The 51,481-nt window shown below is 45.5% G+C and overlaps 1 protein-coding gene across 1 annotated transcript; it reads left to right on the top strand.

Moving 5' to 3' along the window:
- Positions 1-2,220: 2,220 nt before the first annotated feature.
- LOC139398809 (collagen alpha-1(XXIV) chain-like) lies at positions 2,221-45,650 on the top strand (the record flags this gene model as incomplete). The annotated part of the gene is made up of 10 exons (XM_071144588.1): positions 2,221-2,274; positions 5,945-5,998; positions 6,886-6,939; positions 11,420-11,464; positions 11,637-11,690; positions 13,628-13,672; positions 24,936-24,989; positions 38,049-38,102; positions 40,073-40,126; positions 45,597-45,650. Coding segments are annotated over 10 exons (522 nt in total), but the record flags the coding sequence as incomplete, so codon positions are not given.
- Positions 45,651-51,481: the final 5,831 nt, after the last annotated feature.

Raw genomic sequence — 51,481 nt, 5'->3', positions numbered from 1 at the left:
CTGTCTGTTTGTATATATAATATACAGTACGTTATGTGTGTGTGTGTAGCTGTCTGTTTGTATATATAATATACAGTACGTTATGTATGTGTGTGTGGCTGTCTGTTTGTGTATATAATATACAGTACGTTATGAATGTGTGGCTGTCTGTTTGTATATATAATATACAGTACGTTATGTATGTGTGGCTGTCTGTTTGTGTATGTAATATACAGTACGTTATGTATGTGTGTGGGTGTCTGTTTGTATATATAATATACAGTACGTTATGTATGTGTGTGTAGCTGTCTGTTTGTATATATAATATACAGTACGTTATGAATGTGTGGCTGTCTGTTTGTATATATAATATACAGTACGTTATGTATGTGTGTGTGGCTGTCTGTTTGTGTATATAATATACAGTACGTTATGTATGTGTGTGTGGGTGTCTGTTTGTATATATAATATACAGTACGTTATGTATGTGTGTGTAGCTGTCTGTTTGTATATATAATATACAGTACGTTATGTATGTGTGGCTGTCTGTTTGTATATATAATATACAGTACGTTATGTATGTGTGGCTGTCTGTTTGTATATATAATATACAGTACGTTATGTATGTGTGTGTAGCTGTCTGTTTGTGTATATAATATACAGTACGTTATGTATGTGTGTGTAGCTGTCTGTTTGTATATATAATATACAGTACGTTATGTATGTGTGGCTGTCTGTTTGTGTATATAATATACAGTACTTTATGTATGTGTGGCTGTCTGTTTGTGTATATAATATACAGTACGTTATGTATGTGTGTGTGAGTGTCTGTTTGTATATATAATATACAGTACGTTATGTATGTGTGGCTGTCTGTTTGTATATATAATATACAGTACGTTATGTATGTGTGGCTGTCTGTTTGTATATATAATATACAGTACGTTATGTATGTGTGTGTGGGTGTCTGTTTGTATATATAATATACAGTACGTTATGTATGTGTGGCTGTCTGTTTGTGTATATAATATACAGTACTTTATGTATGTGTGGCTGTCTGTTTGTATATATAATATACAGTACGTTATGTATGTGTGTGTGGGTGTCTGTTTGTGTATATAATATACAGTACGTTATGCATGTGTGTGTGAGTGTCTGTTTGTATATATAATATACAGTACGTTATGTATGTGTGTGTAGCTGTCTGTTTGTATATATAATATACAGTACGTTATGTGTGTGTGTGTAGCTGTCTGTTTGTATATATAATATACAGTACGTTATGTATGTGTGTGTGTGGGTGTCTGTTTGTGTATATAATATACAGTACGTTATGTATGTGTGTGTGGGTGTCTGTTTGTATATATAATATACAGTACGTTATGCATGTATGTGTGGCTGTCTGTTTGTATATATAATATACAGTACGTTATGTATGTGTGTGTAGCTGTCTGTTTGTATATATAATATACAGTACGTTATGTATGTGTGGCTGTCTGTTTGTATATATAATATACAGTACGTTATGCATGTGTGTGTGGGTGTCTGTTTGTACATATAATATACAGTACGTTATGCATGTGTGGCTGTCTGTTTGTGTATATAATATACAGTACGTTATGTATGTGTGGCTGTCTGTTTGTGTATGTAATATACAGTACGTTATGTATGTGTGGCTGTCTGTTTGTGTATATAATATACAGTACTTTATGTATGTGTGGCTGTCTGTTTGTATATATAATATACAGTACGTTATGCATGTGTGTGTGGGTGTCTGTTTGTACATATAATATACAGTACGTTATGCATGTGTGGCTGTCTGTTTGTGTATATAATATACAGTACTTTATGTATGTGTGGCTGTCTGTTTGTGTATATAATATACAGTACTTTATGTATGTGTGGCTGTCTGTTTGTATATATAATATACAGTACGTTATGTGTGTGTGTGTGGCTGTCTGTTTGTATATAATATACAGTACGTTATGTGTGTGTGGCTGTCTGTTTGTGTATATAATATACAGTACGTTATGTGCGTGTGTGGCTGTCTGTTTGTGTATGTAATATGCAGTACGTTATGTGTGTGTGTGGGTGTCTGTCTGTGAGAGTGAGAGAGAAGAAAAGAGAGAGATGCTTGGCATTGATGTTTCCACTTTGTGTTGATGTTTTCATGTGTCTTTGCTCTAAATTCAAACAGAAGATGTGCTTTTTAAAATGTTTAATGTCTCTCTGCTCTAACAGGGTAAAATGGGTGAGATCGGACCACAGGGACCTCATGGCCCACCAGGTCCTGAGGTAAAACACTGACATCATTAAAGCCACACTGTTAAATGTCTGCTATTATGTTTCTGCCACTTTAATGGTCATTGAGCTACTGATACAGCTCAATATGAGGTCATAAAATGATGTCATAAACTTATGTCATATAGTGCTATACATGGTCAAACAAGTAAACCATGCAAACTGAACCAATCACAAAAACATATCGTTCTGATCTAAGAGTGTGTTCCTACACACTGTTGTTGTAGTCAAGTTGAAATTGTAGTTCTGTTGGGACCATATTGTATCCCTGTTCTTTTACTTGCCAGAGATGTTTTCAAGTTGTCCCAGAGACGGGATAGAGAAACCGCCCTGAGACTGTCTGAGGCGGTCTGCTCTACTACCTGTGTTCTGTCTGGGATCAGGGTGTAAACTGATACACACTATCACTAACACCATACAACACGATCAGCCCCACATCACTCTTTATCTATGACTTAAACTCCTGTCCTGGTCCATGAGACAGACACATGTAAACAGTAGATAAGCTAACATAGAATACACAGTAAGGAACTAAAATCATCATGGGCACAGGTCCAGAGTAGTGCTTAAGACTGCCTCTTTATTGCTGCTCACTATCTATAGTATCTCTACGGCTGCTGCCTCCCTCCCAACCCCAGGTCAGCCACTGTCCTGTGTCGAATGAATGCTAAACACTTGAGATAAGGTTGTGAACTTGGGGGACAGAGTCCAACTTGAGAGGACAGGATCAACACACCAAGCAAACTGAACAATCTGAGAAATACATTGATAGCACTCCTTAAACCCACCACAGATACACATCGATAGCACTCCTTAAACCCACCACAGATACACATCGATAGCACTCCTTAAACCCACCACAGATACACATCGATAGCACTCCTTAAACCCACCACAGATACACATCAATAGCACTCCTTAAACCCACCACAGATACACATCGATAGCACTCCTTAAACCCACCACAGATACACATCGATAGCACTCCTTAAACCCAGCACAGATATACATCGATAGCACTCCTTAAACCCACCACAGATACACATCGATAGCACTCCTTAAACCCACCACAGATACACATCGATAGCACTCCTTAAACCCACCACAGATACACATCGATAGCACTCCTTAAACCCAGCACAGATATACATCGATAGCACTCCTTAAACCTACCACAGATCCACATCGATAGCACTCCTTAAACCCACCACAGATACACATCGATAGCACTCCTTAAACCCACCACAGATACACATCGATAGCACTCCTTAAAGCCACCACAGATAAACATCAATAGCACTCAAACGCACCACAGATATACATTGATAGCACTCCTTAAACACACCACAGATATACATCGATAGCACTCCTTAAACACACCACAGATATACATCGATAGCACTCCTTAAACACACCACAGATAAACATCAATAGCACTCAAACGCACCACAGATATACATCGATAGCACTCCTTAAACCCACCACAGATACACATCGATAGCACTCCTTAAACACACCACAGATATACATCGATAGCACTCCTTAAACCCACCACAGATACACATCGATAGCACTCCTTAAACCCACCACAGATAAACATCAATAGCACTCAAACGCACCACAGATATACATCGATAGCACTCCTTAAACACACCACAGATAAACATCAATAGCACTCAAACGCACCACAGATATACATCGATAGCACTCCGTAAACCCACCGCAGATAAACATCAATAGCACTCAAACGCACCACAGATATACATCGATAGCACTCCTTAAACACACCACAGATAAACATCAATAGCACTCAAACGCACCACAGATATACATCGATAGCACTCCTTAAACACACCACAGATAAACATCAATAGCACTCAAACGCACCACAGATATACATCGATAGCACTCCTTAAACACACCACAGATAAACATCAATAGCACTCAAACACACCACAGATATACATCGATAGCACTCCTTAAACCCACCACAGATACACATTGATAGCACTCCTTAAAACCACCACAGAAATAAAGTACATACAGTAAGCTTTCCTTCATCCCTGTGTCACATTGGTTCTGATTTATTCCCAGTCTAGCAGATCTACAAGAAAGCAGGATAGCATATAGGAATATATAGGATTTGGAAAGTCAAACTAATCCAAACGTATCCTGTAATGTTCTCAGTGTGTGCACATCATGTGACTCACAGACTAGATGTCTTTTAAGTTTTTATCAAACTGAATCCAACAATGTCTCACTTGTTTTACCATCCGTCCTATAAATGTTGTAGCTCTACTTTATGGTGGTTGACTGTTTGTTGCCTTGTCAAGATCAAAGAGTCCAGAAAGGTTCACTCCATTTTACTATTTTTGGCCCTGTTAAAACACCACATCTGTAAATCTGATAGATCTCCATAGCTTTCTCTCCCCCTTTCTCCCTTTCCTCCTCTCCCCCACCAACTGTCCCCCTCTCCTTCTCCCTCTTCTCCTCTCCCCCACCAACTCTCCACCAACTCTCCCTCTCTCCCCCTCTTCCCTCTCCTTCTCTCTCTCCTCCACCAACTCTTGCCCTCTCCTCCTTTCCTCCACCAACTCTCTCCCTCTCCTTCTCTCCCCCACCAACTCTCCCCTTCTCCCTCTCCTCCTCTCCCCCACAAACTCTCCCCTTCTCCCTCTCCTCCTCTCCACCACCAACTCTCCCCTTCTCCCTCTCCTCCTCTCCCCCACAAACTCTCCCCTTCTCCCTCTCCTCCTCTCCCCCACCAACTCTCCCCTTCTCCCTCTCCTCCTCTCCCCCACCAACTCTCCCCCTCTCACCCTCTCCTTCTCCCTCTCCTTCTCTCCCCCACCAACTCTCCACCCACTCTCCCACTCTCCCCCTTTCTCGCTCTCTCCCCCTCTCTCCCCTTTCTCCCTCTCTCTCCTCCCCTTCCTCCTCTCCTCCTTCAACTCTCCCCTCTCCTCCTCTCCCCCACCAACTCTCCCCCTCTCACCCTCTCCTTCTCCCTCTCCTCCTCTCCCCACCAACTCTCCACCCACTCTCCCTCTCTCCCCCTCTCTCCCTCTCTCCCCCTCTCTCCTCTCCTTCTCCCTCTCATCCTCTCCCCCACCAACTTTCCTCCCTCTCTCCCCCTCACCCTCTCCCCATACCAACACTCCTACCTCTTTCCCCATCCCCTGTTTTAATTGAGCCGGCCATGCCATGCTGAGGCAGGTGTGTGACAGTCTTCAGCCAACATCTCTATCCATCAGCCCCTTTACGTCAGGTTCATATAACATAGCTAGGCCCTGTCACTCTTTAGATACAGATGTATTGACCTTGCCTACCCCGTCTTACAGAGGGTCAGTGTGCTCTCTGTTCTCATCATTGTCAATCCATAAGGTCTTTTTTAGAAAAGAGGGGCAGTGTGGGTCTGACCCTGACCCTGCCATATATATCAATATACAAGCATATAGGCACCCTATGTAGATAATCCTCCACTCCCTTTCTGTACACACATATCTAAAGAAAGTATGATGTAATAGAATGGAATATAAAGAAACTGAATACATTCAGGTGTGTTCAGGAGTGTGTCATGTTAGATGTGGCATCAAACCTATATGATCACATCAGTCTTGTGATTAATGATGTCGTCAAAGAACCATCCTGCTTGGTTTCTCAGGGCTTTCCTGGAGACATCGGTGTGCCAGGTCCCAACGGCCCTCCTGGACCTAAGGTAAAGACAAGCACTGTTTCCACAACTCAATTCAAAATACATCATCCTCAGCAGGGGTTGGAACCAAAATTATTTGTTTTATTCTGAACAGAACCAAACATATTTTTGTTCGGTTCCACTGTTCTGTGGAAGTTCTGAACTGGTTTGAACCCCCAAAAAGTTCCAGTTTTTAAACCTCTGAAATATATATATGTTTTACATTTAGCTCGACATTAGGGTGAGGGGCAGGTAGCCTACATACTGGCAAAGAGTTTCGGCAGACAGACAGACAGGCAGGCAGGCAGACAGACAGACAGACAGGCAGGCAGGCAGGCAGGCAGGCAGGAAGGCAGACAAACAGGCAGACAGACAGACAGACAGACAGACAGACAGACAGGAAGACAGGCAGGCAGGCAGGCAGGCAGGCAGACAGACATACAGACACAGACAGACAGACAGGCAGGCAGGCAGGCAGGCAGGCAGGCAGGCAGACAGACAGACAGACAGACAGACAGACAGACAGACAGACAGACAGACAGACAGACAGACAGACAGGCAGGCAGGCAGGCAGGCAGGCAGGCAGGCAGACACAGGATTACCTTTCTGAGTGACAGAGTGAGGGCTTTGCATAGGTGCTTTGTTGCTTTTGTTGTGGTACGTAATTAACCGGTTCCCATAATTTTAAAATAATGGTTTTGTTCCAAAACAATATACAGTAGATCACTTTTGTTCCCAGTTCTGATTCTGTTCCTCGAAAAATGTATTTATTTTCCGCTGTTCTGTTCCCTGAACCGGTTCCAACCCTGACCCTCAGTGCATCTTCCACTCCTGAGGTTTCATTTGTGTGTTTTCGATAATAGCAACACATCTGTTTTGTATGACATACCATGTATCCTGCTCTGTTGCAGGGACTCCTAGGTGCCAGAGGGCCACAAGGACCCCCAGGGCCAAAAGGAACAGAGGTAAGAGACATTATCAAGAATTTGTAGCTTCTGGGTGAGAACCACTAAACTACTGTACATCATACTCAGAATACTGCAGACACAACTGAACATGCAGGAAGCTAACAATATTTAGTGTGCATTTGATTACAAAACAGATTCTCAGTTTATACATGCAGTTGAACCTGTAACCAGAGTTGAGGCGGTTGGCATTGCTACAGTAGGTTCAGGCTATGTGAAGCTGTAGAGTGATTCCAGGTCCCAGGGCATGTTCCACTACTGTATACCGTCATGATTCATCACTAGGTGCTAATCAAAAACAAGGCAGACTCCAGGTCTTTCCAGGCAGCAGTGGAAAATAAGAACAGAAGCCTTGGCAGTGTGTACAGTACAGTGTGTGCAGTACGTACACCTTTCCATTGTGCTAGTGTTACGGTATTGGCACCCAACTAAACTGTGGTACCGAGTTGGAAGGCCCCTCAATCTCTCTCTCACTCTCTTTCCTGGCACGGAGTCTTATTGCATATAGCCTGCAAGAAAATGGTGTAGAGTTCAATCACTATAGCATTAATACCTTTCCCTTCAGCTGATCAGAGAAAATGCTGTAGAGTTCAATCACTATAGCATTAATACCTTTCCCTTCAGCTGATCAGAGAAAATGCTGTAGAGTTCAATCACTATAGCATTAATACCTTTCCCTTCAGCTGATCAGAGAAAATGCTGTAGAGTTCAATCACTATAGCATTAATACCTTTCCCTTCAGCTGATCAGAGAAAATGCTGTAGAGTTCAATCACTATAGCATTAATACCTTTCCCTTCAGCTGATCAGAGAAAATGCTGTAGAGTTCAATCACTATAGCATTAATACCTTTCCCTTCAGCTGATCAGAGAAAATGGTGTAGAGTTCAATCACTATAGCATTAATACCTTTCCCTTCAGCTGATCAGAGAAAATGCTGTAGAGTTCAATCACTATAGCATTAATACCTTTCCCTTCAGCTGATCAGAGAAAATGCTGTAGAGTTCAATCACTATAGCATTAATACCTTTCCCTTCAGCTGATCAGAGAAAATGCTGTAGAGTTCAATCACTATAGCATTAATACCTTTCCCTTCAGCTGATCAGAGAAAATGCTGTAGAGTTCAATCACTATAGCATTAATACCTTTCCCTTCAGCTGATCAGAGAAAATGCTGTAGAGTTCAATCACTATAGCATTAATACCTTTCCCTTCAGCTGATCAGAGAAAATGCTGTAGAGTTCAATCACTATAGCATTAATACCTTTCCCTTCAGCTGATCAGAGAAAATGCTGTAGAGTTCAATCACTATAGCATTAATACCTTTCCCTTCAGCTGATCAGAGAAAATGCTGTAGAGTTCAATCACTATAGCATTAATACCTTTCCCTTCAGCTGATCAGAGAAAATGCTGTAGAGTTCAATCACTATAGCATTAATACCTTTCCCTTCAGCTGATCAGAGAAAATGCTGTAGAGTTCAATCACTATAGCATTAATACCTTTCCCTTCAGCTGATCAGAGAAAATGCTGTAGAGTTCAATCACTATAGCATTAATACCTTTCCCTTCAGCTGATCAGAGAAAATGCTGTAGAGTTCAATCACTATAGCATTAATACCTTTCCCTTCAGCTGATCAGAGAAAATGCTGTAGAGTTCAATCACTATAGCATTAATACCTTTCCCTTCAGCTGATCAGAGAAAATGCTGTAGAGTTCAATCACTATAGCATTAATACCTTTCCCTTCAGCTGATCAGAGAAAATGCTGTAGAGTTCAATCACTATAGCATTAATACCTTTCCCTTCAGCTGATCAGAGAAAATGCTGTAGAGTTCAATCACTATAGCATTAATACCTTTCCCTTAAGCTGATCAGAGAAAATGCTGTAGAGTTCAATCACTATAGCATTAATACCTTTCCCTTCAGCTGATCAGAGAAAATGCTGTAGAGTTCAATCACTATAGCATTAATACCTTTCCCTTCAGCTGATCAGAGAAAATGCTGTAGAGTTCAATCACTATAGCATTAATACCTTTCCCTTAAGCTGATCAGAGAAAATGCTGTAGAGTTCAATCACTATAGCATTAATACCTTTCCCTTCAGCTGATCAGAGAAAATGCTGTAGAGTTCAATCACTATAGCATTAATACCTTTCCCTTCAGCTGATCAGAGAAAATGCTGTAGAGTTCAATCACTATAGCATTAATACCTTTCCCTTCAGCTGATCAGAGAAAATGCTGTAGAGTTCAATCACTATAGCATTAATACCTTTCCCTTCAGCTGATCAGAGAAAATGTTGTAGAGTTCAATCACTATAGCATTAATACCTTTCCCTTCAGCTGATCAGAGAAAATGCTGTAGAGTTCAATCACTATAGCATTAATACCTTTCCCTTCAGCTGATCAGAGAAAATGCTGTAGAGTTCAATCACTATAGCATTAATACCTTTCCCTTCAGCTGATCTGAGAAAATGCTGTAGAGTTCTATCACTATAGCATTAATACCTTTCCCTTCAGCTGATCAGAGAAAATGCTGTAGAGTTCAATCACTATAGCATTAATACCTTTCCCTTCAGCTGATCAGAGAAAATGCTGTAGAGTTCAATCACTATAGCATTAATACCTTTCCCTTCAGCTGATCAGAGAAAATGCTGTAGAGTTCAATCACTATAGCATTAATACCTTTCCCTTCAGCTGATCAGAGAAAATGCTGTAGAGTTCAATCACTATAGCATTAATACCTTTCCCTTCAGCTGATCAGAGAAAATGCTGTAGAGTTCAATCACTATAGCATTAATACCTTTCCCTTCAGCTGATCAGAGAAAATGCTGTAGAGTTCAATCACTATAGCATTAATACCTTTCCCTTCAGCTGATCAGAGAAAATGCTGTAGAGTTCAATCACTATAGCATTAATACCTTTCCCTTCAGCTGATCAGAGAAAATGCTGTAGAGTTCAATCACTATAGCATTAATACCTTTCCCTTCAGCTGATCAGAGAAAATGCTGTAGAGTTCAATCACTATAGCATTAATACCTTTCCCTTCAGCTGATCAGAGAAAATGCTGTAGAGTTCAATCACTATAGCATTAATACCTTTCCCTTCAGCTGATCAGAGAAAATGTTGTAGAGTTCAATCACTATAGCATTAATACCTTTCCCTTCAGCTGATCAGAGAAAATGCTGTAGAGTTCAATCACTATAGCATTAATACCTTTCCCTTAAGCTGATCAGAGAAAATGCTGTAGAGTTCAATCACTATAGCATTAATACCTTTCCCTTCAGCTGATCAGAGAAAATGCTGTAGAGTTCAATCACTATAGCATTAATACCTTTCCCTTCAGCTGATCAGAGAAAATGCTGTAGAGTTCAATCACTATAGCATTAATACCTTTCCCTTAAGCTGATCAGAGAAAATGCTGTAGAGTTCAATCACTATAGCATTAATACCTTTCCCTTCAGCTGATCAGAGAAAATGCTGTAGAGTTCAATCACTATAGCATTAATACCTTTCCCTTCAGCTGATCAGAGAAAATGCTGTAGAGTTCAATCACTATAGCATTAATACCTTTCCCTTCAGCTGATCAGAGAAAATGCTGTAGAGTTCAATCACTATAGCATTAATACCTTTCCCTTCAGCTGATCAGAGAAAATGTTGTAGAGTTCAATCACTATAGCATTAATACCTTTCCCTTCAGCTGATCAGAGAAAATGCTGTAGAGTTCAATCACTATAGCATTAATACCTTTCCCTTCAGCTGATCAGAGAAAATGCTGTAGAGTTCAATCACTATAGCATTAATACCTTTCCCTTCAGCTGATCAGAGAAAATGCTGTAGAGTTCAATCACTATAGCATTAATACCTTTCCCTTCAGCTGATCAGAGAAAATGCTGTAGAGTTCAATCACTATAGCATTAATACCTTTCCCTTAAGCTGATCAGAGAAAATGCTGTAGAGTTCAATCACTATAGCATTAATACCTTTCCCTTAAGCTGATCAGAGAAAATGCTGTAGAGTTCAATCACTATAGCATTAATACCTTTCCCTTAAGCTGATCAGAGAAAATGCTGTAGAGTTCAATCACTATAGCATTAATACCTTTCCCTTCAGCTGATCAGAGAAAATGTCTCAAAGCAGAACATCATACATTCTAATCATTGGAATCATCAAGCTCTCCTTCAGGCAGTGTGGACATAGAGAGAAACATCCAGGTCACTCTGCTAGGAAGAACACAGTGATCGATGAGAGTACACACACACACACACACACACACACACACACACACACACACACACACACACACACACACACACACACACACACAGGCCCCCTGTGGCTTTCACATTAGTAGATCTGTGCATAAGGTGAGATGGGATGTTGCTCAGCTAGTGTTACTGCCAGTGCCCAGTGATGTTACCTGGTCCCCAAATCCAGCTGTATATGATGCATTGCACTGTGTTGACCTGTTTTACTGTGTATTTTCAGGGTGATGAGGGACACCTTGGCCCACTTGGCGGCCCTGGCACCACTGTAAGTGTCTCCAGGTGTTTCATTATGAAGTAACACAGATGAGATGTGATAAAACATGAAAAGCTGATGCATCCTGTAATGTGTGTGTGTGTGTGTGTGTGTGTGTGTGTGTGTGTGTGTGTGTGTGTGTGTTTGTGTGTGTGTGTGTGTGTGTGTGTGTGTTTCTCTACAGGGGAGAGTTGGAAGGAAAGGCTACATAGGGGAACCTGGACCTGAGGGACTGAAGGTAAGAAGTTACTATCAGCGTGCATACTGTACGCATGCTGTATTGGACTGTTTAGAAAAACAACTATCACAGTGTCAGTCGATCAGGTCCATTTGCAGATATGGTCAAGTGTGTGTGTAACCATCTCTTTCCCTTGGTGTTGTGTCTAATCATAAGCTAACTGTCCAGAATAATTCCAGAACAGTGAGCAATATAATCAGGGCAGTAGGAATGAAAACTTACATTAAATCTACAAAAGTATGTGGACACCCCTTCAAATTAGTGGGTTTGGCTATTTCAATGCAATCTCCATAGACAAACATTGGCAGTAGAATGGGCTTACTGAAGTGCTCAGTGACTTTCGACGTGGCACTGTCATAGGATGCCACCTTTCCAACAAGTCAGTTTGTCAAATGTGATGTTATTGTGAAGTGGAAACGTCTAGGAGCAACCACAGCTCCGCCGCGAAGTTGTAGGCCACACAAGCTCACCGAACGGGACCGCCGAGTGCTGATGCGCTTGCCGCGTAAAAATCGCCTGTCCTCGGTTACAATACTCTCTACCGAGTTCCAAACTGCCTCTGGAAACAACGTCAGCATAAGAACTGTTCGTTGGGAGATTCATGAAATGGGTTTCCATGGCCGAGCAGCCGCTCACAGGGGAAAGGAAAGGCTGCCTTATCTGTTGTTCTGTTCCTCAGCAAGGCAGTTAACCCACTGTTCTCCGGGCACCTAACATCACCATGTGCAATGCCAAGCGTTTGCTACAGTGGTGTAAAGCTTACCGCCATTGGACTCTGGAGAGGTGGAAACACGTTCTCTGGAGTGATGAATCATGCTTTACCATCTGGCAGTCTGACGGACAAATCTGGGTTTGGCGGATGCCAGGACCTGCCCGAATTCATGGTGTCGATGTAAAGTTTGGTGGAGATGGAATAATGGTATGGGGCTGTTTTTCATGGTTTGGGCTAGGCCCCTTAGTTCCAATGATGCAATATCAATACAATGACGTGGCAACAGTTTGGGAAGGCCCTTTCCTCTTTCAGCATGACCATGCCCCTGTGCACAAAGCGAGGTCCATACAGAAATGGTTTGTCGAGATCGGTGTGAAAGAACTTGACTGGCCTGCACAGAGCCCTGACCTTAACACCGTCGAACACCTTTGGAATGTATTGGAACGCCGACTCCGAGCCAGGCCTAATCGGCCAACATCAATGCCCGGCCTCACTAATGCTCTTGTGGCTGAATAGATGCAAGTCCCCGCAGCAATGTTCCAGCGTCTAGTGGAACTCCTTCCCAGAAGAGTGGAGGCTGTTATGGCAGCAAAGGGGGGACCAAATCCATATTAATGCCCATGGTTTTGGAATGAGATGTTCAACGAGCAGGTGTCCACATTCTTTTGGTAATGTAGTGTACTATCTAATCGACATGGCCCGCTTACCACTTTTGAGGTCTTAGTTTAGTTTTCTTGTTTAGTTTTTTTCCTGACGTGTTCTTCACGTTACTTCATTAGAGTTAACTGGTGTGAACCCAGTGCAAGGCCTTGCGCCTTCACTATTACTGCTGCACAATGTGGCAGATGTTTATTAGTATGGATTACACTTTAGTGTGTTCCTCTGAATGCCATGCAAGTCAGAGTCCCTGTATTTGTGAATGAGTTGGGTACTTGTGTTAGTTCAAGGGGAGGTGGTTGTGTCATAAATGTATTGAGCCTTATTAACAAAGAGAAGGAATTCTCCCTGGACTGTTATAGAGCATAATGGAAACCCGCAGGAGAGAAATAAACAGAAACAGAAGAAATCAAGAGCATTTCCATGTGTGCTTTTTAATCATTTGTTTATTTAAAACCCTGTGTGTTCAAGCTGTTGATCATGTGACTGAGCGACCATCGGCTGGATCTTAACATCTTAACACACAGGAAGAAAATGTACTAATGTTTTGTTTTGATCTGGTTTTCAGGGGGAGACGGGGGACCTTGGCGGCATTGGAAAAAATGGACCGCAAGTGAGTCTGGTGGTTTTTGCTGACTATGCATGAAATCAATGTCAGTGATTAACCACTTCTTAGTTTGTTAATGTGCAGTACAGCGACTGACTGGGATAAGTTATTAAGTCTCTACTTCCTGCTGCTCTCGTATAGGAAGAGTCTCAAAGCAGAGTACTCATACGTAGAATGTTTATAGTGCTTTTCTCAGACCTAAAGATGCAGAGTGGTTGGTTTTCATTAGTCTGAGTGCAGTGATGGAGATGTAAGGGTCTTTATGTGGTTTAGTATGGGGAGGGAGGACGAAAAGGTTAGAGGAGGAGGTGATGAGGCAAAGAGGGGTAGGGAGGTGGAGGAGGGGTAGGGAGGTGGAGGGGTAGGGAGGTGGAAGAGGGGTAGGGAAGTGGAGGAGGGGTAGGGAGGTGGAGGGGTAGGGAGGTGGAGGAGGGGTAGGGAGGTGGAGGAGGGGTAGGTAGTTGGAGGGGTAGGGAGGTGGAGGAGGGGTAGGGAAGTGGAGGAGGGGTAGGGAGGTGGAGGGGTAGGGAGGTGGAGGGGTAGGGAGGTGGAGGAGGGGTAGGTAGTTGGAGGGGTAGGGAGGTGGAGGAGGATGGGTAGGGAGGTGGAGGAGGAGGGGTAGGGTTGTGGAGGAGGAGAAGGGGATAGGGAGGTGGAGGAGGAGGAGGGGTAGAGAGGTGGAGGAGGAAGAGGGGTAGGAAGGTATTTCTCTAGCAATAAACGTGTGTTTTATACAGAAATTGGCAGCATAAGGATCTCCAGTGAATGACAATCTCTGGAAGTTACCTCATTTTGAGTTTGCGTTCGTTTGTTTGTGCCAGGGACAATTTTTCTTTTTTTTGTGTAAATTTAAAAAACGCCTCTTGAAGGAAACGTAACTGCATAACTGAACTCTTGTTATTGCCCTTAGAAACAGACAGTATGGAGAACAAGTATTTGATATTCTGCCGATTTTGCCGATTTTCCTACTTACAAAGCATGTAGAAGTCTGTAATTTTTATCAAAGGTACACTTCAACTGTGAGAGACGGAATCTAAAACAAAAATCGTATGATTTTTAAGTAATTAATTTGCATTTTATTGCATGACATAAGTATTTGATCACCTACCAACCAGTAAGAATTCCGTCTCTCACAGACCTGTAAGTTTTTCTTTAAGAATTCCTCCTGTTCTCCACTCGTTACCTGTATAAAAGACACCTGTCTACACACTCAATCAAACAAACTCCAACCTCTCCACAATGGCCAAGACCAGAGAGCTGTGTAAGGACATCAGGAGTAAAATTGTAGACCTGCACAAGGCTAGGATGGGCTACAGGACAATAGGCAAGCAGCTTGGAGGAAAGGCAACAACTGTTGGCGCAATTATTAGAAAATGGAAGAAGTTCAAGATGATGGCTCCATGCAAGATCTCACCTCATGGGGCATCAATGATCATGAGGAAGGTGAGGGATCAGCCCAGAACTATACAGCAGGACCTGCTCAATGACCTGAAGAGAGCTGGGACCACAGTCTCAAAGCAGAATGGGAGAAGGTCATGTGGTCTGATGAGACAAAAATAGAGCTTTTTGGTCTAAACTCCACTCGCCGTGTTTGGAGGAAGAAGAAGGATGAGTACAACCCCAAGAACACCAACCATGAAGCATGGAGGTGGAAACATCATCCTTTGGGGATGCTTTTCTGCAAAAGGGACAGGACGACTGCACCGTATTGAGGGGAGGATGGATGGGGCCATGTATCGCGAGATCTTGGCAAACAACCTCCTCGCCTCAGTAAGAGCATTGAAGATGGGTCTTCCAGCATGACAACGACCCGAAACACACAGCCAGGGAAACTAAGGAGTGGCTCAGTAAGAAGCATCTCAAGGTCCTGGAGTGGCCTAGCCAGTCTCCAGACCTGAACCCAATAGAAAATCTTTGGAGGGAGCTGAAAGTCTGTATTGCCCAGCGACAGCCCCAAAACCTGAAGAATCTGGAGAAGGTCTGTATGGAGGAGTGGGCCAAAATCCCTGCTGCAGTGTGTGCAAACCTGGTCAAGAACTACAGGAAACGTATGATCTCTCTAATTGCAAACAAAGGTTTCTGTACCAAATATTAAGTTCTGCTTTTCTGATGTATCAGATACTTATGTTATGCAATAAAATGCTAATGGATTACTTAAAAATCATACAATGTGATTTTCTGGATCCGTCTCTCACAGTTGAAGTGTACCTATGATAAAAAATTACAGACCTCTACATGCTTTGTAAGTAGGAAAACCTGCAAAATCGGCACATCTCCCCACTGTACATACCGCACATCTCTACAGTAGAAATACTCAAGAAAATAAACAATGACGATCCAGATGAGAATGATCTATGATCATCTATGTTCATTCATCAATAACAAGTCATGGCTCTACTAGTACTGGCACAACATCAGTGGCCCGACTAGTTTTCTAAAACATCTGTGGAATACTACTATTACTTTGGATTGGTCTAATTAACTGCAAAACTGCAACGTTTCAAAAGTCTGTCTTTGTTGTTTTTTGGTCCATATAGTCATTTGACACCCAACATGTTTTCCTATGCTAGAAATCCACATACAACCCTCTCATGCATGTCACATCTCAATGCCGTATGCTTCTCTGTGTTCGTCAGGTCCCTTAATGTTAGTATTTGCATTGTGTGCGCTGTGGAAGCCACAGCCACTGAATAGGACTTCCAAATGGCTCCCTATTTACTACATAGTACACTAATTTTGACCAGAGCCCTATGGGCACTATATAGGGAATGTGGTGCCATTTGGGACACAGCCTCTGTGTTGCGTAGGAGAGCACACATGAAAGGGATTAACCATTTACCACAGACTGTATCTAGCTAGGACCCCTTTGAAGCCAATGCCATGTTAAAACAAAAAGACCTCAGCTTGGAAACACATGGAGCCTCTAATGAACGTCATTACATCACTTTCCAAATAAATCTAATCTGGAGGGTCTGAGAGAGACTGCCGATGGGTTGGCTAACTGCAGGTTAGCCCTGGTCAGGAGGTTCCTGGCTGAACGTGTTCAATGTGTTCACTAAGGCTTTGTTGTGTCACCTAGAGAGCACTTAATGCAACATGTTGCCAGTAAAGCATTTGAACCAATCATTTACTGGGAGTTTTTATAATATGATCAGCTGTATTTTTTGGGGCCAAATTAGATTGGCCCGTCAAGTGTTCCATTATAGGGTGACCCACAATAAAAAAAATAAAAAAATGCCTCTAAATTGAATCGCTGCTGAGGGCATTAACAGGTCTGCGGTTTGCTCTGAAACACACGATACTCAGGTTCACCTGGGCCGAAGAGAGAGATGGAGAGAGGAAGAGCGAGAGACTAGTAGCATATGACAACAGAGAGAATGTCTTAATTCTCTTCTACAGTACTTACTATGGTGATATCAGTCTCACTTCCTGACTGTTCTGCTCTTCTTGTAACCTCCACTCAGTCTGACCTAGGGCTGAGAAAGCAGACTGCTGTATACACACACACACACCTGAGAAAGCATATCACTGCAGATACACACACACCTGAGAAAGCATATATTTGTATACACACACACACCTGAAAAAGCATATCGCTGTATACACACACACACACACACCTGAGAAAGCAGACCGCTGTATACACACACAAACCTGAGAAAGCATATCGCTGTATACACAAACACACCTGAGAAGGCAGATTGCTACAGACACACACACACCTGAGAAAGCATATGGCTGCAGATACACACACACCTGAGAAAGCAGATTGCTACACACACACACAAACACACACACACACACCTGAGAAAGCAGATCGCTGCAGACACACACACACACACCTGAGAAAGCAGATCATTGCAGACACACACACACCTGAGAAAGCAGATTGTTACACACACACACACACCTGAGAAAGCAGATCGCTGCAGACACACACACACACCTGAGAAAGCAGATCACTGCAGACACACACACACACACACGCACCTGAGAAAGCAGATCACTGCAGACATACACACACACACCTGAGAAAGCAGATCGCTGCAGACACACACACACCTGAGAAAGCAGATCATGGCAGACACACACACACACACCTGAGAAAGCAGATCGCTGCAGACACACACACACACACCTGAGAAAGCACACACACACACACACACCTGAGAAAGCAGATCACTGCAGACACACACACACCTGAGAAAGCAGATTGCTACACACACACACACACCTGAGAAAGCAGATCGCTGCAGACACACACACACACACCTGAGAAAGCACACACACACACACCTGAGAAAGCAGATCGCTGCAGACACACACACACACCTGAGAAAGCAGATCACTGCAGACACACACACGCCTGAGAAAGCAGATCGCTGCAGACACACACACACACCTGAGAAAGCAGATCGCTGCAGACACACACACACACACACACACACCTGAGAAAGCAGATCGCTGCAGACACACACACACACACCTGAGAAAGCAGATCACTGCAGACACACACACACCTGAGAAAGCAGATTGCTACACACACACACACACACACACACACACACACCTGAGAAAGCAGATCGCTGCAGACACACACACACACCTGAGAAAGCAGATTGCTGCAGACACACACACACACCTGAGAAAGCAGATCGCTGCAGACACACACACACACCTGAGAAAGCAGATCACTGCAGACACACACACACACACACCTGAGAAAGCAGATCGCTGCAGACACACGCACACCTGAGAAAGCATATCGCTGCAGACACACACACCTGAGAAAGCAGATCGTTGCAGACACACACACACACACCTGAGAAAGCAGATCACTGCAGACACACACACACACACCTGAAAAACCAGATCACTGCAGACACACACACACACACCTGAGAAAGCAGATCACTGCAGACACACACACCTGAGAAAGCAGATCACTGCAGACACACACGCCTGAGAAAGCAGATCGCTGCAGACACACACACACACATCTGAGAAAGCAGATCACTGCAGACACACACACACACCTGAGAAAGCAGATCGCTGCAGACACACACACACACCTGAGAAAGCAGATCACTGCAGACACACACACACCTGAGAAAGCAGATTGCTACACACACACACACACACACACACACACACACACACACACACACACACACAACACCTGAGAAAACAGATCGCTGCAGACACACACACACACCTGAGAAAGCAGATTGCTGCAGACACACACACACACCTGAGAAAGCAGATCGCTGCAGACACACACACACACCTGAGAAAGCAGATCACTGCAGACACACACACACACACACCTGAGAAAGCAGATCGCTGCAGACACACGCACACCTGAGAAAGCATATCGCTGCAGACACACACACCTGAGAAAGCAGATCGTTGCAGACACACACACACACACCTGAGAAAGCAGATCACTGCAGACACACACACACACACCTGAAAAACCAGATCACTGCAGACACACACACACACACCTGAGAAAGCAGATCACTGCAGACACACACACCTGAGAAAGCAGATCACTGCAGACACACACGCCTGAGAAAGCAGATCGCTGCAGACACACACACACACATCTGAGAAAGCAGATCACTGCAGACACACACACACACCTGAGAAAGCAGATCGCTGCAGACACACACACACACCTGAGAAAGCAGATCGCTGCAGATGGAGCTCTAAAACTCTCCAAAGCCTAGTTTCCTACTGTTAAATGATACAGGACACCATGTTGTCCCACTTCATGCCACATTTAAGGTGTTTTGTGTGCATCGGGAGTCACTAGTGTTCCCATGACTCTCAGCTACCTGCCTCTGTCTCGACTCACAGCCACTACAGTCCAACTGCAAATCTTAGCTGCCTGCATGCCTGGGGCTATGCTAAGGCTTATACCATCTTGTGGAGATGCTTTTTGCGGTTGGCTACTGTGTTTTCATAAGCTGGCTTTATGTACTGTAGAACAGACAGGAATGTAGATGTTGTTTATTATATAGATTAGAACAGGCAGGAATGTAGATGTTGTTTATTATATAGATTAGAACATACAGGAATGTAGATGTTGTTTATTATATAGATTAGAACAGACAGGAATGTAGATGTTGTTTATTATATAGATTAGAATAGACAGGAATGTAGATGTTGTTTATTATATAGATTAGAATAGACAGGAATGTAGATGTTGTTTATTATATAGATTAGAATAGACAGGAATGTAGATGTTGTTTATTATATAGATTAGAATAGACGGGAATGTAGATGTTGTTTATTATATAGATTAGAATAGACAGGAATGTAGATGTTGTTTATTATATAGATTAGAATAGACAGGAATGTAGATGTTGTTTATTATATAGATTAGAACAGACAGGAATGTAGATGTTGTTTATTATATAGATTAGAATAGACAGGAATGTAGATGTTGTTTATTATATAGATTAGAATAGACAGGAATGTAGATGTTGTTTATTATATAGATTAGAACAGACAGGAATGTAGATGTTGTTTATTATATGGATTAGAACAGACAGGAATGTAGATGTTGTTTATTATATAGATTAGAATAGACAGGAATGTAGATGTTGTTTATTATATAGATTAGAACAGACAGGAATGTAGATGTTGTCTATTATATAGATTAGAATAGACAGGAATGTAGATGTTGTTTATTATATAGATTAGAACAGACAGGAATGTAGATGTTGTTTATTATATAGATTAGAATAGACAGGAATGTAGATGTTGTTTATTATATAGATTAGAATAGACAGGAATGTAGATGTTGTTTATTATATAGATTAGAATAGACAGGAATGTAGATGTTGTTTATTATATAGATTAGAATAGACAGGAATGTAGATGTTGTTTATTATATTTTTATTTTTTTTATTTTACCTTTATTTTACTAGGCAAGTCAGTTAAGAACAAATTCTTATTTTCAATGACGGCCTAGGAACAGTGGGTTAACTGCCTTGTTCAGGGGCAGAACGACAGATTTTGTACCTTGTCAGCTCTGGGATTTGAACTTGCAACCTTTCGGTTACAAGTCCAATGCTCTAACCACTCGGCTACCCTGCCGCCCTATAGATTAGAACAGACAGGAATGTAGATGTATGTTGATTATTATATAGATTAGAACAGACAGGAATGTAGATGTTGTTTATTATATAGATTAGAATAGACAGGAATGTAGATGTATGTTGTTTATTATATAGATTAGAACAGACAGGAATGTAGATGTTGTTTATTATATAGATTAGAATAGACAGGAATGTAGATGTTGTTTATTATATAGATTAGAATAGACAGGAATGTAGATGTTGTTTATTATATAGATTAGAACAGACAGGAATGTAGATGTTGTTTATTATATAGATTAGAACAGACAGGAATGTAGATGTATGTTGTTTATTATATAGATTAGAACAGACAGGAATGTAGATGTTGTTTATACTCTATACAGCCTCCTCTTTGTCTGTCCCCATTCCCACTCTATACAGCCTCCTCTCTGTCTGTCCCCATCTCCACTCTATACAGCCCTCCTCTCTGTCTGTCCCCATCCCCACTCTATACAGCCTCCTCTTTGTCTGTCCCCATTCCCACTCTATACAGCCTCCTCTCTGTCTGTCCCCATCCCCACTCTATACAGCCTCCTCTCTGTCTGTCCCCATCCCCACTCTATACAGCCTCCTCTCTGTCTGTCCCCATCCCCACTCTATACAGCCTCCTCTCTGTCTGTCCCCATCCCCACTCTATACAGCCTCCTCTCTGTCTGTCCCCATCCCCACTCTATACAGCCTCCTCTCTGTCTGTCCCCATCCCCACTCTATACAGCCTCCTCTCTGTCTGTCCCCATCCCCACTCTATACAGCCTCCTCTCTGTCTGTCCCCATTTCTACTCTATACAGCCTCCTCTCTGTCTGTCCCCATCTCCACTCTATACAGCCTCCTCTCTGTCTGTCCCCATTTCTACTCTATACAGCCTCCTCTCTGTCTGTCCCCATCCCCACTCTATACAGCCTCCTCTCTGTCTGTCCCCATCCCCACTCTATACAGCCTCCTCTCTGTCTGTCCCCATTTCTACTCTATACAGCCTCCTCTCTGTCTGTCCCCATCCCCACTCTATACAGCCTCCTCTCTGTCTGTCCCCATCCCCACTCTATACAGCCTCCTCTCTGTCTGTCCCCATTTCTACTCTATACAGCCTCCTCTCTGTCTGTCCCCATTCCCACTCTATACAGCGTCCTCTCTGTCTGTCCCCATTCCCACTCTATACAGCGTCCTCTCTGTCTGTCCCCATTCCCACTCTATACAGCGTCTCTCCGTCTGTCCCCATTCCCACTCTATACAGCCTCCTCTCTGTCTGTCTCCATCCCCACTCTATACAGCCCTCCTGTCTGTCTGTCCCCATTCCCACTCTATACAGCCTCCTCTCTGTCTGTCCCCATTCCCACTCTATACAGCCTCCTCTCTGTCTGTCCCCATTCCCACTCTATACAGCCCTCCTGTCTGTCTGTCCCCATCTCCACTCTATACAGCCCTCCTCTCTGTCTGTCCCCATTCCCACTCTATACAGCCATCCTCTCTGTCTGACCCCATTCCCACTCTATACAGCCTCCTCTCTGTCTGTCCCAAATTCCCACTCTATACAGCCATCCTCTCTGTCTGTCCCCATCCCCACTCTATACAGCCCTCCTCTCTGTCTGTCCCCATTCCCACTCTATACAGCCATCCTCTCTGTCTTACCCCATTCCCACTCTATACAGATATCCTCTCTGTCTGACCCCATTCCCACTCTATACAGCCCTCCTCTCTGTCTGACCCCATTCCCACTCTATACAGCCTCCTCTCTGTCTGACCCCATTCCCATTCTATTCAGCCATCCTCTCTATCTGTCCCCATCCCCACTCTATACAGCCCTCCTCTCTGTCTGTCCCCATCCATATTCTATACAGCCCTCCTCTCTATCTGTCCCCATCCCCACTCTATACAGCCTCCTCTCTATCTGTCCCCATCCCCACTCTATACAGCCCTCCTCTCTGTCTGTCCCCATTCCCACTCTATACAACCTCCTCTCTGTCTGTCCCCATCCCCACTCTATACAACCCTCCTCTCTGTCTGTCCCCATTCCCACTCTATACAACCCTCCTCTCTGTCTGTCCCCATTCCCACTCTATACAGCCATCCTCTCTGTCTGTCCCCATTCCCACTCTATACAGCCCTCCTCTCAGACTTGAGTTCTTCAGTCTACCGCTAACATGCTCCAGATGTGGCCTGTGTCTGTCAAACACACCCCTTGTTGAGTAACTAAGCCATGATGGGGAAAGATAGAAAATAGACTGTGAAGAAAGAGACAAGAAATGTAGCCACCAAAACACATAACACATCTAAGTACAGTACATCTCTTGTACAATGGTTAAATACATCTTTTTATAAGACTGAAATACATACACTGGGTTTAGCAAACTAGGGACATGTTTTCACCAGCCTCTAACTACCCTTTTCAGGATGCACTGGGGTCAAGAGACGCTGCTCCTCTCCTCGCCATAGACTCTGGCGCTGGGCCAAACCTCAGCCCTTTATCCAGATGACTGATCTGGAAGGGATTTTTCTCCATGATTTTTCTGATATTTACATTAGCCAGTGTTCTCTTCGTTAGCAAGAGGTCCACAAGTGTCTGGCGAAGGTCAGTGGGATGTTAGATCGCTCATCCAGCTGGACTAGAACTCTGCTGCCGCAGGCCTGCTACACAGAGCTGGGTGGCAGAACACTGTGTACAATTACATTGTTTGCTAAGAGTCCCGGAAAATAGAACCGAGCATGAAAAAATGTCCTTTCATTACTCAGCCCCCTGGTCTTGGAATTCCCTCCAAGCCAATTTACATATAGATAAACAGGTTGTTGAGATATGTAGTTGTTTCTAGTTGTCATCTGATGTCTCTAGTTTGTGTTGTGTTTTGTAAGGCAGCAGGTTGTTTTACTTCACACACATCCACTGTTAGTTTGCTGTTGTATTTGTGCTGTTGCCAGTGTCTTCTGTCTGTTTTGTCTGAAATGTTTATTGTATTTTTTATCCCAGCCCGTCCCCACAGGAGGCCTTTTGCCTCTTGCCAAGCAGTCAATGTAAATAGTACTATTTTCTTCATTGATAGCCTGTTTAAATAAAGGTTCAATAAAAACATGTACAAAATAGAATCAGTCCAGGATAAATGGATGGATTCATCAGTATCCTGTATTTACACAGGATTGGTTGGGATAACACACAACAGTAAGGTAAATACTGTACATGGATACTAGAGTGTACTGTATAGGAAGCAAACAAAGGTCCCGTACTGCTGCTGGACAAAACATATACTATAGTTAAGGAAATGAGAGACACACACGCTGAATATGGCCCCCAAATACTATACCATGTGTGACCTAATTTCGTTACCTACAGCAGTAAATAGCCCAGGACTAAGGCTTGTGAATACTGGGAAAGGAATGTATGTTTTCATTGCCTTGTTCATACAACACGAAATTAGCATTTTGACATACATTTCATTGCCTCATTACTTTTTTAGTAACATGAAACATTGCATGTAATAATTACATTGTTCAGTTTAAGGTGCTCAACTTTCATTGAGGGAATTTCCCCTTGGTTCCTTCATGGTTCCTTCATGTAATTTCCTTTATAAAGCATGTGATGCCACTACTTACCCCATCCTTACATCACCAATGCACAGTCTTCTATGACCCCCTGCATTCCTGCTGTCAAAACAGGTTGAAAAGAACCGTCTGATGGGTGGGGATCATGTCTCCCCTCATAGACGTACTTTACCCTGACGTGTGTATGCTCTTTCTCTCACTCTCTCGCTCTCACTCTCTCTTTCTCTCACTCTCTCTCCTCTCCCCTTTCTCCCTCTCTCTCTTCTCTTTCTCTCTTCTCTTTCTCTCTCTCTCTCTCTCTCTCTCTCTCTCTCTCTCTCTCTCTCTCTCTCTTTCTCTCTCTCTTTCTCTCACTCTCACCCTCTCTCCTCTCCCCTTTCTCCCTCCCCCTCGCTCTCTTCTCTTTCTATCTCTCCTCTCTCCCATCTCTTTCTCTTGCTCTCTCTCTCTCGCTCTCACTCTCTCGCTCTCTCTCTCCTCTCCCCCTTTCTCCCTCTCTCTCTCTCTTCTCTTTCTATCTCTGTCCTCTCTCCCATCTCTCTCATCTCTTTCTATCGCATCTCTTTCCATTTCATCTCTCTCCCATCTGCAGGGTCCAGCAGGCCTGATCGGTACGTCAGGGGGAGCTGGAGATCCTGGTGAAAAGGTAGAGAGGTGTTTATTCTGCCATTAGGCTTTGAGTGGATTAGCCAGACGCTGAGGGCCAGGCAGACAGGCAGAAAGCCAGACAGACAGACAGACAGACAGACAGACAGACAGACAGACAGACAGACTTAGACAAACACTGACCACCCTCACATCCATATCACAAACATCACCCAATATCATAAACATCACCCTGCAATTACTGTGTTCCCACTGTCTCCTTAGACTTCACTCAACCAACCCTGCATCTCAGTCTCACACATTGAAATGTAACTTGAAATGTAAAATGATCTTTTCAACTTTGTGGCAAAGAAAGCAAATACACACACACCACACACACTCATCTGGGTCATGCTCCTTAAATATGTAAGTCATTTTAAGTCTCCATGCTGTATGAGGATAGAGAGACCACTCTGGGATGTTTCCCAACTAGTTCCTGTGCTTATGACAACACGAAACCCCAATCATCACCCTTCAACCCTCAACTGTCAGAACTCAGCTTCCCCTGCTGCTCCCTGACTGTTGACTTAAATTACTTTACTGAGGTCCAGACTGCTGATTATTGACAGGCGCTCAGCTGGATGCCCCGGTCCAGCTCCCTAGCCTACCCAGAAACACCTTCTCTCTGTCAGAACATTGCTCTAAAATGCTTGCTCTCTCAGACAGACCTACAACTCTCTCTTTCCCTTTATCTCTCTCTCTCTCTCTCTCTCTCTCTCACACTCTCTTTATCTCTCTCACTCTTTTTCTCTCTCTCCCTCTCTCTATATATCTAACTCCCCTCTCTCTCTCTCTCTCTCTCTCTCTCTCTCTCTCTCTCTCACTCTCTTTGTCTCTCTCTCTCTCTCTCTCTCTCTCTCTCTCACACACACTCTCTCTCTCACTCTCTTTATCTCTCTCACTCTCTCTCTCTCTCTCAGACAGACCTACACCGTCGTTGCCCCTCCTTATGACTTACATTGTATCTGTCAGCACCAGAACCAGCCGTACCCTGTCAGGCAGTGAATTCCTTTCAGATTAAATACATTTCATCCAATTATGCACTTTGATTTAGACAGATTTTTCAAATACAGAGCTCTAAATCCATTCTTTGTTTTTAAGTACTGTAGGCTGCTTACAGTGAGGGAATAGTGTATCAGTGCTTGTACAGTCAAGACAGGAGAACTGTGGATTCAAATATAAATGATACAGACTGTTAGAGACTAGAGGAGAGACCCAGTCAGACTGTTAGATACTAGAGGAGAGACCCAGTCAGACTGTTAGATACTAGAGGAGAGACCCAGTCAGACTGTTAGATACTAGAGGAGAGACCCAGTCAGACTGTTAGATACTAGAGGAGAGACCCAGTCAGACTGTTAGAGACTAGAGGAGAGACCCAGTCAGACTGTTAGATACTAGAGGAGAGACCCAGTCAGACTGTTAGATACTAGAGGATAGACCCAGTCAGACTGTTAGATACTAGAGGAGAGACCCAGTCAGACTTTAGATACTAGAGAGACCCAGTCAGACTGTTAGAGACTAGAGGAGAGACCCAGTCAGACTGTTAGATACTAGAGGAGAGACCCAGTCAGACTGTTAGATACTAGAGGAGAGACCCAGTCAGACTGTTAGATACTAGAGGAGAGACCCAGTCAGGCTGTTAGATACTAGAGGAGAGACCCAGTCAGACTTTTAGAGACTAGAGGAGAGACCCAGTCAGGCTGTTAGATACTAGAGGAGAGACCCAGTCAGACTGTTAGATACTAGAGGAGAGACCCAGTCAGACTGTTAGATACTAGAGGAGAGACCCAGTCAGACTGTTAGATACTAGAGGAGAGACCCAGTCAGACTGTTAGATACTAGAGGAGAGACCCAGTCAGATACTAAAGGAGAGACCTAGTCAGACTGTTAGATACTAGAGGAGAGACCCAGTCAGACTGTTAGATACTAGAGGAGAGACCCAGTTAGACTGTTAGAGACTAGAGGAGAGACCCAGTTAGATACTAGAGGAGAGACCCAGTTAGATACTAGAGGAGATACCCAGTTAGACTGTTAGATACTAGAGGAGAGACCCAGTCAGACTGTTAGATACTAGAGGAGAAACCCAGTCAGGCTGTTAGAGACTAGAGGAGAGACCCAGTCAGGCTGTTAGAGACTAGAGGAGAGACCCAGTTAGATACTAGAGGAGAGACCCAGTTAGACTGTTAGATACTAGAGGAGAGACCCAGTTAGATACTAGAGGAGAGACCCAGTTAGATACTAGAGGAGAGACCCAGTCAGGCTGTTAGATACTAGAGGAGAGACCCAGTCAGACTGTTAGATACTAGAGGAGAGACCCAGTCAGACTGTTAGATACTAGAGGAGAGACCCAGTCAGGCTGTTAGATACTAGAGGAGAGACCCAGTCAGACTGTTAGAGACTAGAGGAGGGACCCAGTCAGACTGTTAGATACTAGAGGAGAGACCCAGTCAGACTGTAGAGGAGAGACCCAGTCAGACTGTTAGAGACCAGAGGAGAGACCCAGTCAGGCTGTTAGAGACTAGAGGAGAGACCCAGTCAGACTGTTAGATACTAGAATAGAGACCCAGTCAGACTGTTAGATACTAGAGGAGAGACCTAGTCAGACTGTTAGATACTAGAGGAGAGACCCAGTCAGATACTAGAGGAGAGACCTAGTCAGACTGTTAGAGACTAGAGGAGAGACCCAGTCAGACTGTTAGATACTAGAGGAGAGACCCAGTCAGACTGTTAGATACTAGAGGAGAGACCCAGTCAGACTGTTAGATACTAGAGGAGAGACCCAGTCAGACTGTTAGATACTAGAGGAGAGACCCAGTCAGACTGTTAGATACTAGAGGAGAGACCCAGTCAGACTGTTAGATACTAGAGGAGAGACCCAGTCAGGCTGTTAGATACTAGAGGAGAGACCCAGTCAGACTGTTAGAGACTAGAGGAGGGACCCAGTCAGACTGTTAGATACTAGAGGAGAGACCCAGTCAGACTGTTAGATACTAGAGGAGAGACCCAGTCAGACTGTTAGATACTAGAGGAGAGACCCAGTCAGACTGTTAGAGACCAGAGGAGAGACCCAGTCAGGCTGTTAGAGACTAGAGGAGAGACCCAGTCAGACTGTTAGATACTAGAATAGAGACCCAGTCAGACTGTTAGATACTAGAGGAGAGACCCAGTCAGACTGTTAGATACTAGAGGAGAGACCCAGTCAGATACTAGAGGAGAGACCTAGTCAGACTGTTAGAGACTAGAGGAGAGACCCAGTCAGACTGTTAGATACTAGAGGAGAGACCCAGTCAGACTGTTAGATACTAGAGGAGAGACCCAGTCAGACTGTTAGATACTAGAGGAGAGACCCAGTCAGACTGTTAGATACTAGAGGAGAGACCCAGTCAGACTGTTAGAGACTAGAGGAGAGACCTAGTCAGACTGTTAGATACTAGAGGAGAGACCCAGTAAGACTGTTAGATACTAGAGGAGAGACCCAGTTAGACTGTTAGATACTAGAGGAGAGACCCAGTCAGGCTGTTAGAGACTAGAGGAGAGACCCAGTTAGATACTAGAGGAGAGACCCAGTTAGATACTAGAGGAGAGACCCAGTTAGACTGTTAGATACTAGAGGAGAGACCCAATCAGACTGTTAGATACTAGAGGAGAGACCCAGTCAGGCTGTTAGAGACTAGAGGAGAGACCCAGTCAGGCTGTTAGAGACTAGAGGAGAGACCCAGTTAGATACTAGAGGAGAGACCCAGTTAGATACTAGAGGAGAGACCCAGTTAGACTGTTAGAGGCTAGAGGAGAGACCCAGTCAGACTGTTAGATACTAGAGGAGAGACCCAGTCAGGCTGTTAGAGACTAGAGGAGAGACCCAGTCAGACTGTTAGATACTAGAGGAGAGACCCAGTCAGGCTGTTAGAGACTAGATACTAGAGGAGAGACCCAGTTAGATACTAGAGGAGAGACCCAGTTAGACTGTTAGATACTAGAGGAGAGACCCAGTCAGACTGTTAGATACTAGAGGAGAGACCCAGTCAGGCTGTTAGAGACTAGAGGAGAGACCCAGTCAGACTGTTAGATACTAGAGGAGAGACCCAGTCAGGCTGTTAGAGACTAGAGGAGAGACCCAGTCAGGCTGTTAGATACTAGAGGAGAGACCCAGTCAGGCTGTTAGATACTAGAGGAGAGACCCAGTCAGACTGTTAGATACTAGAGGAGAGACCCAGTCAGACTGTTAGATACTAGAGGAGAGACCCAGTCAGGCTGTTAGATACTAGAGGAGAGACCCAGTCAGACTGTTAGAGACTAGAGGAGGGACCCAGTCAGGCTGTTAGATACTAGAGGAGAGACCCAGTCAGGCTGTTAGAGACTAGATGAGAGACCCAGTCAGACTGTTAGATACTAGAGTAGAGACCCAGTCAGGCTGTTAGAGACTAGAGGAGAGACCCAGTCAGGCTGTTAGAGACTAGATGAGAGACCCAGTCAGGCTGTTAGATACTAGAGTAGAGACCCAGTCAGGCTGTTAGAGACTAGAGGAAAGACCCAGTCAGGCTGTTAGAGACTAGAGGAGAGACCCAGTCAGGCTGTTAGATACTAGAGGAGAGACCCAGTCAGACTGTTAGATACTAGAGGAGAGACCCAGTCAGGCTGTTAGATACTAGAGGAGAGACCCAGTCAGACTGTTAGATACTAGTGGAGAGACCCAGTCAGACTGTTAGATACTAGAGGAGAGACCCAGTCAGGCTGTTAGATACTAGAGGAGAGACCCAGTCAGACTGTTAGATACTAGAGGAGAGACCCAGTCAGACTGTTAGATACTAGAGGAGAGACCCAGTCAGACTGTTAGATACTAGAGGAGAGACCCAGTCAGACTGTTAGATACTAGAGGAGAGACCCAGTCAGACTGTTAGATACTAGAGGAGAGACCCAGTCAGGCTGTTAGAGGAGAGACCCAGTCAGACTGTTAGATACTAGAGGGTAGACCCAGTCAGATACTAGAGGAGAGACCCAGTCAGACTGTTAGATACCAGAGGAGAGACCCAGTTAGAGACTAGAGGAGAGACCCAGTCAGACTGTTAGATACCAGAGGAGAGACCCAGTTAGATACTAGAGGAGAGACCCAGTCAGGCTGTTATATACTAGAGGAGAGACCCAGTCAGGCTGTTAGATACTAGAGGAGAGACCTAGTCAGACTGTTAGATACTAGAGGAGAGACCCAGTCAGATTGTAGAGGAGAGACCCAGTCAGACTGTTAGATACTAGAGGAGAGACCCAGTCAGACTGTTAGATTCTAGAGGAGAGACCCAGTCAGGCTGTTAGAGACTAGAGGAGAGACCCAGTCAGGCTGTTAGATACTAGTGGAGAGACCCAGTCAGACTGTTAGATACTAGAGGAGAGACCCAGTCAGGCTGTTAGATACTAGAGGAGAGACCCAGTCAGACTGTTAGATACTAGAGGAGAGACCCAGTCAGACTGTTAGATACTAGAGGAGAGACCCAGTCAGACTGTTAGATACTAGAGGAGAGACCCAGTCAGACTGTTAGATACTAGAGGAGAGACCCAGTCAGACTGTTAGATACTAGAGGAGAGACCCAGTCAGGCTGTTAGAGGAGAGACCCAGTCAGACTGTTAGATACTAGAGGGTAGACCCAGTCAGATACTAGAGGAGAGACCCAGTCAGACTGTTAGATACCAGAGGAGAGACCCAGTTAGAGACTAGAGGAGAGACCCAGTCAGACTGTTAGATACCAGAGGAGAGACCCAGTTAGATACTAGAGGAGAGACCTAGTCAGACTGTTAGATACTAGAGGAGAGACCCAGTTAGAGACTAGAGGAGAGACCCAGTCAGACTGTTAGATACCAGAGGAGAGACCCAGTTAGATACTAGAGGAGAGACCCAGTCAGGCTGTTAGATACTAGAGGAGAGACCCAGTCAGGCTGTTAGATACTAGAGGGTAGACCCAGTCAGATACTAGAGGAGAGACCCAGTCAGACTGTTAGATACCAGAGGAGAGACCCAGTTAGAGACTAGAGGAGAGACCCAGTCAGACTGTTAGATACCAGAGGAGAGACCCAGTTAGATACTAGAGGAGAGACCCAGTCAGGCTGTTAGATACTAGAGGAGAGACCCAGTCAGGCTGTTAGATACTAGAGGAGAGACCTAGTCAGACTGTTAGATACTAGAGGAGAGACCCAGTCAGATTGTAGAGGAGAGACCCAGTCAGACTGTTAGATACTAGAGGAGAGACCCAGTCAGACTGTTAGATACTAGAGGAGAGACCCAGTCAGGCTGTTAGAGACTAGAGGAGAGACCCAGTCAGGCTGTTAGATACTAGTGGAGAGACCCAGTCAGACTGTTAGATACTAGAGGAGAGACCCAGTCAGGCTGTTAGATACTAGAGGAGAGACCCAGTCAGACTGTTAGATACTAGAGGAGAGACCCAGTCAGACTGTTAGATACTAGAGGAGAGACCCAGTCAGACTGTTAGATACTAGAGGAGAGACCCAGTCAGACTGTTAGATACTAGAGGAGAGACCCAGTCAGGCTGTTAGAGGAGAGACCCAGTCAGACTGTTAGATACTAGAGGGTAGACCCAGTCAGATACTAGAGGAGAGACCCAGTCAGACTGTTAGATACCAGAGGAGAGACCCAGTTAGAGACTAGAGGAGAGACCCAGTCAGACTGTTAGATACCAGAGGAGAGACCCAGTTAGATACTAGAGGAGAGACCCAGTCAGGCTGTTAGATACTAGAGGAGAGACCCAGTCAGGCTGTTAGATACTAGAGGAGAGACCTAGTCAGACTGTTAGATACTAGAGGAGAGACCCAGTCAGATTGTAGAGGAGAGACCCAGTCAGACTGTTAGATACTAGAGGAGAGACCCAGTCAGACTGTTAGATACTAGAGGAGAGACCCAGTCAGGCTGTTAGAGACTAGAGGAGAGACCCAGTCAGGCTGTTAGATACTAGAGGAGAGACCCAGTTAGATACTAGAGGAGAGACCCAGTTAGATACTAGAGGAGAGACCCAGTTAGACTGTTAGATACTAGAGGAGAGACCCAGTCAGACTGTTAGAGACTAGAGGAGAGACCCAGTCAGACTGTTAGATACTAGAGGAGAGACCCAGTCAGGCTGTTAGAGACTAGAGGAGAGACCCAGTTAGATACTAGAGGAGAGACCCAGTTAGATACTAGAGGAGATACCCAGTTAGACTGTTAGATACTAGAGTAGAGACCCAGTCAGGCTGTTAGAGACTAGAGGAGAGACCCAGTCAGACTGTTAGAGACTAGAGGAGAGACCCAGTCAGACTGTTAGATACTAGAGGAGGGACCCAGTCTGACTGTTAGAGACTAGAGGAGAGACCCAGTCACACTGTTAGAGACTAGAGGAGAGACCCAGTCAGGCTGTTAGAGACTAGAGGAGAGACCCAGTCAGACTGTTAGATACTAGAGGAGAGACCTAGTCAGACTGTTAGATACTAGAGGAGAGACCCAGTCAGATTGTAGAGGAGAGACCCAGTCAGACTGTTAGATACTAGAGGAGAGACCCAGTCAGACTGTTAGATACTAGAGGAGAGACCCAGTCAGGCTGTTAGAGACTAGAGGAGAGACCCAGTCAGGCTGTTAGATACTAGAGGAGAGACCCAGTTAGATACTAGAGGAGAGACCCAGTTAGATACTAGAGGAGAGACCCAGTTAGACTGTTAGATACTAGAGGAGAGACCCAGTCAGACTGTTAGAGACTAGAGGAGAGACCCAGTCAGACTGTTAGATACTAGAGGAGAGACCCAGTCAGGCTGTTAGAGACTAGAGGAGAGACCCAGTTAGATACTAGAGGAGAGACCCAGTTAGATACTAGAGGAGATACCCAGTTAGACTGTTAGATACTAGAGGAGAGACCCAGTCAGACTGTTAGATACTAGAGGAGAGATCCAGTCAGGCTGTTAGAGACTAGAGGAGAGACCCAGTCAGACTGTTAGAGACTAGAGGAGAGACCCAGTCAGACTGTTAGATACTAGAGGAGGGACCCAGTCTGACTGTTAGAGACTAGAGGAGAGACCCAGTCAGACTGTTAGAGACTAGAGGAGAGACCCAGTCAGGCTGTTAGAGACTAGAGGAGAGACCCAGTCAGACTGTTAGATACTAGAGGAGAGACCTAGTCAGACTGTTAGATACTAGAGGAGAGACCCAGTCAGATACTAGAGGAGAGACCCAGTCAGGCTGTTAGATACTAGAGGAGAGACCCAGTCAGACTGTTAGATACTAGAGGAGAGACCCAGTCAGACTGTTAGAGACTAGAGGAGAGACCCAGTCAGGCTGTTAGAGACTAGAGGAGAGATCCAGTCAGACTTTTAGATACAAGAGGATAGACACAGACAGACTGTTAGATACTAGAGGAGAGACCCAGTCAGACTGTTAGATACTAGAGGAGAGACCCAGTCAGGCTGTTAGAGACTAGAGGAGAGAACCAATCAGACTGTTAGATACTAGAGGAGAGAGCCAGTCAGACTGTTAGAGACTAGTGCTAAGACCCAGTCAGACTGTTAGATACTAGAGGAGAGACCCAGTCAGTCTGTTAGAGACTAGAGGAGAGACCCAGTTAGATACTAGAGGAAAGACCCAGTTAGATACTAGAGGAGAGACCCAGTTAGACTGTTAGATACTAGAGGAGAGACCCAGTCAGACTGTTAGAGACTAGAGGAGAGACCCAGTCAGGCTGTTAGATACTAGAGGAGAGACCCAGTCAGGCTGTTAGATACTAGAGGAGAGACCCAGTCAGACTGTTAGATACTAGAGGAGAGACCCAGTCAGACTGTTAGATACTAGAGGAGAGACCCAGTCAGACTGTTAGAGACTAGAGGAGAGACCCAGTCAGACTGTTAGAGACTAGAGGAGAGACCCAGTCAGGCTGTTAGAGACTAGAGGAGAAACCCAGTCAGGCCGTTAGAGACTAGAAGAGAGACCCAGTCAGGCTGTTAGAGACTAGAGGAGAGACCCAGTCAGACTGTTAGAGACTAGAGGAGAGACCAAGTCAGACTGTTAGATACTAGAGGAGAGACCCAGTCAGATACTAGAGGAGAGACCCAGTCAGGCTGTTAGATACTAGATGAGAGACCCAGTCAGACTGTTAGATACTAGAGGAGAGACCCAGTCAGACTGTTAGAGACTAGAGGAGAGACCCAGTCAGGCTGTTAGAGACTAGAGGAGAGACCCAGTCAGACGGTTAGATACTAGAGGAGAGGCCCAGACTGTTAGATACTAGAGGAGAGACCCAGTCAGACTGTTAGATACTAGAGGAGAGACCCAGTCAGACTGTTAGATACTAGAGGAGAGACCCAGTCAGACTGTTAGAGACTAGAGGAGAGACCCAGTCAGACTGTTAGAGACCAGAGGAGAGACCCAGTCAGGCTGTTAGAGACTAGAGGAGAGACCCAGTCAGACTGTTAGATACTAGAGGAGAGACCCAGTCAGATTGTAGAGGAGAGACCCAGTCAGACTGTTAGATACTAGAGGAGAGACCCAGTCAGGCTGTTAGATACTAGAGGAGAGACCCAGTCACACTGTAGAGGAGAGACCCAGTCAGACTGTTAGATACTAGAGGGTAGACCCAGTCAGACTGTTAGATACTAGAGGAGAGACCCAGTCAGACTGTTAGATACTAGAGGAGAGACCCAGTCAGGCTGTTAGAGACTAGAGGAGAGAACCAATCAGACTGTTAGATACTAGAGGAGAGACCCAGTCAGACTGTTAGATACTAGAGAGACCCAGTCAGGCTGTTAGATACTAGAGGAGAGACCCAGTCAGGCTGTTAGATACTAGAGGAGAGACCCAGTCAGACTGTTAGATACTAGAGGAGAGACCCAGTCAGGCTGTTAGAGACTAGAGGAGAGACCCAGTCAGACTGTTAGATACTAGAGGAGAGACCCAGTCAGGCTGTTAGATACTAGAGGAGAGACCCAGTCAGACTGTAGAGGCGAGACCCAGTCAGACTGTTAGATACTAGAGGGTAGACCCAGTCAGACTGTTAGATACTAGAGGAGAGACCCAGTCAGACTGTTAGAGACTAGAGGAGAGACCCAGTCAGACTGTTAGATACTAGAGGGTAGACCCAGTCAGACTGTTAGATACTAGAGGAGAGACCCAGTCAGACTGTTAGAGACTAGAGGAGAGACCCAGTCAGGCTGTTAGAGACTAGAGGAGAGACCCAGTCAGACTGTTAGATACTAGAGGAGAGACCTAGTCAGACTGTTAGATACTAGAGGAGAGACCCAGTCAGATACTAGAGGAGAGACCCAGTCAGGCTGTTAGATACTAGAGGAGAGACCCAGTCAGACTGTTAGATACTAGAGGAGAGACCCAGTCAGACTGTTAGAGACTAGAGGAGAGACCCAGTCAGGCTGTTAGAGACTAGAGGAGAGATCCAGTCAGACTTTTAGATACTAGAGGGTAGACCCAGTCAGACTGTTAGATACTAGAGGAGAGACCCAGTCAGACTGTTAGATACTAGAGGAGAGACCCAGTCAGGCTGTTAGAGACTAGAGGAGAGAACCAATCAGACTGTTAGATACTAGAGGAGAGACCCAGTCAGACTGTTAGAGACTAGAGCAAAGACCCAGTCAGACTGTTAGATACTAGAGGAGAGACCCAGTCAGGCTGTTAGAGACTAGAGGAGAGACCCAGTTAGATACTAGAGGAAAGACCCAGTTAGATACTAGAGGAGAGACCCAGTTAGACTGTTAGATACTAGAGGAGAGACCCAGTCAGACTGTTAGAGACTAGAGGAGAGACCCAGTCAGGCTGTTAGATACTAGAGGAGAGACCCAGTCAGGCTGTTAGATACTAGAGGAGAGACCCAGTCAGACTGTTAGATACTAGAGGAGAGACCCAGTCAGACTGTTAGATACTAGAGGAGGGACCCAGTCAGACTGTTAGAGACTAGAGGAGAGACCCAGTCAGACTGTTAGAGACTAGAGGAGAGACCCAGTCAGGCTGTTAGAGACTAGAGGAGAAACCCAGTCAGGCTGTTAGAGACTAGAAGAGAGACCCAGTCAGGCTGTTAGAGACTAGAGGAGAGACCCAGTCAGACTGTTAGAGACTAGAGGAGAGACCTAGTCAGACTGTTAGATACTAGAGGAGAGACCCAGTCAGATACTAGAGGAGAGACCCAGTCAGGCTGTTAGATACTAGATGAGAGACCCAGTCAGACTGTTAGATACTAGAGGAGAGACCCAGTCAGACTGTTAGAGACTAGAGGAGAGACCCAGTCAGGCTGTTAGAGACTAGAGGAGAGACCCAGTCAGACGGTTAGATACTAGAGGAGAGGCCCAGACTGTTAGATACTAGAGGAGAGACCCAGTCAGACTGTTAGATACTAGAGGAGAGACCCAGTCAGACTGTTAGATACTAGAGGAGAGACCCAGTCAGACTGTTAGAGACTAGAGGAGAGACCCAGTCAGACTGTTAGAGACAAGAGCAGAGACCCAGTCAGGCTGTTAGAGACTAGAGGAGAGACCCAGTCAGACTGTTAGATACTAGAGGAGAGACCCAGTCAGATTGTAGTGGAGAGACCCAGTCAGACTGTTAGATACTAGAGGAGAGACCCAGTCAGGCTGTTAGATACTAGAGGAGAGACCCAGTCACACTGTAGAGGAGAGACCCAGTCAGACTGTTAGATACTAGAGGGTAGACCCAGTCAGACTGTTAGATACTAGAGGAGAGACCCAGTCAGACTGTTAGATACTAGAGGAGAGACCCAGTCAGGCTGTTAGAGACTAGAGGAGAGAACCAATCAGACTGTTAGATACTAGAGGAGAGACCCAGTCAGACTGTTAGATACTAGAGAGACCCAGTCAGGCTGTTAGATACTAGAGGAGAGACCCAGTCAGACTGTTAGATACTAGAGAGACCCAGTCAGGCTGTTAGATACTAGAGGAGAGACCCAGTCAGGCTGTTAGATACTAGAGGAGAGACCCAGTCAGACTGTTAGATACTAGAGGAGAGACCCAGTCAGGCTGTTAGAGACTAGAGGAGAGACCCAGTCAGACTGTTAGATACTAGAGGAGAGACCCAGTCAGGCTGTTAGATACTAGAGGAGAGACCCAGTCAGACTGTAGAGGCGAGACCCAGTCAGACTGTTAGATACTAGAGGGTAGACCCAGTCAGACTGTTAGATACTAGAGGAGAGACCCAGTCAGACTGTTAGAGACTAGAGGAGAGACCCAGTCAGACTGTTAGATACTAGAGGGTAGACCCAGTCAGACTGTTAGATACTAGAGGAGAGACCCAGTCAGACTGTTAGATACTAGAGGAGAGACCCAGTCAGACTGTTAGATACTAGAGGAGAGACCCAGTTAGGCTGTTAGAGACTAGAGGAGAGACCCAGTCAGACTGTTAGATACTAGAGGAGAGACCCAGTCAGGCTGTTAGATACTAGAGGAGAGACCCAGTCAGACTGTAGAGGAGAGACCCAGTCAGACTGTTAGATACTAGAGGGTAGACCCAGTCAGACTGTTAGATACTAGAGGAGAGACCCAGTCAGACTGTTAGACTAGAGGAGCGACCCAGTCAGACTGTTAGATACTAGAGGGTAGACCCAGTCAGACTGTTAGATACTAGAGGAGAGACCCAGTCAGACTGTTAGATACTAGAGGAGAGACCCAGTCAGACTGTTAGATACTAGAGGAGAGACCCAGTTAGGCTGTTAGAGACTAGAGGAGAGACCCAGTCAGACTGTTAGATACTAGAGGAGAGACCCAGTCAGACTGTTAGATACTAGAGGAGAGACCCAGTCAGGCTCATCCATCCACAACTTTCAGAGTTTTACTGTAACAAGCTGGCCAGTTCTGTTACATAGTGTGAGTGGGGGGATTTTACTATAGACAGACATTAGTATCCACTTTAAATGCCCACTCTGTGATATTTACAGCTCTCACTCTAGCCTGTACTGTGTTCTGGAGGCTCTCATATTACCTCATGTCCTGTGGAGCCGATAGGTTTGATGTTTGGATGTATGGAGGTGCAGGTCGGTGGTGGTACAGCGGTTAACGATCCTTCTCCTGTGCTTGTGTTTCCCAGGGTGACCGTGGTCCTGCAGGTCCGTTGGGTCCTCCTGGGGAGATGGGGTCCAGGGTAAGTACAGAACTAAGTACACAATGTCTATATGCAGAACTTAGAGAGAGTGTCTGGAAGCATTACACTGGTGGCATGTTGGCAGCTCAGTCCCTGCCTCCCAGGGGTTTGGAGGCATATCAACAGCACTTTTTGTTATCTTAGTTTCTGTATTTTCTGTGTTTGATCAACTGTAACTCTGAACCTCAAGGCATTATCTAAACATGATGTAACTACTGTATGGCTCTGTCCCATATCTTAATATAAATGCTATTTCCTCTTTAGCGTTTGGGATACCTATCTTAGAGTTCGGTACACTATCCTCCTATGTTCTCTTCCCCTGTCTGTCTGTGAATGTTCTTCTGTAGTCTTGACCTGTGTCCCTCTCTCTCTGTGTCTGTCTGTGAATGTTCTTCTGTAGTCTTGACCTGTGTCCCTCTCTCTGTGTATGTCTGTGAATGTTCTTCTGTAGTCTTGGCCTGTGTCCCTCTCTCTCTGTGTCTGTCTGTGAATGTTCTTCTGTAGTCTTGACCTGTGTCCCTCTCTCTCTGTGTCTGTCTGTGAATGTTCTTCTGTAATCTTGGCCTGTGTCCCTCTCTCTCTGTCTGTCTGTGAATGTTCTTCTGTAGTCTTGACCTGTGTCCCTCTCTCTGTGTCTGTGTGTGAATGTTCTTCTGTAGTCTTGGCCTGTGTCCCTCTCTCTCTGTGTCTGTCTGTGAATGTTATTCTGTAGTCTTGACCTGTGTCCCTCTCTCTCTGTGTCTGTCTGTGAATGTTCTTCTGTAGTCTTGGCCTGTGACCCTCTCTCTCTGTGTCTGTCTGTGAATGTTCTTCTGTAGTCTTGACCTGTGTCCCTCTCTCTCTGTGTCTGTCTGTGAATGTTCTTCTGTAGTCTTGACCTGTGTCCCTCTCTCTCTGTGTCTGTCTGTGAATGTTCTTCTGTAGTCTTGACCTGTGTCCCTCTCTCTCTGTGTCTGTCTGTGAAAGTTCTTCTGTAGCCTTGACCTGTGTACCTCTCTCTCTCTGTCTGTGAATGCTCTTTTATAGCCTTGACCTGTGTCTCTCCCCCTCGCTCTCTCTCCCTGTGGTTAAGCCCTGCCTGTGTCTGTGAGCATTCTAGTGTAGCAGAGCTTTGTGAGCACTGCAGTGTTCTGTGGAGTGTCTGGAGACTGGAGAGAGAGACTGGTTGATGTTCCTTGCTGGCTTAGGGCCTGTGGACAGACAGCTCCAGATTTGTGTCTTTGGTCACCAGCCCTGAGCTTCTGGCTGGCTGGCTGGCTGGCTGGCTCCCTGGTTGATCGTCTGGCTGCTGACTGGCTGCTTGTCTCCTTGGCTGGCTGGATGGCTGGCTGGCTGGCTGCCTGTCTCCTTGGCTGCCTCGCTGGCTGGCTGTCTAACTGGTTTACTTGCTGGCTGTCTGGCTGACAGGTTGGCTGGCTGGCTGGCTGGTTGGCTGACTGGATGGTTGGCTGGCTGGCTGCAACCAGTCAGTGGGATGAGTGATGGTGGCCCTGGCCAAACCTTCCTGTCCTGTAACAGCCACACTGCAGACAAGCAAAACCACAAAGCCAAGGGCTTCAGGAATAATTCAGTGTTGATGTCAGGGTCCTTGTAAAATGTAGTTTTATTTTGGAATGATTGCATAACAGGGATGGAGTTTCAGTTGAATGATTTTATTTTAGTTAACCGTTAGCATAGATTGGCTGTACAGAGGGAGAGTTGCATACACACACTGCTCCCTGTACTAACCAGAAACCTTGGCTGTGTTCCTCTCTCTTGTTCTCTGGCATTAGTTCGAGCTCAGTACGCTGAAGGAGAGACTCTTCTCAATCAACCAATCAATCAATCAACAGTCACATTAATGGTTACATGCCCAGACAAGGAAATTGCCCAAGTCTCCTACAATTAACAGCTTACTTTACTTTGCAAAATGTACTTTACTTTCCTCACTAATTGTTTGTCCTTTCTTCTGGTTTCTGTTTTGGTCCAAGGGGTATCCAGGCTTACCAGGCGGACCCGGCGATGTAGGTCTGCAAGGCCCATTTGTAAGTCTTCAGCAATGAAACTTTGTTGTGAAATATGTCTGACGTTCTATCCTACTCATATAATGTTAGGATAGCATTTTCTCTCTACCTCCCTCTCTCTCTGTCCCTCTCTCTCTCTCTCTCTCTCTCTCGCTCTCTTAATTCGATTCAAAGGGCTTTATTGGCATGGGAAACATATCTTTACATTGCCAAAGCAAGTGAAATAGATCATAAACAAAAGTGAAATAAACAATAAAAAATGTAGAGTAAACCTTTTCAAAGGAATACAGACATTTCAAATGTCATATTATGGCTATGTACAACAATCCCCCACCGGGACCCAGCACCTCTCCTCCGGACCGTACCCCTCCCAGTCAACGAGGTACTGCAGGCCCCTCACCCAGTGTCTTGAGTCCAGAATAGCTCGTATCGTGTAGGCCGGGGACCCCTCGATGTCCAGAGGGGGCGGAGGGACCTCCGGAACCTCACCTTCCTGCATGGGACCAGCTACCACCGGCCCGAGGAGAGACACATGAAACGAGGGGTTAATGCGATAATACGAAGGAAGTAATAATCGATAACAAACCTTGTTTATTCTCCTCAGGACTTTAAATGTCCCTACACACTGCGGACCCAGCTTCCGGCAGGGCAAGCGGAGGGGCAGGTTTCGGGTCGAGAGCCAGACCCTGTACCCCGGTGCAAACACGGGGGCCTCACTGCGGTGACGGTCAGTGCTCTTCTTCTGCCGTCCACTCGCCTGACGTAATGACTCCTGGACGGCCCTCCAGATCTCCTTAGAGCGCTGCACCCACTCCTCCACCGCATGAGCCTCAGTCTGGCTCTGATGCCATGGTGCCAGGACCGCCTGGTACCCCATCACGCACTGAAACGGTGACATGTTGGTAGAGGAGTGGCTTAGTGAATTCTGGGCCATTTCAGCCCAGGGGATGTATCTCGCCCACTCCCCTGGCCGATCCTGGCAATACGACCGCAGAAACCTACCCACTTCCTGGTTCACTCTCTCCACTTGCCCATTACTCTCCGGGTGATACCCTGAGGTCAGGCTGACCGAGACCCCCAAACGTTCCATAAATGCCCTCCACACTCGGGAGGTAAACTGGGGACCGATCAGAAACAATATCCTCGGGCACCCCGTAGTGCCGGAAGACATGGGTGAACAGAGCCTCCGCAGTCTGCAGGGCCGTAGGGAGACCGGGCAACGGGATAAGACGGCAGGAATTAGAGAACCGATCCACAACGACCAGGATCGTCGCACATCCCTCACCAAGGTGGGCCACCAGTACTTCCCCCTAAGACCTCGCACTGTCCTTGAAATACCCGGGTGACCCGACGAGGGTAGACTATGAGCCCATCGAATCAATTGATCACGAACAGCGAGCGGCACGTACCTACGACCCTCCGGACACTGTGGAGGCGCAGGTTCCTCCCTTAGCGCCCACTCGATGTCCGCGTCCACCTCCCATACTACTGGTGCCACCGGCTTAGCTGCCAGAATGATGGGAGTAGGATCGATGGACCGGTCCTCAGTGTCATAGAGGCGGGACAGCGCGTCGGCCTTAGTGTTGAGGGAACCTGGTCGATACGAGATAGTAAAACGAAATCTGGTGAAATACATGGCCCACCTTGCCTGACGAGGATTCAGTCTCCTAGCTGATCGGATATACCTCAGGTTACGGTGGTCAGTCCAGATGAGGAAAGGGTGCTTAGCCCCCTCAAGCCAGTGTCTCCACACATTCAGGGCCTTAACCATAGCCAACAACTCTCTGTCCCCCATATCATAATTCCACTCCGCTGGCCCGAGCTTCTTCGAAAAAAAAGCACAGGTGCGGAGCTTCGGTGGCGTACCCGAGCGCTGTGAGAGCACCGCTCCAACCCCAGCCTCGGATGCGTCCACCTCTACTATGAACGCCAAAAAAGGGTCCGGATGCACCAACACCGGCGCCTCGGTGAACAGCGCCTTCAACCTACGGAAAGCTCTGCTGACCACTGCAAACGCACCGGCCCCCCTTCAGCAGTGAGGTAATAAGAGCTGCTACCTGACCAAAACCCCGGATAAACCTCCAGGAGTAATTGGCAAACCCTAAGAACCGCTGCACCTCCTTTACCGTGGTCGGAGTCGACCAATTACGCACAGCCTTGACGCGGTCACCCTCCATTACCACACCCGAGCTGGAAATGCGATAACCCAGGAAGGAAACGGCTCGTTTGGAAAACTCACATTTCTCCACCTTCACGTACAGGTCATGCTCCAGCAGTTGCCCAAGAACCTTGCGCACCAGAGACACATGCGCGGTGCGTGTAGCGGAGTAGATCAAAATATCGTCAATATACACCACCACACCCTGTCCATGCAGGTCTCTGAGAATCTCGTCAACGAAGGATTGAAAGATAGCTGGAGCATTCTTTAACCCGTACGGCATGACGAGGTACTCATAATGGCCAGATGTGGTACTAAACGCGGTTTTCCACTCATCTTCCTCCCAAATACGCACCAGATTATACGCGCTCCTGAGATCCAGTTTCGTGAAGAACTGCGCTCCGTGAAATGATTCCACTGCCGTAGCGATGAGAGGTAGTGGGTAACTAAAACCCACCGTGATGGAATTGAGACCTCGATAATCAATACACGGATGCAAACCACCATCCTTTTTCTTCACAAAAAATAAACTTGAGGAGACGGGTGACATGGAGGGCCGAATGTACCCCTGTCCCAGAGCTTCCGTGACATATGTCTCCATAGCCAACGTCTCCTCCTGGGATAAAGGATACACATGACTCCTGGGGAGTGCAGCGTTTACCTGGAGGTTTATCACGCAATCCCCCTGTCGATGGGGTGGTAATTGGGTCGCTTTCTTTTTACTGAAAGCGATAGCCAAATCGGCATATTCAGTGGGAATGCGCACGGTGGAAACCTGGTCTGGACTCTCCACTGTTGTCGCACCGATGGAAACTCCTACACACCTGCCTGAACACTCATCAGACCACCCCTGGAGAGTTCCCTGTTTCCACGAAATCGTCGGATTGTGAATAGCCAGCCAGGGAATCCCCAGCACCACCGGAAACGCAGGTGAATCGATAAGGAAGAGACTAATCCGCTCCTTATGATTCCCCTGCGTAATCATCTCCAGAGGAATTGTGGCCTCCCTGACCAGCCCTGACCCTAACGGTCGACTATCTAAAGAGTGCACGGGGAAAGGGGGTTCTACCTTAACTAACGGAATCCTCAACCTCTGAGCGAGTCCGCGATCTATAAAGTTCCCAGCTGCGCCTGAATCGACTAGCGCCTTATGCTGGAGAGAGGGAACAAATTTAAGGAAACAAATTAATAAAAACATGTGACCAACAGGAAACTCTGGGAGAGTGTGGTGCTGACTCACCTGGGGTAACCGAGGAGTGTTCTGCCTGCCCTCTCGACTCCCAGATGAACTCCTCCAGCACCGACCTGAAGTGTGCCCTCTCCGGCCACAACTGGTACAGGAGGAGCCTCCTCCGCCGATGTCCCTAGATGCGGCCCCTCCTAGCTCCATCGGGATAGGAGCAGGAGGGTCAGGAGGTGGAACTAACAGTACCCTTTCAGAACGTCCGCGAGCAGCTAGCAGATGGTCTAACCGGATCGACAGGTCTATCAGTTCATCCAGGCTGAGCGTAGTGTCCCGACAAGCCAGCTCCCTGCGGACGACCTCTCTCTCAGGCTACACCTGTAATGGTCTATCAGGGCCCTGTCGTTCCACCCTGTACCAGCGGCCAAGGTCCGGAAATCCAGCGCGAAGTCCTGCGCGCTCCTCGTCCCCTGCCGGAGATGGAACAACCTCTCACCTGCCGCTCGGCCCTCCGGAGGGTGATCGAACACGGCCGGGAAACGGCAGGTGAACTCCGGGTAGTCGCCCCTCGCTGAGTCGGGCCCGTTCCAGACAGCATTGGCCCACTCTAGGGCTCTACCCATCAGGCAAGAGACGAGGACACTCACGCTCTTCTCGTCCGAGGGAGCCGGCCGAACGGTGGCCAGGTAGAGATCTAGTTGTAGCAGAAATCCCTGGCACCCCGCCGCCACTCCATCTTACTCCCTCGGAGGCGTAATGCGCAGAGCGCTGGCACCGGATCCCGCTGGAGGAGATGGTAGAGTTGCTGGTGGGAGGGTAGGTGGGGTAGTAGGAAAACCACTCCTCTCCCAACGGTCCATCCTCTCCATCAGTTGATCCATCGCTGATCCGATGCGATGGAGGATGGACGTGTGATGAGGGACTCTCTCCTCCATCGTGGGGAGAGGGGTGGTCGCTGCTCCTGCTGACTCCATAAGGTTGGTGCGGGCTTCTGTAACGCTCAATGAGTGAATGGGTGTGGAGTCAGGCGCAGAGAGCAAAGGATGCGGGAAAAAACATGCTTTAATGTCCAAAATCAAAAGAACAAAATAGTATTTACCCAACACAGGAGTAACTATAAAAACAATATAGTACCCTTAGGTAAAATACCAGGACAGCGAGAAAACCCAACAAAACACTAACACCTCTCACAAATACAGAAGAACAAGCCCGCACAAACAGAAGTGGGCTAAACGAACTTAAATAACACCACCCTAACAACCAAACAATGAACAGGTGAAACCAATTAGACAAAACCAAACGAACACGGAACAAAGGATTTGTGGCAGCTAGTAGACCGGTGACGACGACCACCGTGCGCCACCCAAACAAGAAGGGGAGCCACCTTCGGTAATGTTCGTGACAGAGTCTGAAGATTTGTTGTAAATGATCTTGTACTATTATAAATATTTACCATTTAACTGGGAAACTTGATATAATTTTGCCTGTTTCTCACATTAAAGTCTGGCCTTCCATAATCACAGTACTTCAATAGACAGCTTCTTTACTCTGACTCATTTTGACTGTCTGTAGGTGACCGGATAGGGTTGAGACATTTTATATACAGTAGATAGACAATGCTCATTTAGCCTCATTTAGTCAGTGTAAACACTCTCACTTAATAGCATCCATTGTAGCTTCTACTGTACATCTACACTACAGCTGGGTGATCACATCAGAAAACATCTGATCAACAGGTGGAATGTAGATGATTGTCTGCTCTATTTCAAACAGAAACAGTGTGACTTACTGTGTAATTGATTGGGTTGCATCTCTCCTGTTCCACATCTAGCATTTGTGAACTGTGACACTGCAACTGAATTGAACGGTCATGAACTCTCTCGAACACATCAATAACAATCCCCCCTCCCTCTCTCTCTCTCTCTCTCCCCTCCCTCCCCTCTCTCTCTCCCTCCCTCCCCTCTCTCTCTCTCTCTCTCCCTCTCTCTCTCTCTCCCTCCCTCCCCTCTCTCTCTCTCTCCCTCCCTCCCCTCTCTCTCTCTCTCCCTCCCTCCCACTCTCTCTCTCTCTCTCCCTCCCCTCTCTCTCTCTCTCCCTCCCACTCTCCCTCTCGCTCTCCCTCCCACTCTCCTTCTCGCTCTCCCTCCCAGGGTCCTCAGGGGCAGAGGGGTATACCAGGGGTCCCGGGGCCAAAGGGCAGAAGGGTAGGATAACTATTTTTACCTCCCTCCTCCACTCTCTTTCCCTCCTCTGTTCTGTTCTACATCTCTCATCAGTAACAATGTGAGCTATAATAGACAACAGGAACCTTGATTTAATCATGCAAACCTAACCCTGTTTTCATCATGTAACCTAACCCTGATTTAATCATGCACCTAATCCTGATTTAATCATGTACCTAACCCTGGTTTAATCATGCACCTAACCCTGATTTAATCATGCAAACCGAACCCTGTTTTCATCATGTAACCTAACCCTGATTTAATCATGCACCTAATCCTGATTTAATCATGTACCTAACCCTGGTTTAATCATGCACCTAACCCTGATTTAATCATGCAAACCTAACCCTGTTTTCATCATGTAACCTAACCCTGATTTAATCATGCACCTAATCCTGATTTAATCATGTACCTAACCCTGGTTTAATCATGCACCTAACCCTGATTTAATCATGCAAACCTAACCCTGTTTTCATCATGTAACCTAACCCTGATTTAATCATGCAATTAATCCTGATTTAATCATGCACCTAATCCTGATTTAATCATGCAACCTAACCCTGATTTTCCTTCCTCAAACACCAGTCTAACATTTCATATGTATTCATCCTTGCACATTTAATCTCCAGGTTAGGGTGATTAACAGAGTGTGTTGCATTATTAGATGCTGCTGATTGTTTTACGAGCACCACAAAGAATTGAATCAGAGATTATCGAGCTCAGGCCTAATGTTGAGCTCATGAGACACCTGGTGGCCGAGAGGAGTATGACACTGACACAATAATAAATCATTTTGCCTATGCTTTTCCTTATGGGTAGTCCCGGGAATTGAACCCACTATCTTAGCGTTGCAAACGCCATGCTCTAGCAACTGAGCTACAGAGGACTACAGTACACTGATACAGTACCTTACATAGCAATAATGGGCTTAGAGAAGTAATGTATTTAACATGATCTAAGCTTTAAACACTATTGGAATCTTATAGTCTGTTGTGTGAGACTGCATGAGAGACCCAGTCTATCAGCAGTAGTGTGCACCAGAGAGCTGTGTGGTGACTGCATAAGAGACCCCATCTATCAGCAGTAGTAACCACCAGAGAGCTGCGTGGTGACTGCATGAGAGATCCTCTCTATCAGCAGTAGTATCCACAAGAGAGCTGTGTGGTGACTGCATGAGAGATCCCATCTATCAGCAGTAGTATCCACAAGAGAGCTGTGTGGTGACTGCATGAAAGATCCCATCTATCAGCAGTAGTATCCACAAGAAAGCTGTGTGGTGACTGCATGAGAGATCCCATCTATCAGCAGTAGTATCCACCAGAGAGCTGTGTGGTGACTGGGCACTCTACGTCTCTCCTTAGCATTTCTCCTTTACTTTTCTCTGTCCGTTGACAAAGACACACATCTGGGTGGAACTCTGCAACTGACTGGCCATGGCACCGCCTGGACTGGCTCCTGGCACCACCCACCTGGCTGGCACTGGTGTGCCAACCCACATTGGCACCACAGACGGGCAGAGGCGCTTACTCTACCACCTAGTCACCGACGCAGAGTGCCCACCCACATCACATCCTCTGCACAGTAGTCTGAACCATCTATCACTTTGTGAAAGGATTCACAGTAAATGTAGGAATCCACAATGGAGATAAATAAATCCCTACCCACAGAGTAGTACAGACCACAGGAGGTGGAATGGTATCAAATACATCAAACACGTGGTTTCCAGGTGTTTGATGCCATTGCATTTGCTCTGTTCTGGCCATTATTATGAATTCCGGAACTTCAAGTCACTGCCCACGTAACGGTTACATTATATGATTGATGTTGTTTATTTAAGTGTCATACACCTAACGGTGTCCAGCCCACATGGGCTTACAAGACACTTCTAGCCACACTACACAAACAGTACAGCTACCATCTAGCCACACTACACAAACAGTACATTACACAAACAGTACAGCTACCATCTAGCCACACTACACAAACAGTACATTACACAAACAGTACAGCTACCATCTAGCCACACTAAACAAACAGTACATTACACAAACAGTACAGCTACCATCTAGCCACACTACACAAACAGTACAGCTACCATCTAGCCACACTACACAAACAGTACATTACACAAACAGTACAGCTACCATCTAGCTACACTACACAAACAGTAGATTACACAAACAGTACAGCTACCATCTAGCCACACTACACAAACAGTACAGCTACCATCTAGCCACACTACACAAACAGTACAGCTACCATCTAGCCACACTAAACAAACAGTACATTACACAAACAATACAGCTACCATCTAGCCACACTACACAAACAGTACATTACACAAACAGTACAGCTACCATCTAGCCACACTACACAAACAGTACGTACAGCTACCATCTAGCCACACTACACAAACAGTACATTACACAAACAGTACAGCTATCATCTAGCCACACTACACAAACAGTACAGCTACCATCTAGCCACACTACACAAACAGTACATTACACAAACAGTACACTACACAAACAATACAGCTACCACCTAGCCAAACTACACAAACAGTACATTACACAAACAGTACACTACACAAACAGTACAGCTACCATCTAGCCACACTACACAAACAGTACAGCTACCATCTAGCCACACTACACAAACAGTACATTACACAAACAGTGCAGCTACCATCTAGCCACACTACACAAACAGTACATTACACAAACAGTACACTACACAAACAGTACAGCTACCATCTAGCCACACTACACAAACAGTACATTACACAAACAGTACAGCTACCATCTAGCCACACTACACAAACAGTACAGCTACCATCTAGCCACACTAAACAAACAGTACAGCTACCATCTAGCCATACTACACAAACAGTACAGCTACCATCTAGCCACACTACACAAACAGTACATTACACAAACAGTACACTACACAAACAATACAGCTACCATCTAGCCACACTACACAAACAGTACAGCTACCATCTAGCCACACTACACAAACAGTACATTACACAAACAGTACACTACACAAACAGTACAGCTACCATCTAGCCACACTACACAAACAGTATAGCTACCATCTAGCCACACTAAACAAACAGTACAGCTACCATCAAGCCACACTACACAAACAGTACATTACACAAACAGTACACTACACAAACAATACAGCTACCATCTAGCCACACTACACAAACAGTACATTACACAAACAGTACACTACACAAACAGTACAGCTACCATCTAGCCACACTACACAAACAGTACAGCTACCATCTAGCCACACTACACAAACAGTACATTACACAAACAGTACAGCTACCATCTAGCCACACTACACAAATAGTACATTACACAAACAGTACACTACACAAACAGTACAGCTACCATCTAGCCACACTACACAAACAGTACATTACACAAACAGTACAGCTACCATCTAGCCACACTACACAAACAGTACAGCTACCATCTAGCCACACTAAACAAACAGTACAGATACCATCAAGCCACACTAAACAAACAGTACAGCTACCATCTAGCCACACTACACAAACAGTACATTACACAAACAGTACAGCTACCATCTAGCCACACTACACAAACAGTACAGCTACCATCTAGCCACACTACACAAACAGTACAGCTACCATCTAGCCACACTACACAAACAGTACATTACACAAACAGTACAGCTACCATCTAGCCACACTACACAAACAGTACATTACACAAACAGTAGAGCTACCATCTAGCCACACTACACAAACAGTACATTACACAAACAGTACAGCTACCATCTAGCCACACTAAACAAACAGTACAGCTACCATCTAGCCACACTACACAAACAGTACATTACACAAGCAGTACAGCTACCATCTAGCCACACTAAACAAACAGTACAGCTACCATCTAGCCATACTACACAAACAGTACATTACACAAACAGTGCAGCTACCATCTAGCCACACTACACAAACAGTACATTACACAAACAGTACAGCTACCATCTAGCCACACTACACAAACACTACATTACACAAACAATACAGCTACCATCTAGCCACACTACACAAACAGTACAGCTACCATCTAGCCACACTAAACAAACAGTACAGCTACCATCTAGCCATACTACACAAACAGTACAGCTACCATCTAGCCACACTACACAAACAGTACATTACACAAACAGTACACTACACAAACAATACAGCTACCATCTAGCCACACTACACAAACAGTACAGCTACCATCTAGCCACACTACACAAACAGTACATTACACAAACAGTACACTACACAAACAGTACAGCTACCATCTAGCCACACTACACAAACAGTATAGCTACCATCTAGCCACACTAAACAAACAGTACAGCTACCATCAAGCCACACTACACAAACAGTACATTACACAAACAGTACACTACACAAACAATACAGCTACCATCTAGCCACACTACACAAACAGTACATTACACAAACAGTACACTACACAAACAGTACAGCTACCATCTAGCCACACTACACAAACAGTACAGCTACCATCTAGCCACACTACACAAACAGTACATTACACAAACAGTACAGCTACCATCTAGCCACACTACACAAATAGTACATTACACAAACAGTACACTACACAAACAGTACAGCTACCATCTAGCCACACTACACAAACAGTACATTACACAAACAGTACAGCTACCATCTAGCCACACTACACAAACAGTACAGCTACCATCTAGCCACACTAAACAAACAGTACAGATACCATCAAGCCACACTAAACAAACAGTACAGCTACCATCTAGCCACACTACACAAACAGTACATTACACAAACAGTACAGCTACCATCTAGCCACACTAAACAAACAGTACAGCTACCATCTAGCCACACTACACAAACAGTACAGCTACCATCTAGCCACACTACACAAACAGTACATTACACAAACAGTACAGCTACCATCTAGCCACACTACACAAACAGTACATTACACAAACAGTAGAGCTACCATCTAGCCACACTACACAAACAGTACATTACACAAACAGTACAGCTACCATCTAGCCACACTAAACAAACAGTACAGCTACCATCTAGCCACACTACACAAACAGTACATTACACAAGCAGTACAGCTACCATCTAGCCACACTAAACAAACAGTACAGCTACCATCTAGCCATACTACACAAACAGTACATTACACAAACAGTGCAGCTACCATCTAGCCACACTACACAAACAGTACGTTACACAAACAGAACAGCTACCATCTAGCCATACTACACAAACAGTACAGCTACCATCTAGCCACACTACACAAACAGTACAGCTACCATCTAGCCACACTACACAAACAGTACAGCTAACATCTAGCCACACTACACAAACAGTACACTACACAAACAGTACAGCTACCATCTAGCCACTCTACACAAACAGTACATTACACAAACAGTACATTACACAAACAGTACAGCTACCATCTAGCCACACTACACAAACAGTATAGCTACCATCTAGCCACACTACACAAACAGTACAGCTGCCATCTAGCCACACTACACAAACAGTACATTACACAAACAGTACAGCTACCATCTAGCCATGCTACACAAACAGTACAGCTACCATCTAGCCACACTACACAAACAGTACAGCTACCATCTAGCCACACTACACAAACAGTACATCTGCCATCTAGCCACACTACACAAACAGTACATTACACAAACAGTACAGCTACCATCTAGCCACACTACACAAACAGTACATT

Source organism: Oncorhynchus clarkii, unplaced genomic scaffold (genome assembly GCF_045791955.1).
Source record: "Oncorhynchus clarkii lewisi isolate Uvic-CL-2024 unplaced genomic scaffold, UVic_Ocla_1.0 unplaced_contig_12974_pilon_pilon, whole genome shotgun sequence".
Taxonomy (NCBI): Eukaryota; Metazoa; Chordata; class Actinopteri; order Salmoniformes; family Salmonidae; genus Oncorhynchus; species Oncorhynchus clarkii.
Note: the sequence above shows the minus strand (reverse complement) of the source record. Positions and strands in the feature narration are given on the sequence as shown.